The sequence below is a fragment of the Lycium ferocissimum genome, chromosome 5, assembly GCF_029784015.1.
Source record: "Lycium ferocissimum isolate CSIRO_LF1 chromosome 5, AGI_CSIRO_Lferr_CH_V1, whole genome shotgun sequence".
Classification (NCBI taxonomy): domain Eukaryota; kingdom Viridiplantae; phylum Streptophyta; class Magnoliopsida; order Solanales; family Solanaceae; genus Lycium; species Lycium ferocissimum.
In genome coordinates, this window is record NC_081346.1 from 12,928,149 (window position 1) to 12,993,466 (window position 65,318).

The following is a 65,318-nucleotide window of genomic DNA, read 5'->3' on the forward strand; positions in this document are numbered from 1 at the left end:
ATAAAACTTTATATATACTTTAAACATTGTGGGTTTGATGATAGTCCATAAGCATGAACACAAATATAACTGTGATAATTGGTTATTGAGTCGTACACTTTGTGTGGTTGGTGGTTTAGTGTGGCGGTGAGTGTAGGCAACCTGATGAGGCTAGCCTCAGCGGGTCCAAGGTCTCCTTTCTAGCTTTAATAGAAATACTATATCAAAGTTACTTTACAGTATTTGTTGTTTGACGATGCTATCATATTGCCAAATAATGAAATAGAAAGAAGAGTCTTTCATCAATTCATGATATGACTCAAACAAGTATGCGATAATTCCCACTGATCTAAAATATCTTTTATGTCCTAATATCATGTTTGATCCTGATTTTATTATGCAAATCTTCTTAGATGCAGAAGTCGGTATCACATTTGTAAGAGTGAGACCAGAATATTAATAGTTCTATGTTGTGAAAATGGCCAACAAGTCAACAACCCATTTTATTTGAGCCATGGCCCCTTCATGCTAAGAATAATGGGTTCATTCACTTGAACCTCATTCCTTGTCCGTTTCAATATTGGCATTTGGCACCAAACATATGCTATAAATTTAGGCCTACATGCATCATGAAGTTGTCTTTCAAATATTCATGAGCCTATCTTGTATAGATTCTTGTCAAATATATATATATATATATATATATATACCTTCTCCTTTTCTCTCAATTAAGATAGTTTAAGTGTTCCATAGCTCTAATTATAATACAATTTCTTCGTCTTATCATCTCGCTGTCTCTACTCATTTGATCATGCTGTATAAAAAGAGGTCAAATTTAACCAATAAATTTAGAATCAACCCAGCTTGATTAAATTTAAACGGATTGAGCTAGCTAGGCATATATTTATTGGTGATTAATTTGGGCATAACACAAGTTTAGTCACCTAAAAGCGAGCTTGTCAATTTGGGCAAACTAACGAAAACATGGAAAATAATTATTTCGAATTTGGTTGGTTATTAGACAGAGCCATGATAAATAAAAGAAAAGTTCTTGTCAGTTTGATTTGTTAATTAAACAAATTACTTTATATATACAGAACAAATAAACAAACATAATAGATTTTAAGTTCGACATAGTTGGATTATGACTCATTATTTACCATGTTTATCCAAGTTATAAATTTTTAAGAAATAGCACCCAGTCACCCACTGACCACTTTTCGACCATGTCTTTGTAAAATAGCCGTTAACTTGTAGCTTCAGATTCCATAAATGGGACTCCAAGACATTATTCGAGAGTTCTCCTTGTGAATTTGAAACTCCAGAGCAATGATTATTTTTTAACTATAGGAGTTAAAATTCCATAAATGGAGTATAACCAAACTTATTTATTGGTTGAACCTGTTTTTGACGCGCCCAAATTGTCCAAAGCACCCATGTGATGTGACACCCCCCTTGAGAATATGCGCGGCTGCATGAACTGGCATGCAAATTGGAGTTCGTCCTCCGTACACTGTGTTAATAGAAGTCTTTCTGATCATTCTGATAATTTATATGGAGACTATTTTAACAAAAGACAGTACTTTGAATTGAGACTTGATTTAGATTTTAGACAACGGCTATACTGTTACATACGATTATAATGCATAACTCAAAAAATGTGTGTCGAAAACTAAATGGGAGGAGATAACACTAGGCTTCAGGTTCAAATTTTAGCGAAACTAAAAATATGGAGTAGGTGATTTTTCATCATTTGTTCAAGTCTTGACAAGTAAAGTCGCCCCATATCTGTAACTCAGTGAAATAGTTGAGATGTGCACAAGCTGATCTGAATATAGACATAATACTGGAAATAAAAAAAGAAGGCCAATATGCGTTTTTTTTTTTCTTCCAGTTTTTCTATTTCATAAAACATTCAAAATTGTAAAAAAGAAAAGGTTACAATACAAAGAAAAAAAAAAAGAAAAATGGGTAAATATGTACGACTTATATATGAGAGTGACGAAGCACAACAAAACTGAAGGGTCAGTTGGAACATGCATGCTCACATGGCATTGCACATGGGAATTTCATGATTTCGAACTTCAAGTACCTGTTGACCAACTATACAATTCCGAAACAAAAAAAAAATAAAAAATCTTTTCATCAATTACTAGAGTTTAGTTATAGTCCAAAGTAGTACTCCGTAATTATTTATCTACACTATTTAGGAATATATATGATGGTACAATAATGCCGGATCCACAGCTGTGGTCTACTCATAATTTGTTTTTCTGGTTATCTCTTTTCCCTACTTATTAACGAATCATCCAACGTTTACGAATCTAGAGTTTACTAGGCGTTTGGCCATGAAAACCAAATATTTTTTGGAATTTTAAAGTTGGAGTTGAAGATTGAGTTGTGTATGGTTATCGTTTTTGTAAAGAATATTTGATTGTTTAAATGTATTGAAAGTGAAAACAGGTTTTTAGATGTTTTCCAAATTTCAAATACAATTTCAAATTGTATTTGGAATTTTCATGGCCAAACACTGATTGCGGAAAAAAGTGAAAAAAAATTTCGAAAAAAAAAGTGAAAAATTCTCATGGCCAAATGGTCCTTAGTGTAATTTTGCTAATATATATAAGCTAGATTATTATCAAACAAATACATTATGTAGTTGATTCTACCTAACTATGATTGAACTGTCAAGGAGAACCCAATGCTAAATGTGTCCAAAATATTCCAGCTGAGTTTATTCTAAATACTTGAATAAGTAGTATTTAGTTTTTAATAGTAATTAATTGCTCAAGAAATAATCCATTTAATTATTGCTGCCTTAGGAACAACGAGACCATCAGCATTACATTCGGCATGTGCAAAAATAGTTGCCTACTTGAGTGTAGGTTTGGACTTGCAAATATTAATGGGTACATACTGTAGATCTATATGTACATATACTATTTAATTACTATAAAATAGACACACACACATGTTTACTGAAAGAAACGAAATCAATTTCTTCATTAAATTACTGGCTTAGGTAAACCACCCAATTGCTCTGAGTGAATTTAATAACATGCTCAACACTTACTGTCCAAACCTTTTCTATTATATGATTGCATGCAGGTCCTTGAAACAAGGGTTAGGGGTATATATATATATATGATCAAGCATGACTTCAGAGACTACCAAAAAATGTGTACAGTGGATGCGTCGCTCCACCTTAATTACGAGGTTTCGGGTTCAAGCTTTAGGTATCGAAAAGTCCTTGATAGGGAGCGCTTCTCCTGAATGAGCCCTACGCGGCACGAATTTGAATTAGTCGGACATCCAATACCGATATCGAAGGAACCCCCCCCCCCCCCCAAAAAAAAAAAAAAAAATCATAACTTCAGAGAACAAAACAAGGTTGTTGACACTATGGCAAAAAATAAAAAAAATAAAGTCATCACCTAATTTTCGTTGAAACATACTATTTTGGGACAGATTAAAATAGAAACTTTTTTTTGCGCGGATTGCCCTTTATTTGGGTTGGTCTTTAATTTTTGCCCTTCAAATTGGTGGTCTTTAAAAAAAAAAAATAAAAAATTTAATTTTTTTACCCCTCGCCTAACATTTTGAGGGGTAAAAATTAAAGACCACCCCCAAGGTTGTGGGTTCTATAAACCCCAGCCCAAACGAGAAACTTAGAATACTACCGTTAGCAATAGCATCACTGACTTTGGTTAATAAAAAAAAAAAAAAAAAAAAAATAAAAAAAAAGGCAGACTTTCGCGCCTTTTCTTATATATATATATATATATATATATATATATATATATATATATATATATATATATATAATTTATTTGCATTTTAACTTTTCAAGGTAAAGCAAAATTCTAAGCATGCTTAAAAAAGTATCACATGGCGTAAGTTTTCGAACAAAACAAGGTTGTTGACACTATGGCAAAAAATAAAAAAAATAAAGTCATCACCTAAAAGATCACCATTTTGAGGGGTAAAAATTAAAGACCACCCCCAGCGAAGGGCAATCCTGCAAATTGCCCAAATAGAAATAGCTAGTGTCCCTATAACTATTTCTAGCTACTAGCCCATACGAGAAACTTAGAATACTACCGTTAGCAATAGCATCACTGACTTTGGTTAATATCTCTAATATATTAGATTGTGCTGAACACGAAAAAAAAACACCTAAATTACTAAATATTTGAAGGAGATGGAAGAGTAAATTAAAGAAATGGTAGTTGGGTGTTGGTGATTCCTCCCTCCTTGTTAGGTTTGAATATGAGATAGGAGTACTATATAAATGGTAGGCAGGTGAAAAGATTATTAATGTTGCGACACATGAATAACCATAGGGGACATATTCACAGACTTTAACCTTTCTCTCAACCATCTTCTTCTACTTTTTTAATTGCAAGGCTGGCTTTTGATGGTAATATATACAAGTTTTTGAAATTTGTGGGCCCTAAGATAAAGTTTCTCATTATGTATACACTACTCCTGTGAAAGATTTGAAGTTGAATATATATAAACGGGAAAAGTCCTTAACTTCCTCGAGGGGATAAAATATAACGAAAGGAAAATTGTTACTAGCTTCAATAGTACTCTTCTCCTAAAGTTGGTTGGTTGGGCAAGTTATTTTACCATGAATTGGTAGAGGCGGACGATTGATTTTATGTATATGAATTCTGAATTTATCATCGAATTCATAACTAGTTTTAGTTATTGATATCGCGGAAAAATATCTATATTTATTTAGTGGATTAATTTCTTAATATAAATATAAGATCTAAATAAAACATAATAGATAAAACATATTATGTTCGTCTGAACGTATACTTAATATTGTAGTTCTCCCTTGTGAATAGGCCTAACCAGTTTAAAACGTAATCGAAGTAGCTGATTAAAAATACGACCATTTAATGTTTGGGTTTAACCAACAACAAATAATTTTTAAACTATTAGGAGTAGTATAAAATTTAATTTGGACAACACTTCTACTTTGAATACCGATATAACATTGGCAATTGACTGACATGTCGGCTAAACTCATAAGAAATCCCTTTCAAAATTTGAAATTATTGGGACCATTAAAGCACGAATTATTCACATGGGAGTTTGGGAAAGGCCATATTCTGAGCATCTTTATGTCTAAGTTATATGCATTATTTACCTTAAAGAAATTTTCCACTATCCAATCACTTTTATCATGGTAGCAGATAATTTATCTTATTTTTAAGATTATAAATCTCGCATTTAAGTAGACATTATATTTGTAGATATCCTTTGCATGATCAGCCCATATAACATTAACGATGTATGTAACTTAAGCTCATAAATTTATAACTATCATTTTGCAAAAATTATCTTTACTATTCTATCCACCTCTATTCATGTTACTCTGTCTTCGATAATTAAATAATTCAGGGCAGAGTCATGTGTTGGAGGCTATATATAGAGAGTGCATCAACGTTTATTTTCATGCACATTTAATCTTTCTCTCCTAAATACACATAAATATCATTCTCTTCACATCAGGACAAAAAAGTTAAAAAATATTTAGAGAAAAATGGTGTCAAGAGTAGAAGCAGCAATGAAGATAAGGCAACAACAGAAGCAGCAAGCTGAGGTGAAACAGATGATAATGCAATGCAACAAAGGGAAAACAAACAAGTTCAAGAGGAGCAGTTCCAATGTTGAAGAAGATGGTGCTTCTGCTGCTATTCTCTTGCTCGCTTATATTGCTTGCACTACCTCTTCCCACCTATAGAATTGTTAGGATCGAAATAATCAGACATCATCTTACCTATAAAATTATATTGTTAGCTTCATTTTCGTATCAACTTCCAGTGTAGCCATTAAGTTTCCAGATGCTATATACATATATTCTCTCTTTTTTTTTCTAAATAATTTAGTATGCGTTTGGACATGCGATTTGAAATCAGGGTTTGAAATCATGAGATGAAATCAACGTTTGGATGTGCGTTTTATCTCATGGTTTCAAACCATGGTTTGAAATCCCAAATCATCCAAAAAGGCATGATTTGGGGTTTCAAACTATGGTTTCAAAAAATTTAAATATAAAACTTGACCCATAAGTTTATATTTTATAAAAAAAAAAAAGGACCCATACGTTGGTAGATATTTTAAACAATTATTCCCGTCAACCATGTACCAACCTTTATTTATGTTTACCATGTGGGAGGATTATATTAAAGAGTAGTTACATTACTATTCATGTTAAATTTTTTTTTTATTATTGAATTAAAGTTTGATCAATTGATGTTCTATTTTTTAGAAAGGCCTTCTAGTCGCGTATTAATTTTGTTATGAACTATGACTTGCTCATTTGGTAAAATTGTATTAGAATTGATAATATTTTGATAGTTTTCACAAATTGTGGGGTTTTTATGTCTATAAGAAAAAATACAACTTAAGAAATTCAAATTCCATGTCCAAACAAATTTTAATCATGATTTCATTTCATGATTTCAAACTATGTCTAAACGGCTCCTTAAAGTACTGCGGAGTATGTAGTAGTATTAGTTACCCTTTTAATTTCTGAGTACATACTCTTGCTAGCTCTTCCACTTCTCTTTAGATCAGCACTCCAGCAACTCATTAACCCATCCAAGAGTTAAAAATACTTACAGTTAAATTTAATTCATGTTTGTGAGGCAGGATATTTAAAATGGCAGTAATATGACGTATAATAAAAAGCAGTGAAATGGGGACGCCAAATAATATATGCAAAGGCCAAAGGGATCATGCATATGGGCAGAGCTACATGTGGGGGTTATGTATTTCAACTTGAGTCCAATTATTAGATGGATGTACTTCATTAGTCCCTATTCTGAATCTTATTAATGATCAGTAGATTGCTATTTCAATTTTCAGACTAGCGGAATTTAGAGCCACTTGGATTCGGGACGTTGAAATATCACCAGAATTGAAAGGAGCAGGTAGTCTGTGTTTTTGTAAAGAAATGAATCGTGGCCTAATTCAACTCCAAAAATTAACTTATGATGAGAACTCTTCAACATTCACCTCATGCCTAGGGTTGAACATCTAGTGCGTGACAATTTAATGCCCAACATCGAGTGAGATGGGTCCTGCTTTGATACCTAGAGCTGTCAAAATGAGTTTGGCCCGCGAGGTCAGCCCAACTCAACCCTTTATTTAAGAGAAAATAGTCAGATGGCCCCTCAACATTTGGTCGGTTTAATTATGACACACCCAACCTTTGTGGACGTCCTATTATCCCCCGAAAAGCATTTTAAAAGTGGAATAATTTGCCTCGAATGCCGAAATAAGAAAAGAATAAATTTCACTCTCTCAAAGAGAGTGAGACAAAACTGCATTTTTATTTAATCTTCTGATTTGTTTATATCTTCCTCTTTCTTTTTCATTTTCTTTCTCTTCTTTCTTCTTCTCTTCAACAGTCACCGGATTTTGGTTGCCGAAAAAATTTCCACCGACAAACTCCATTTTTTCTCATAACAACAAATAAGATCAAAACGACCCAATCAATCTAAATGCCAACATTAAATAAAATAAAAATCAAATCAAGAATTTAGCCGAGATAAGAAAACTTCATATCATGAACATCCATAACAAACCCGTGTAAATTTGAGTAAAACTAGACGAATCTCTACACTAATTGCTATAAAACAAATCAGATCTTGAAGTAAGGAAGGAAATTGTGACATGAAAAAGAAATTAAAATAAAAATAAAAATCGGGCGACCTCCGCCATCTCCCTCTTCAACTCCGACGACTTTCTTTTTTTTTTTTTTTAATTTAAGCTAGTACAAAGTTTTCTCAATGAACCAATACTTTGTCTATTGATTTTTGATAGCCTTTGAATAATAGGTTTCTATTTTTCTTCAATTTGGAGCTCTAAAATTGTTTAATGGTGGAAAGATGGTGGAAGTATGCTAGAAAGAAGTACAATTAGGGAATTATGGGTTTCTATTTTTCTTCAATTTGGAGCTCCAAAATTGTTTAATAGTGGAAAAATGGTGGAAGTATGTTAGAAAGAAGAACAATTAGGGAAAATGGGTTTCTATTTTTCTTCAATTTGGAGCTCTAAAATTGTTTAATGGTGGAAGTATGTTAGAAAGAAGAATAATTAGGGAAAATGGGTTTCTGTTTTTCTTAAATTTGGAGCTCTAAAATTATTTAATGGTGGAAAAATGGTGGAAGTATGTTAGAAAGAAGAACAACTAGGGAAAAATTAGTAAAAAAACGGATTTAAATGAAAAATACACATGTTAAATGCTGATTGGCGCGTGTATGTCACTGCATACTTCAAATCTGGGCATAGCGTTTCAGGAGGCAAATTATTCCACTTTTAAATCAGGGGGGTAATAAGACGCCCGCAAAGGTTGGGTGCGTCATAATTAAACGGGTCAAACGTTGAGGGGCCATATGACTATTTTGTCTTTATTTAGGTAGAGTTGGGCAAAGCTTTTTTAGTCCATTTAGAAGTGAGTTCATATCTCTTGCTCTTCAATGGAACCAAGATGACCCTTGAGTCTAGAAAAATAAATTAATAAATTATTTAATTTTAAATAAATTATGAGTAAATTAAACAAAAAGATAGAAATTAATGAAAAAAAAGAAAGTATTAACTACTAAGCAGTAAATTAAATACTAGAGTGGTATTTTTTAGTCTCAGAAATCATATCATTTTTTTTTACGTGACTTGGATTAGTGAATAAAGATAGTAATTTATATTTGTTCTTTTGAATTTATTTTGTTTTTATAATGTGAATTCGTGCAAGAATGATACCGTAGAAACTTCTATTTTCAGATTGCAAAATTTCCGTATTCAGATTTTACAAAAAATCACTTAGAGAATGCTATTTCGAAAGGAAAAAGAACTTAAAGGGCTAGCCCGTGGCCCGCGTAGCGCTGCCATTTAAGAGGCCCTTCAGTAAAAAGGGTCAGCCCGGTCTAACCCATTTAACTTTTTGTCCCTTTAGTGGGTTGGGTTGGCACTTCTATTGATACCATGTAAACAAATGAATATTGGGCCTAATTCAACCCCAAAAAGCTAGTTCATGCGGGGAGGATTGTCCAAGTCCATATGAAAAAAATCATCCATCCTATTAACTACCCTCTTCAACAACTGCGATTATTTTGGCATTTAATTTAAGTTTGTAAAATATAAAAAGAAACAAGTTTTAGATGAAAATAATACTTAAAAAGCTGATTCAAAAAGTTGATAACTTGATTTGAGAATATATACTTGTTTGGTGCTTCAATATGCAAGAGATACAATGTACGAATTTGCTATTTTTGTTTTTCTCGAGCACCAAATATTGCAAAAAGGTATATAATAAATAGAATCATGGATTTGCACCATGTTTGCACATTTATCGAATGATAATTTTTATTTTCCTAAAATGTGGTTGGACCAAATTAAAACTCTGAACTAATAATTCAGGTTGGAGGCATTTGCACAAATAAGCCATTTTTGTGCCACTATTTGAGCTTTAATTCTGTTTAAATAAGTTGTGCAAAAATGATTTTTGGGCCAGAACTTGGCCACAAAGTACTAAAGGCTTGCCAAAAGTTCAGATGGATGCAACTTATGGTGATAACTAGAAATTTCAAGTTGTCTTGACGGGCCACCGGATATTTTTGATGAATGAGCTTGCGCAAATTTAGCGGATCACCAGGACTTTTGATACAAATTATCTTATAGCTTTAGACACAAATTGTTCACAAGTACTGGCACATCACCAAAACTTACAGAGAAACTTCACTAACATGGTTTTGCTTCATAATCAATTCAAATTGGTGCAAATCAATTCCAAATGGCTCTAAATTTAATATCAACATTCCCTATTTCTCAATAGTTAGAATCAATCGTTTTGTCATCAACAATGACTCAATAAAATCTAACAAAGGTATTTTCAATCACAAATAAGCAATGTGTCTATACCTTTTTTACAACACAAATGAAGAAAATGGAGGAGGAGAAGAAGGTAAAAAGAGGTTAAAATACAAATTAAACACTAGCTCTTATGGACACTCAGTTAAAATAAAATTCTTCTTTAGGTTGTGAGGAAATTAAGCAGGTTGCCTAAACCTGGTGTGAAACTTACACCTAATGATATGATAAAGCTTAGCCTTTTAGTAGAAACTTACACCTAATGACCCTGAAAATGAGTGGTATTGAATTTTTGACTACTGCGTGCCCAATGGGTAAACTTTCAAATTCAAAAGTCAAAAGTATTGTCCACGAGGCAAAACTTAATAAACTTGAAATCTTATTCATAGGGCAAGCGGAGTAAAAGTTCAAAACCACCAACTTTTAAGGCCATTCTTGTAAATCACCCGCCTTAGGATGGATTAAGAAGGAGTCACTAGTCCAAAACAGCGGGTTAAGTTCACAAATGGCCTCCATAAGGGGTGATCTTAATTTTTCGGCCCCACTTAACAAAATTTTTAAAAAATAGCTTTTGCTTTAGAAAGTTAGCTAGCTTTTATGGCCCCATGGGTATAAGTTGTGAAAATAAATTAGTTTTGTATATAAGGCAGAAATTCATGATATTGAACTTCCTCAATTGACCACAAGTTCTCCCTTATAAAACCTTTTTTTTCCTTATATAAAGTTAGAACTTATAAGCCGATATTTTTGAGAACACGAATGGGAGCTTTTATCGCCCCTCGGGCAGAAGTTGTGATTGCTTATAAGGCAGAAGTTAAGGATATTTCATGACAGTAAACCTGCTTAATCGACCACAACTTATGACTTATAAGCAAAAGCTAAATCTTATGCCTTATAGGCAACAAAAGATATTCCCAGCAAAAATTTTCAAGTTAAGGTCATTTTTAAATATTTTATTTAGCGAGAACAAAAATTCAAGATTGGATACTTTTGGGACACCACACGTCATTTCCTGTAGATAGGAATTACTAGCCCAAGATAGCGCATTCGAAGGCTCGCGTAGGCCCATACTATGTTTTCGTCTTCAAATGGGCAATTCGTAGTATTGCCCTTATTTTGGGGCGATCTTTAATTTTTTTCCCATCAAAATGAAATTATTTAACTTTTGCCCTTCGCCTAAAACCTCAGGGTTTCGGGTTCGAACCCCTGCTCAGGCGAAAATAAAAAAAAAAAAAAAATTGCTAGGTAGAGATTGCCCACAAAGTTATCTCCCCATCGGGCATAAGTATCTTCGGAAAACTCTTCCTTAAGGCAGAGTCTTGCGAGTGCAAATTATGCTCGATGGAACTTTTAGTTAAGTTTTAACCTAAAGCCAAGTTATGTCTTCGAAGAAGTTTTAGTTAAGACATAACTAAAAGTATGCCTTAGCAAACTCTCCCATAAGGCAGAGGCAAAACTCTTCCTTGCGAATTCAAGTTCTACCAGGTGAAATTTTTTAAAATTTTTGACGGTAATATTGAACCGTAACTTAAGAGTTTTAGGGAAGATAAAAAATTAAAGCACCAAGAATTTGAGGGACAAAAATTAAAGACCAGTCGCATTTGAAGGCTACTCCGCACAAAAAAATGTCTTGAAATCAGTATTAGGTCCTTCGCTGGTCCAAACAGTTTCAGGAAAGAATTTAAGCCCATGTCCTTTTTTATTTTCACTTCCCGCTATTTTACATTTGTTTTTTGCCGCCAACAAGTAGATTTGGGTTTCTTATTTCAGAAGTTTCTCAAAGTCTAGAGAGAGAGAGAGAGAGAAGAGAGAGAGAGAGAGAGAGAATGCTGGGAAGAGTAAGACGATCTACAATTAACTCGCTGGAGCAACTGGAGTTGGAGAGGCCATCGTCCAAGCTCATCAAAGCTGACTCTCTCTCCGTCTATGGTACTTTTTTTTTCTTCTTAATTCCGCGTTCTTTGCAAATAATTAAAATGATATCTTCTATGTCTTCTGTAATTGTAATTCATTGATTTCATGGGTGGCTACATCAGAATTGAGGTCTAGATTTATGCGTACTGCTAGAATGTTTGGTCATTGTTGGAATTTGTTAAATGAATTAAGACTTTGTTGAGAGAAATATGCATTATGTTGTCAATAATTGATTGCGCAGAAGATAATAGTAGTAGATCATTTTAATTTGAGTCTCCAGATTCCCAAATTTTGGTATTCAAATACCATAACCTGATATTCTGAGAAAAGAACTTCTAGTTACTAGAGAGCAAAAAGCAACTAAAATTCAAGATTAACCTGTTTGGCCAAACTTCTAAAATTAGCTTATTTTAAAAAGTGCTTTTTTCGGAAGTACTTTTCAAAAAAGTACTTTTGGCTAAAATCAGTTTATGTTTGGCTAATTAATTTAAAAAGTACTTTTGAGCAACAATTTGTATTTGACAAAGCTTTTAAAAAGTGCTTCTAAGTGTATTTTTTTCAAAAGTACTTTTCAAAAAAGTGATTTTGGGCAAAAACTATTTTTTTAGCTTCTGAAAAACTGCTTCTGCTACTCCCCAAAAGCACTTATTTTCTCTCAAAAGCCAAATATCTAACCTTTTTTTTTTTTTTTTTTTGACAATGAACATCTCACTTTTTTAAAATAAGCACTTATTGAAAAAATAAATACTTTTGGGGGGAAAAAAAGCTTGGCCAAACAGGCTAATCGCTTTGAAGGCCAATGAGTACCTAAGATTCAAGAGAGATTTGCTTTAAAGGCCAATGAGAAATTAATTAATTAATGTTTCAACTTTTAATGTTAGTTAATTAAAAGCCATGTAAAAGGAAAAAATTATGACTCCTTGTATTAGAAAGGGGAACCTCCATCGGTACACCATTAAAATTTTGAAGCCGCGTATACTAGCTGTATGCTGTATTCACTGGTAGAAGTAGATACATGGAATTAATTCAAAACTCTTATGCTTCAACTCGATGAATGAGGATGACCCGAGAAGACTTTTATCATATGGTTGTACATCTATAACATGAGGAATTGAGTTCTAGTATATCTTAGGTTACTACCTAAGCCCAGTACATACAGTCTGCAACAACTGAAGTAGTGACGATCTTGCCAATGAAATAGACACTAGGGAATTGCATCATTATATTTATGAATCCTTGCAGGATAATCTAACAAAAGCTTAAAGGTTGGTATGATTAGATTTGCTAAGGTGTTTCAGATTCCACCATAAAATATTATTCATGGTTTTGGGACACAAACATAATAAGTATGCAACCTAATCATCTTGCTCATTTCGTTGATAACTGAACTTAAACAGATGGTCCAGGTTGCTTCTGAGTTTTACTAAGAGCATCTCAAATTCTCAATGGTCTAGATTATCATTTTATTTTTCAGAACTACGAATGCAGTTCACTCCCTTTGGCCCATATACAATGGCTTTAGCTGCAAATAGAATCAATCAATCAAGTAGCTACAAATAAATTCTAAATTTTCCTGAAACTTTAAGTTTGAACTTTGAAGTATATCTTATGCTTCCCTAACAGATGCTATAACGCTTTTGGTTTTTCCGTTCTCAATGAAGCTATTTTTTCTTTTTCCAGAAGAACCAATAACTAACTCTGGCCACCACATACTCCTTGAGTCAACCTTAAACGATACATCTGACCTCTGATCTGTATCATTATAGTAAAGAATATGAATATCCATTTGGGAAGGAAAGATTTTTATGAAGGCTATCTACAAATAACTATAGACTTTGCCTTATGTGCTGGCTCGTTTCACTGTCATGTTATCTTCCTCTTCCAGCTTTTAGTTCTATGATGATCCTTTTTGTTGTGCCCTCAAAAGTAGTACAGTTTGTCAAGCTTCATATTTGATTGATGATGACATAGCATTCAAGATAACTTTCAAGAAAGAAGTGCAGTTTTAGCATATTCTAGGTATTCGTATAATCTGGCTATCCTCCAAGTTTACTATTTGTATCAGATCTATAGCACAAAACACATTGGTATTGGAAATATATCCTTTGTGTTTCCACCTCAAGTCTTTATTATTGGAATGTGCCATAAAGAGTAGATTTTTCTTGATGAAGTAGATAAAGTGCAGATATATTTCTAAAAGCTGAATAATTAGTTAGTATATGTAGTTGATAAGCTTTTCCCCTTCTAATGCAGAGACAACACTTATGAAGCTAAGAGAAGGCTCTCGACGTGATACAAGCTTTCCTACAGAGAGTTCAGTAGATGGAAGCATATGTTGCATTACTTCAGGTGGCTCACCCAAAGAGGAGGCATCAATAACCGATACTGATTCTTCCAGTGAATATCTTGAAGATACTACTAGTTGTCAGCCCGCAGGCTCCTCAAGAGAAACAAAGAAGAGCAACTTGTCACTTGCTTACATGTTTTCCAGGTATAGAAGTTCTCAGTGTGCTGGAGGCACAAATGAGGAGGATGCAATGATCATAGATGATGGTATCGGCTCTGCAAACTCTTCGCTTAGTCCCAATAATAATCAGTTGATGAGCAGCTCAGTACAATCCGTACGACAGGAACACATTTGTTCCCCTATGATTTGAGTATTATGACCCAAGTCTTCTGATAAATGCAGATTTAGTGGTTGTATTTCTATCATGGTCTCTATTGTCATCTTGTATTTTTTATTTATTGTTGTGCAAGAGTTGTTTATAAATGATGGACAAGTTGAGCCAATTCTTCAAATGTTGTAATTGTAGCTCTTCATGCTCATCTTAATTGACCAAACAAGAAGGAACTTCCAGCAATGTTGGTCAAATTTCTTCCAGCAATGTTTTGAGTTTGATAGTGTTCGATTTTCATGTACTCCATTTAAGAAGCAGAAGCATTTGCTGATCTGCAGTTACTTGGTTAATGGGATATGGTACTTGCTACCCCAGAAGAACTGAGTTTCATATGTTTACATAGTCCAGCTGTAGAGAATGAAGTGCGAAAAGTTGAGACTAACAAGGTGAAAGCACCAAGAAGGGAATGAGAGTGCGAGATCATAAATTACATAATGGCATCTACTCTATTTTAACATTCCACATTTAACTTTAAATATTGTCATCGATATTATAAAAAAATTGTAGGAAGATGGGAAAAAAAATATTGCTCTTTTAAAAAATAATGGTACATATATAGTCATGCATTCGTATGTTTTCTCATTTAAATGTTAAAATGAGGGAATTGTTTTGTGATGATGTCTTTCTGGAGGCAATTGTACCGAGGTAGACGGATGAAGCCTTTAGCTAATGATACAAATAAGCTGTTGAATTATTTAACAAACAGGTTCAATACCAATCATTTTTTCTTCCATGTTTTTTCTTGCATCACGAGAAATACTATCTTAAACTCTGCAAATATGTGCTTAGTCAATTCCTTATTTTCTTAATCGAGTTGCTATCCCATCTTGATTATCTGATTCTCTGTAGTTTCGAATTTTTCTATAATTCCATTCCATTCCCTTTTCCCGTTTTCTCATTCTATTTGATCATATTTTTATGTCTATTTTGATTTCAGACTAGGTTTGTTAGTAAACAAAGGAAAAAAGGAAGAACGAAGCTATTTTGTTAGCACCTATTAAACACGAGGGCTTATGTATTCTATTTTGATAGCTCTGGGATTTATTTGTAACATTTAAAAGAAGCAAAGGGCTTAACAGCTATCATTTTGCGTTATTAACGCATTCGTCCTTTTACTTCGATTGCGCTGTATATCTCACTCTCCAGCCACCGACGCTTCCGCGCGGCCACCGTCTTCCTCCCATTGCTTGATCTTCAACGGTGAGTCCCTCCTCAAACCCTAATTTTCCAACGCAAAATGCTCTTACACTATCACGACCCATCTTCATTTCAATGCACCTGTCCAACCAAATCCACCTGCATTGTAATTCCAACAATATGTGTACCAGTATTTGTGTTATAAACTGAATGTTTTTTTTTTTTTCTGACTAGGATACCTATTGGCAGAGTTTACTTCTGAAGAAACTAGTGGCTGCTAGTGATTTGGGAGGATTACTCTTCCGGGTGAGCTGTGCTCTGAAGCATTAAGGGATACTTGTAAGTTGTGCTGCTTCACGGTTATTATTGAAATTGTAATTTGATGTGTTTTCCAGCTTCTTATCTGTTTCTAGAGAGTTTGAGTGATCACTACATTTTATGCAAATCTAGAATTAGTATGTAGTGTCGATAGATCTAAAACAGAACCATATCAAATGTGGAAACCTCTTTATATCCAATTTGCTGAAATTGTAAAGAACGTCAAAGAATCGCGCTCACAAGATACATTTTCAATTTTTTTTTTTTTTTTTAAAAGTAATAAATAGAAGCTTGGCTGAATGCAGCGATTTATTCTATGCTTTGATAAGTAAATATGGGAGGACATCACTATTCAAGTGTATTGGATTTTCTTTCAATGACCAATATTGCCTAGTTAGGTTAGACATGAAGAGTAGTGCTCACTTGAAGTATCGTTGGACTGAGAGCGGAAGTTTTAGTTCTTTTGAATCTAGTGCCTGGCCACTTTTCTTATTACATTAGAGAAATTCATACCTTGAATGTTATTAGGGCAAAGCAAATGTTATTTCATATTTCATTCAACAAAAAAAGTTCTTTGCACTTTATGGTACATGGAATCCTCCCTCCTCCTTCGGAAATTAAACGGGGCTGTTTCTATTAAAGGCTTAAGAAACGGGAATGAAATTATTTTATACAGTCCGTTTTTGGTTATAGAAAAGAAGAAAATGGATAGAAACTTGAAGAAAAGCTAGTATAAAATTGTATTTAATATTTAGGTTTGTGTGACAATATGATGATTGGATATGATACTGAAAGAGGTACATTAAAATTCCAGGGAGGAAATTTTCTCAAAGAACCTACCATTTCTCGGAATCAATACGGTTGTAACTTAGAATAAACACAACGGAATAAAGGATCCATATAGATGATGCCATCGGTGTCCATGAGTAGCTTCTTCATTTTTGGTGAAGATACACATATGTCCATGTAGGGGTAAGTGTGAAATTCAAAGAACCTGTAGTTTTCAAGAACTCTTAATTTGCTTTAATCACATACTATTATTTATGGGGAAATTTCAATAATGTACAATCCAACTTACAAAATTGCATCCACGTAGCCAATTTTGTAATTGACATTCGCATAGCCAATCTTTCACGGTATACAACATTATACACCTACTGTAGACAATGTATCAACCTTGTATAGAAGTGTATAATAATAATAATGTATAAGAGGTGTTTATACACACTTTTACACTAGTACAATATTATGCAAACTTATACAAGAGGTGTTTATACGTAAATAACACCAACATAAACCCTAAACCAAACTAAAAACACTTCAAAATCAACAATTTTACCGGTGATTTTCTTCGAATAGGTCGCAAGTTAGTTGTCTGGAGGAAGGGTGATTCGACACTTGTCACCCAGAGAAACGAAGAAGTGACCGGAACTGGAGTTTAGAGAGTACCGATTGGGAACCCGAATTTGATTAGCTCTTTGTGGGCCTCCGACAGTGTCGGGTTCAGATCCGAGTTGCGGATACAGAGATGATGAAGAGGAGAGGAATAATGGTGAAGATTACGTGGGTTCTTGCTGGCAACCTCTCCGGCGGCTAACACGGGTAAAAAATAAAAAATGGGCTAAACCGGGTAAATGTTTTACCCTAATTAACATAGAGTGTAAAATTCCCATTTGTATAACAAGATGTACTTAAAGAGAGGAATGGATAAAGAGGAGTCATACAGACAGTCCCGGCCAGTTCGAAATGGTTGACGCACATGCCCAAAATGATTGTTGGTGAATAGTCTGGCAATTAACTTTAGCTTTACAAAGTAGCAAGCTTAGATTCGGCAGGTTCTTATAGTAAAAGAGAATATACTAGTACTTTATCATAAAAAGCAAGAGACAATATACTAAAACATGTATTTTTGTTATTTTAGATATAGATGTCAAATGATGTGGAAAATCCTAAAGATGGAGATGCCAGCAAGTCTTTGGATGCTTCTTCACCATCCCACAGTCTTCAATCGACTTGGTACGATGGCTTACTTCAGCAAGCATCAGTTTATGGAGTAGCTGCTGGATACTGTCTATCAGCATCATTACTCTCCATCATTAACAAGTGGGCCGTCATGAAATTTCCTTACCCAGGGGCACTAACTGCGTTGCAATATTTCACAAGTGCAGCTGGAGTCCTCATATGTGGGGGACTCAAGGTTATAGAACATGATAAGCTTGATCTTGTAACAATGTGGCGGTTCCTGCCGGCCGCAATTATATTTTACCTATCTCTTTTTACAAACAGTGAGCTTCTCCTCCATGCCAATGTTGATACTTTTATTGTCTTCAGATCAGCTGTCCCCATCTTTGTTGCAATAGGAGAGACCCTCTACTTGCACCAACCATGGCCAGCAATTAACACATGGGCTTCACTGGGTACAATCTTTGCTGGTAGCGTGCTCTATGTCACTACTGATTACCAGTTCACACTCACAGCTTATAGCTGGGCATTGGCTTACTTAGTGAGCATGTCCATTGATTTTGTTTATATCAAGCATGTTGTTATGACAATTGGCTTAAACACATGGGGTCTCGTGCTATACAACAATCTTGAGGCTTTGATGCTTTTTCCTATCGAGTTGCTTATAATGGGCGAACTGAAGAAAATAAAGCATGAAATTCAGGATGAGTCAGATTGGTACGGTTTTCAAGTGGTGTTACCCGTAGCCCTGTCGTGTTTGTTTGGTTTAGCCATATCTTTCTTTGGATTTTCTTGCCGTAGAGCAATATCTGCGACAGGCTTTACTGTTCTCGGCATAGTGAACAAACTATTGACAGTGGTGATAAATCTAGTTATTTGGGATAAACACTCGACTCTTGTTGGTACAGTGGGACTCTTGATCTGCATGTTTGGTGGTGTTATGTACCAGCAATCCACGAGCAACAAGCCTAAGGCTGTGAAAGATGTAAATCCACAAGCAGCTGATGAGGAGCAACATAAGCTTCTTGAAATGCAAAGCAGCATACAGAGCACTGAGAACGAGAAGCAATCTACACAATCGGAAGATGAGAAACAATAACATATTCTTGGGAAGAGTTCCCTTTTCATTCTTGTATGTCAAAGATATTGTTGAAATTCAATTATGCACTTGGTCGAAAACCCAGTGCTATCTTAACCGCCAGATTGGGTATGTAGTCAGCTGCTAGTTACTTAGAAGCAACTTTCACGAGGAAAAGGAGAATGGATTGCTACATTTTTATTCATGGGTATGAAGTCAGCTACCTGCAATTTCGCGAAAGTACATGTTACGCTTATCTTCTATAGTTTTGATTCGTATTCAGCTCACGTATTTAGTAAGGTTTCTCCTCCCAATTTGAATAGTGGGTGGTGGTGGAGTAATATTTGTATGATGCATTTGTTTTACACTGTGACAGACTATTCCGATATGCTTTTCCACTACTGTACACAAACTAGTGACATGTTTCAAAGGGGCCAAAAGAGCACTTTGTCTAACTACCATGTGAGATCTTGCTGACATAAATTTCATAACCTTGTTCTCAAGAGAAAATCAGGGAATACAGGAGATTGTTCTTTTACTATCTGCAACCAGAAAAATGGAGAAGGCCACTTCTTTTTGTCATCTATTTCACTAATGATCAAGAACTTCCAAAACAGAAAAAATATTTTAGTAATTTCTGTACAATGGATGAAAATATCTTCTCTAAGCATTGGTTACTTAGCAAAGTTTTGTGCATGAAAGAAGTCCTCTCAATTGGGAATTTGTATGTAAGTAGTTGTAGTGCAGACATCTTCTGTATAAAAAGATGTACTAACTTGTTATTCTGTGTAGAGGAAAGACATTATATCCTAGTATGATGACGCATTCACTTTTCATAGAGGTCTGTGCTAATACTAAACCACCCACCACCCACATCTTTTGAAAAAATAGCACACCCTCTTCGAAAATTAGTTGTTCTATTGTCGTTTTGAATTGTTTCAAAATTGAGTTGTCCAAAGCGAATCTTATTCTCCACAGATTCAATCGTTTTCGTATTCTACTATTCAAAACATGTAATGCATGCAATTTCATACAAAAAATGTTCAAGCTCTTCTAAATTCAAGCAGTTTGACGCTGAATAAGAAACCAAGAAAACTCTTCCAATGAACCGTCAAATTGCTTGTGTTCAAGCAGTATGAACACAGATTTCTCTTTAAAGAAAAGTTTATTGCAATGGCAGAATGATAGTATTACAAAATTGAATTCATTCATCTCCTGCAGATTAGTGAAACTGAAACGTGAAACCTCCAAATCCTAGTGATGAGTCATATCTCCTTGAAACGTTATTCCGTCAAGCAAGGTTCTTGAGCTGGTGTCCATGAGCAGAGTTCACCTTCTTTAAACCAAAGAGCTGCAGAAAGGAAATGAAATGAATATAGAGATTACATCATTTAATCAGAAGATGATCATGGCGCACTTTCTTTAAAGACAAAATCTAGAACAAGGGTTTGTGTATTATGCAATATTCACATTACGAACAAGGCATTCTGCTGGCAGAGATGGAATTATTTCTAAGGAATTACCTCCCTTTTTTTTCAGTTCAATCAGCATAAAAATCTAAAATTAGAGAGCACAACAACTACTCGATCATTAGTTACAGATGGTCTAAATTTCTTCTCAACACAAATCAACTGCTCAGTCAGTTTTCTTCAACAACAAATCACGGTTGTGAATGGGGTCCCTTATAAGAATTTGAACAACTCATGTAGGTTGGTGGTGGATGAACAAGCAGAGTCAAAAAAGCATCTATGTCAGGAATGAACAGGCAAGCACACATTTTGCAGTCTGTTTAAGCTTTACTGTCTCAAAAGTGGATAATAGGGAGGAAAAGGTGCAGGCCTCAAGGTGCAAGGTGACTTCTCTTTAGGTATACCATTCTGATTATGTTTCAAGCAATAAGATAAATAACTTAAAGAAAATGGGAATATTTTTCATAAAAAGAGTGACGGTATAGACATCCTCAACATAACTTCATTTCCGGGCTTTCTTCTTGATTTTCACCCTAATAATTTCATTGTCACCATAGATAAAGTTATAAGAGAAAAGGGAAGACAGAAGCACATTAGCAGAACAGAGATGAGACAGAGAGATTTAGGCAGTGAACTGGAGAATCATATATCAGCAAAACAATGTTCTTTTCCTACATTTATTCACATGACGAGTTAAATATGCATGGGTGGCCATTGTAACACCTAATAGTACATTTTTAAGTACAAAATTAAGAATAGTGTCATTCCTGAATAGAAAAAGCATCTGGTAAAAGCACCCAGTGGCGATCTCAACACTGGGTGTGATTACACCAAAGTGAAGGTGGAGTATGGAGTTATCATCTTTTAACATTGTTGTGAGTTTGGGTTCTTATTAAATAAATATGCAGGCAAGCACCCAAGGGTGTGGTCTAGTGGTCAATGAAGTGGGAGGAGAACCATGCGGTCTCAGGTTCAAATCACAACAGAGACAAAAACACTAGGTGATTTCTTCCCATCTGTCTAAGCCTTGGCACAGAGTTACCTGTTACCTGTTGCTCGTGAGAGATAGCAGGTATCCCATGGAATTAGCCGAGGTGCGGGCAAGTTGGCCCGGACATCGGGGTTATCAAAAGAAAAAATGCTGGCAAAATGGTGCTAATTAGGAGGTCAGCATCAACAATCCACATAAGATTCCATATTTTACTTCTTCTCAAAGACGTAGAAACTGAAATCTTTACTTTTAGACATGAATGACTCTACCCAGTAAACAAACATAGCGCAGAAACCAGATTAAGCGATTCTCTTAGCCACTCAATTTCTGAAGTTGATTTAGCAAAAAATTTACCTATTTCACGCTTGCCATTGTCAGGGCTGTCACTTCCATGCACCACATTTCTGCGAACAGATTGTTACGGAGATCTAGTAAGTACTTGGCAATGTTGAAATTTCAAGTACAATGACCGCGTACTTATTGAATATAACAATCAAATGAAAACACTATATCTGTTGTCCCAACCTTCCAGTTTGAACAGCGAGGTCTCCTCTGATTGTTCCAGGCTCGGCATTAAGAGGATTAGTTGCTCCTATTAGCTTACGTGCAGATGCTACAACACCAATACCCTCCCAGGCCTTGCCAGAGATAGAATAAAATCCAAGATATTAGGAAGCTGAGCAGATTGCCAAAGATAATACATAATGTGAAACTTATTAGACTTTCATATAACTCATTGGTTTCGAGAATGATTGAAATGGGATAAAGGCAAGAAGTCTACCATACAGACAACAGGACCAGAAGTAATGTAGTCAATCAGCTTGGGGAAGAATGATTTCGACTGTAGGTCCTTGTAATGCTCCTGTTACAATTAAGACTTCCTGATCAACTATAACAAACATAATTAACAGGGAAGAAATGCCACAAATAAACTTGAGAAATGATTCATAACATCACATAGTGATAGGATCTTTTTTTGATCGACAAAATAAACATAACAATACAATTCTCTAGTTTTCTGAAAGTAAAAAAGATTAAAAAAAATAGAGAACTCAATAAAATTTTAATAGTGTATATGGAATTAATTGTCAGACCATTCGCTACCGCTCTAAAATGATTCATTTGATTGATATGTGAAGTTTGTATTTCTCACTTTGTAGAGGACTATCCTTCTCTACTTGCAATTAGATTCATGCTTCCTTTTATTTCTCATGAGTCCAACCTATATGAAAATGTGACATGAATGTTATTACATTTTAAACTTATCCTGCATTATCAAATTTTATCTTATGCTGGTTTCTGTAATTGAGTCAAATGCTATTGGTTCCTACTACCCACTGTTACACAATTTCAGAAGTGCAATTCTATGAATAAGTGTATGTTTGTACTAGAAAAAATTGGGGCGAAGTGGCCTACAAAGCCCTTAGAATATCAGGTATTGAAAATGGTGGGGAGCGAAGTAAAAGAGGTGGGGTGGGGGTTTAGTGGTGGGGCGGGGGGGGGGGGGGGTGGGGTATTAGGGCATATTTAAAAATGTCAAAACTATTGAAAATTTTGGGTAATTCACATCCAAGCTCAGTTCCAGAGAAGACGAACCTCTGCCAATTCTTTGGGGCATTGAAAAAGCTTCAATCCAGTAAGCTTAAACCCCTTTTTCTCAAATCTTGAAATAATCTCCCCAACCTATAAACAAGAACATTAAACAAAAACTTAAACAAGAGCTAAAATAATGTTCATTTTTTCTTCATAAAAAAGAAAGAAAGAATGTTTTTTATTCTAACAATCCAAAGTCAAAACAAGGAAGAACATGCTGAAGAATATACCAGTCCTCTTTGAACACCATCAGGCTTAATCATAATGTATGTCTCCTCAACTTCTTCCTGAAACAAGAAATTCACCCCAACAATTAAAAATTTTAAAAATTAATCAATACAATCCGGCATGCAAAAGTTCAACTAAATGCATACCATGGAAGCAACCAAGTGGGGAAGGAATATACGAGCTGTATGGTTCTTTTTGGAGGCATGGTGAAGAGATTGGGTACTTGCAAAAAGATGAAATGATGGTTGAAATGCAGCTAAAGTGTGGTGATTCTTGATGGGGTTAAGGATAAGCCTGCAAGAAGGTGCGCAGGATAAGCTGCTGGTTTTGGAAGAAATTGCAGAAGAAGAAACACAAGGACTTGCTCTTACAACGCTAAGACCCTCCATCTCTTTCTCTCCTCGCTTTCGCCTTAGGTTCTTGTTTGGCACTTAAATAGTGCCACTCCGGCAACTGAATTACCTGAATTACCCTCCTTGCCTTTAATTATTTATTTATTTGGCTCGTCTAGTTTCCAAAATTTATGGTGTTGTGAGTTTAACTACCTTTTTACAATAGTTACCGATGATTTGTGGTATGGATGAGATCCCTTCAAACTTAATCGAGTGCTTAATTTTTAATAGATGTAAAACCCTTGGTCGGCAGCGCCTTTTCTTTTGATGAGTCATATGCAACGCGAATCTGAATTAGTCGGGCCGGTGAATATCGAATAGCAAATATAACTCCTTTCTACAATAATTTTTCTAATCACTAGCATAGAGCCAATTCAAATTCAAATCTTTCCTAATTTAATTGCAACTCTAGTATGTGAATAAACGAAAACAACCTAAAAATGTTGTCTCATATGTGAAAACAAATAGAGAAGAGCTGACTCGGGCTTGGCTAGGCCCTAGTCTCGAATCGACTTAGTAATATAAAAAGCTCGGTAGACTCGTAATTAATGTAGTAGGATCGGTTGGACTGAGCTCGAGCTTAGTAACCATTTTTTTTTTTTTTTTGATAAGGTAAATAATTTTATTATCAATTGGGGAAAACCCCCACATACAAGCCGTATACCAAAATAATTTTATTAACCATAGTTTATTTTACTTCGAGACCTTCAAAAATCAGTTGCACGTTCATCAAACTTCATATGCTATATATGCAGCGGAACTCGCTGATGTCTTTTCTTTATGTATAGTCGCTGAAAATATCTATGCAGGAAAGTGTTCATTACATGTACATCTTTGACAGACAACTAGCAATTGTCTTTTTTCTTGGGATTGTGGGGAAGGAAAATGTGGAAACTAATTTAATGTGAAGGAATTCAGAAAATGAAAGGAATGTCAAGCCATACATCGACAACTATTTTAATATGCAAAATAAAACGACTACCGAACTTTATCATAACGACTCTCCATCTGAGAAGATGACACTCAAATTATCAGATGTTCTTATTTTTTGAACTCCATACTCAAGAGTCCTCAAAAGCTGAAAATAGGCACACTAAAGTAATTCCCATGACACCATGCATGGAAACAGTGGCAAGGCTATGATTGATCAGCATTTCCAGCAAGAGGCAGCCACAATAGGCTTTGATTTCCATCCAAGAACCAAACAACCCTTCTCTTCTGTGATGGTGAATCCTTCATATGCATTCACTTTAGCTAACCATTGCTTGGCTTGCGACACCATCTTAATAGGCGCTGCTTGAAAACCTGCTCGGCTCATCCTCCTACGCCATTGGTCCACTCTCTCGTGCCTTTCCACCCTTGCTGGTCCTTCACAACTCACAATATTCTTAATCTCCTCTGCAAAGTAAAATTGCTCTATCTTCGCTCGCCTTGTGTCATACTTAGGCAGCATGACATCAAGGGAGTCGAAAATAGCAGAATAATAATGCAGCGCTTCCATGAACCTCCCAAGAAAAAAGGGTCCGTTGTGGCTCGAGTCTTGCTCCACGAGTACTAGAATCTTGGGAGAAAGTTCATGAACAACCTGCAGAACGGAGTTGAGGGCCCCACGGCTTTCCTTCACCACGCAATGGAGCTGAAGAATGCTGTTAACCACGAGGACCTCTCCATCATATACTTTAATGTCCTTTGGCTTGAGGTTTTCCAAATTGCTTTCCACAGCTGAGAACTCCAAATTGATACTAAAAGTTCTAGCATAGGCCTCAAGCTCATCTCCAATAATTTCAAATTTCTCGATATTTTGTCCAACAGCAGTGATCCTAAGGCGATGTGGGGGTGGGCCGGGGCGATTAGCAAGATTCTGAATAAGACGACGCCATTGTTGACAATGAGGCAAACCAAGACTCATACCTAAATCAACCACATGAATGAAACTCTCTCCCTCAAAGGCTTCCAATATTGAGCAATTGGCCACAAAATGACCAAATTGAATATGCGGACATATCTCATATAACAGCCTCAAAGCTTCTTCTTTTTTCTCCAAGGCAATGTCTGTTTTATTCATAGCAGGGGTAGCAACATAACCGACTGTGCCACGTGGCTGCACGAGAGCCAGCCGGTCAGCTAGCCCCTGCATGAAACAGGATGCTACACGCTGGAAAGACGTACCAAATACTAAGGAACTGGCACGTAGCTCCGATAATAACACCGAGGCACGGGATTTGTCCCTACAAGCCACAGCTTCAGCACAGGTAATTAAAAGCTGGACTAATTTCATGCCTTCCCCATTTTCCTCCTCTTGATTAAGTATATCAGCTGCTGCCTCTTCAATAGCCTCAGCAGCAAGGTACCTTTGGTTTAACGCCCAAACATGATCGCGAAAATGAAGCCTCGATGGCAATGACAAGGTATTAACACTATTAGTGCTATCATTTCTTGGAATACTGCAATTGCTGCTACTGCTATCAGTACTATAAAAGCTGCTATTGCTTCCAAGAGATTCACCAAGACTTGGGGTTCTCCTCAGCCTTTTAAAATCACCACTTTGATTGGACAAAGTTGAAATCATCACGTTAGCAGCATTTCTCTTCAAAACAGATGTGTAAGGATTAAGAGAATAAGACAGTTGTTTGTGAGTCAGATAAAGGCCATTTTCCAAAGGGTCATACACAATTTGATCAACATTGCAAGGCTCAAGGGATAGGAAAACATTGGCCATATCATCAGTCATTATTATCTCTTAATTACAGTAGTAATATGAAGAGATTTATTTTGAAAGCTGCTTGAAAGAACCAATGAACAGGTGAAGAGGGGTTTATATATACATGCATGGCGTTGTTTCTTGTGCGGATTGATATTTTCGATAAATTTTGTCAGAATGCTATTGATTTTAGTGACAAGAGTAACTAATTTAACTAACAAAAGGACTTGACAGCGAGAGTTGGTCTGTGAAATAAACATTAAATAAAACATAGAGCAATCAATGTGAAATCTAAGGGCTATATTGGTTCCTGTGGACTTGGACTTTTATATCTGGTTCTTAGCCATATTCCAGCCTGGTTGGTGAGTATACATTCTCATTCAAAATATCATGACGCAAACTAACCTAAACCATCATTTTTTATAATAACCAGAAATTCCCTGTGAGTTAACTAACTCAACTCCAGTTGACCCATAGATTCAAAATTCAAGAGAGTAGGATTTTCAAACTGGGATTTGAAACATAGAGAAGTAAAAATACGAAGAAGCCAAAAGATTCAACATATACAAAAAAATTTATTTTGACCTCATATATATAGCGTAATTTTCTGGCGAAGGAGTTCTGATAAATTTCTTGCTCCCACCCCCAGCTCAACCCTTTGGTCCGCCTCTCTATCCTACTCCTACTTTACTTCGTGTCAGTGGTAAGTTTCAAACTCGTAACGTGCTCCTGATTCACATATCTCATGTTACAACCTTATTACTGGATCAGAGGCCTCATGAGGCAAATATCACTTTTTTCAAATTTTAATAGTTTAACTTCAATACACGAAGAATGTAAAAGAATTTTTCTGTTACCCGATCACATAAATGATAATTATAAGTAGCCATCCGAAAAGAGTGAGATTAGTAATCTTAAAAAATAAAATATGTTATCCGCTACAATTACAAGTGAAAATCCATTGATAGTGTTAACATTTCTTGCACTATCAATGTATATAAATTAATCCAACTTTTTAAAAATCATGCTTAGTCTATGATCTTTTGGGTTCATGACGTTATTTTAGGGATGTGTTTGGTATGACGGAAAATTCTTTCTAAGAAAATATTTTCTCAAAAAATAAGTGATTTTTTTATTCATTTTCCTGTGTTTGGTACACAAGTTGGAAAATGTCTTGAAGATGCCTTGAGTGTTTTTATTGATCCGGAAAATGTTTTCCGTCAAATATTTAAGAAAAATCTTTTAAGTATCATATTTTGAGGAAAACATTTTTCAAAATATTTAGTGTAACCAAATAAGGAAAACGAGGAAAACATTTTCCGTCACACCAAACACACCCTAGATTAACAATGATACCAAACAAAAACCAGAATTTCGGTGGTCTACCTCAATTCGGCTAGAGTATTCTATGAAAGCTATGCTAACTTTGTGGGCCACTTGAAGTTTACCGAGATGAGAAGAAAACTGGTTTCCAAACAACCAAAGCTAATAGGAGTAGGTTAAGTAATAGCATTTCAAACTACTCTATATGGTTGGTTTATTTTTGGGTTTGTATACGGGTAAAACCGAGGATATGGACATGCTCGGTTTTCCGTTGTCATGGTTATGCTCGGGCAGGATACGACCGGCTTATCGAGGATAAGGGTCTAAGCTCGATTTGGAACGAGGCGCTAAAGCAGAGGCGGTTAACCACCATGAGGAGAAGACCGGAATATCCGTCCTCAACCGGATATTTCTAAGATCAATGCAGTACCGTCACGCATTTCTTTTCCTTACTTAGAATTATACTAGGGTTAGGACTCCTCTATTATATAAAAAGGAGGCCCCCATTCATTGTAGGGGGTTCTGCGACGGAGAAAAAGAGAGAATTCATGTAACTAAAGCAATAGAATCATCTGAGTTCATTCATATTTTCTAAGGTTGTCTTCATTATTCATTGTGTAAATACCTGGTAAAAGGGTTCGACCTCGGTTCTGATACCCGAGGCCAGTCATCATTGATATTTGGTCAGATCTGCATCTTTTATTTACTTATTCGTTTATTTTGTAATCTCATCTCGAATTGAATTAGGCCACATATCTTTAGCATCACACATAGATTTAATTGTTCTCCATTTTAAGGTTAAACAAGAACTATTCTAATAGTAACTATGTTTCCTTTAGCAAAACTATAACTTAAATGTCTTTAGTAATTTAGTAATTTTATTGGAGAATTATACACTTTATTTTACAACGACATAAGATCGTTCCTCCTGAGTCCTCTCATTAAAAGCTTCCAAATCGTCAATATATAATACTAGCAAATACAAGGTCAATAGCCAAGATATCATTGAGAAGTGCAACATGTGTAGTCCGTTTACGAATCTTGTTTTACTTTTTAGCTAACTATGTCATGATAATTACTCCTACATATTTTTATTCAAACAAGAAAACAATGTCAAACCTTTTCTATTGGCCGCAAACATATTCGAAGCCGAGGAACTAGGTTAAAAATTAGAATTTAAATGCTAGTATATATGTATTGCAAAGAACAAACATGATGTATGACATGCCCTACTTTGCATGCTACTAATTTCACTTTTTATAGTAGTATATAGTTATCTTTTAATTAAGTTAATAGTGTAAAAGATATATCTTTTAAATTGTCAATGTTTAGAAGTAAATTTGAGAAAATTAGGAATATTCTTATCTCTTTCTAATAGGCAAATAGATATTACATAGACCTAACTCAACTTTAAAAGTTCATGAGGTAAGGATTGACCAAAACTATATAAAGAGATCAATTTTTCTTCCAATAACCATCGTGGTCGCATACTTACTATTGAACAGAATTAGGAAGGGCCTGACTTTGATATTGTGACAAGAGAATGGACATCGGATTTAACTCAAGTCCAAAAGCTCAAGAGGTGAGGACTGACAAAGACCATATAAAAACCCAATTCTCGCTCCCACAACCAATATGGGACTTCAACACCCTCACACGCTCAGAACTGAACATCTGGAGCGTGAACAATATAACATGGAGTCCAATATGAGTAAATCAAGAATCGTGATAAGCCTGACTCAGATAATTCAACTTCAAAAGGTAAAAATTAATCAAGACCATATTTTCCTTCCAAACTTATGTGGGATTCAACAACTACCCTCAGTGATATAGCTAACGTCAATCCACCATTAACGTTGATGAGTGAATCCCAAGGTCATGGAATCAAATACTACCGTTGACAATTAATCAGGAATTTACTTCTATTAGGGTAACATCAGCCGGCTAACATGGAAAAATTAAGTACGCAATTGATTTGATTTGTCAAAAGCACATTAAAAAAAATGAAACGGCGCAGAGGTGCAGTTTATAATATTCCTTATTACTATGTGGACGTCATAAGAAAAAAAACACATCTTTAGCAATTTTTTGACTTTTCATGAGTGGATTATTCTAGATTCATAGGCGGGCATATCTAAGCCTGTGCGGACCGCCAACAAGAAACATGCTTGCACGTATAAATTCTATTTTAAAAATTATAATTAGGGGTAATAGAAGCTTCCTGGTACTTTTTTCTAAATCATCTCGTATTTGAAATTTACTGACCCGATTAATCCAAATTCGCCTGATCACATCGCGTAAAACTCATTAAGGAGGAAACCTTCTTACTAGGACTTTTTTCATTTTAGAACTCAAAAATGAGATCTCTGATTAAGGGTGAAGGAATCTCATTTATCTCACCATATATAGATATCTTTATGTGATTTCCTTGAACACACTAAATTAAGCAGTGCACAACATTGGCCAATCTAGAAAAACTTGCATTTTTTTTGCTTACAATGCTCGGACTAATTTACTATTAATTGGCACTTAATCATTTTTTTTTTTTGGTCTGAATTGTTGGATTACCAGGGAAATAATTACAAATTCTAGGACAGATGGCCCCGCCTCTAGTAATAATCGTGTAATGCCTAGCTTCTATTCCTTCTTTTACGCAGGCTTGAATTAGTTTACTATTATGTCTCTATTTCTGGGGAACTTTTTGCTGCCAAAGTAAGGTAATTGATTTTGACTTAATCATTATTAATCTGAGTTCACGTCATGCTTAGGAAGAGGAGAAACTTAACCCGTATCAATTGATGGGAACTGATATTCTTTTAAATTGTTAAGTCAATGGTTGCTTTATTGCAACATTTTTTTTTAACTAAGGGTGCCCTGCTAGGAATCAGGCTGCTTCTAAAGGGGTATGTTTGGTATGAAAGAAAACATTTTCTTACTTACTGAGTTATTTCCTTAAGATTAATATGATTAGATGCAACAAGTATACATCGTTGCAGAACAGAGGCACGTGAAAGAGATACGGTTAAAAGAAGAAGAGGGTGTACTGGGAATCGAACATGCAAAGCTATAGTTATATTTTTCTGTTCTCTTTCAAAATTTTCAAACCCTTTTAGCTTTCCAGTTTCTACGATTCTTAGATTATTAAACCCATAATCTTGTTGCCAATTAATTGTTTTGTTGATTGATGTATATACCAATATATGTAGAGTCATTGTATATCGAAATGTATTGAAGTACTTCCCAAATTTGGTATGGGACTTTGAAGGCTGGATAATTGAGTTTTTTTTCTAAAAAAATTAAAAATTAAAAATAAAAACCAACTGAGCATTTTTATTCATCTTTCAGCAAAATGTTACACGATGATTTGAGGGAGAGTTGTACACTTTACAAAGCTCCCTAGTCACAGAAGATTTGACTAGTTCTAAACTAGTAAGATGAATAGAGTGCTATTGGTACACTTCAAAATACCAAAGCTCCTAGCATTTGAGGCAGAAGGAACTTCTATGTTAGACAGTATCTCACTCGTGGAGGATCAAAATGAATTAAAGACTTCTTCAGTTTGTAGACTCTTGTTGATGGCATACCCCACTTATCAGTGTTCATCAGCTGGGGCCGAGCCACGTTAGCTCCAGGGGTTCATCCGAATCCTTTCGGCGAAAAATTGATGTATTTTCAAAGTTAAAATTATTTTATTATGTATATATTGTAGATGTTGAACCCCCTGACTTCTTCGTGTATTTACCTTTTAGAATTTTTGAACCCCTTAGATGAAAATCCTGACTCCGCCATTGTTCATCAGTCCTTTAACTTCTTTTGGCAGGTCATTGAAATTATGAAATATTTGAGCGTGAGAGCATTCGTGTCCAAAATTGACCAATTTGTCAACAACTTGATTACCTTCCCTAAACACTTGTTTGAGGATAAAACCATTTTCGTCCATTCCTTTCCTTAGCTCAGTAATTTCATCATAAATGTTCCATGGGGTGTTATTAAAACCATTAACACAGTCTACCAAGAGCTTAGAATCATTCTCAGCTTCTATGTAATGAAATTCATTCTCTAAGCACCATTTGATACCATGCAAAATTGAAGCGGCCTCAGCCCAATTACCAGTTCCTACTCCCAGATTAAGAGTAGGATAATGGAGTTACAACTTACAAGAGTAGCTTAAAATGATGAAAAACAAGACTCCCTCCATCCCAATTTATGTAACACTTTCGCTTTTCGAGAGTCAATTTAACTAAACTTTAAAGCTAAATTTGATTAGATTAACTCAATATTTTAACATTAAAATTTATATATTTGAAAACTTCATGAAAAGTACTATAAAGTGCAACTTTTCTCATATCAATTTGGTGAAAAAATACATCTTAAAATATTGGTCAATGTTCATACAGTTTGAATCTCGAGAAGCGAAAAGTGCCACATAATTTGGGACAGAGGGAGTAATAATTTTTCCCAATATTTTCAAATTAATGGGATTCTCCATCACGAGTACTACTCAATTGGTTCTGTGAGAGAACTTTGAAATCAAGATTCCATCTACCGGACTAGTTTTATATTGTCTTTGTGATCTGGTCTAAGATCGATTTAAATCTCTTGCTCGAAAAAGTTTTTTTAAGACTGGCCCTCCTCAGTGCGAAGAAGGGTGGGTTCCATAGAGGATTGTGCCAACTAAAGCTTTGGCTCTAAAAGTGAGAGTTGCCATCAATTTCATGCCTTGTCATCGGATAAAAAAGTGAATTTCGCCTCAAAAGTTTTGAACGTCGCGTAACATCATCTTCAACCATCTTCCACCGTACATTTGGTGTGACAACTAAAGAATTGCTTATATACTAAAGAGTTGCTTATATATGTTTACCAAAAAACTGACTTTCATTCATTATCATTAGTCCAACGTGAAACTAAGTCTAATGTAGTTCATATTTAGCCTTTGACGCAACTTTTGATTGCAATGTGTATTTTTAGTCCCTTCACATACAAAATATGCTAAATTTAACCATTGATAGAATTATATTACCTTTAAATACGAAGTAATTATGAGTAATTAAGAGGTGAAATAATTATGAGTATAAATTTGTGAATGTTCAAAATAAAATTAAAATTTATAACAATTGAGGGACTAAAAGTATTACTAATACACACACACACACAAAAAAAAAAAAAAAAAATGAAACAAAAGAAACCAAATTGTTGGTTGAAGAGAGGATTCCAATTTCCAAATCCTTTTTGTGTAATTTGTCGAAGAAACAAAAATTAAGCCTAGAGGACCGTATCAGTGAGTTGCCAGACTCGCTCATTGTTCAAATTCTATCTCTTCTGCCAACGAAGGATGCATTCACAACATGCATTCTCTCTTAAAAGGTGGCACCATCTCTGTATTTCAGTATATAACTTTAATTTCATATATACAAGTTTCCGTAATGCAAAACACTTCATATCCTTTGTTGACTATGTACTTGCTCATTCCATTTCTCCAACATAAAAAAATTGGAGCTCAACTGCGATCGCCTGAACGAATATAAGTGGCAAACCAGGCGATGGCTTAATATTGCTGTTGACAAAAAAAGTGGAAAATGTGGTGTTCTCGTCAAATGATTTCTCGGATTACACATTGCCTGAAATTTTCTGCACCTTTTCGTCGTTGATAACTTTAGTTTTTTCAAGTTGTTACTTTGATCATGACGTGGTCATAGAGTGGAAGTTTCTAAAGAGCATAAAGGTAGATTCTATAATGTTATGGGATGACGATATTGTGAAATTACCATCAGGCTGTCCTGCTTTGGAAACTATGGAATTATCTTCCTTTCTGGGTTTTGGTCGCCTGGAAATTAATTCTTTAAATTTAAAAAGACTGATGTTGAAAAGTTATGGTCTGTTTGGTGTTGGAGGTAATCATTCGTCGGAAATTATTGCCCCATATATTCAGCATTTGGAGATTTCAGGAGATCTTCATGATCTCAAGTGTAGGCTTGTAAATGTGTCCTCCGTGGTTAATGCTAGGCTTACTTTCAACAATGCTTGTATCAAAGACCTCACGGGTGAAGAAATTGATGATGAGGAAGACAATTGTCATGACTATCATCAAGTTTTTAGGACCCTCATCCAGGATTATCTTCAAAAGTTGAGTTGTGCAACAGAGCTAACAATCGGAACTTGGTTCACAGAGATTTGTTTTTTTAACTCAGAAGTCCTTACTTAATGTGATTATATCTTTAGCAGACAGTTGCAGAATGTAAAGATTATAAATAACTCTGCACAAATTTCACAAAGGCAACTGGATTTACATATGTGTGCTTATGCAATCTTCTGCCAAATTTTCAATGTCGGGTATCTCTTTTATCAGACTGGCAAAAGATAGATCTAGAAACAAGGAATCTTGTACATTGATGTTGCTTAGAGTGTTTAGATGGTTTGATTTGTCAGAGCACTTTCACTATGCTGAGGAGTACTTTCTTTTTGTTGTTATCGTTTTTTTCCGTTCTTACTAGTTTGGTTGGGATTACTGCACCAGGTTCTCTGCATGTTGCAGTTCAAAGAGATGCCGATTTCAGAATTGAAATGCAAATATCTAACACTAGAGTTGCATCTAAACAAGTTTAGTATGGAGCCTCGCCTCATGTGGAGATACTCAACATAGACATGACATCTAGGCTTGTATCTTTCTGGAACTCTTTCTCCTCTTTTTACTACTATTCATTTTATGAATTTTTTACCCCCCCCCCCTCCACACCCCCCACCCTTTTTCCTTCTTCTGAAGGAAGTTGCTAAAGGAGAATGCAAATATATCCTTAAACATCACTAAGAAGCCTGCTTATGTCACTGTAAAGCTTCACGTTATTATGATTGGTACTGTTTACTTGGTGCACATACGCTATGAATCTTTATGATAGAAAAGCCAACATAATCAGTTTCCAGGTACCATTAAGGTTCATCGGTTCTGAAATTTTTCCGTACTAGGCACTTTTACTGTAAAATTATTTGTTGTCACATTTATGCAATTTCATTAGGCCAGCCTGCATTTGGTACTGATTATATTTTCTGTCTCCAGCCAGATAAAACCCTCTGCCGCTTCGAGTTAAGATATTTGGCCGAAGGAGATAGTATTGATTTGCAGAGTTGGATTTCCAGCTTCGTATTTCCCAACCTCAAGAAAGTTAAGATTGTTATCTCCTCAGGAGTGTGTTTGAAAAATCATTTCAAGTTGGGCTTTGTAAAGCTTTTCAAACTTTCAGAATTTCTGTTAAAGAGTCCAGCAGTTTTGGAGAAGTTCATTATCATGTCAAAGAGAAGAAAGTGCGAGAGATGTTCAACAAACTGTGTATCCCGATGTTCATCTCGACTGGCTGAGAAATTGTTAGGTTGCCCAAGATCCTCCAACAATTTCGTGATCATCTTCCAGGAGTGAGATTTCCGTAACTTGACTGCAACTCTGCAAGTAGTTTTGTCTCAGGATATGATAACTGTCGTCTTAAAAAAAAGGCTATGAGAAATGTCGCCTTATATTGAGTTTTTGATAAACTGCTCATGCAATGAATTTTTAACCACTGTACGAGACTAATTACTATTCTTTTGAACTTACCCTTATTGCATACCAAATGTTATGTTAGCTTGGTTGCTTCTGAATTTTTTATTTTTTTTTTGGTTGCATTTTAGATGATGTGCATACGCATTGAGATTTTCTTGAAACTCTTGGTGTCCTGGAAACTATTATGGTGAACAGATCTACAAGCCACATTTTGTATGATAGTTAGCCTCGTGAAATATTCTGTTTTGATACCTTGCTTTGTAAATAACAGAAAGTTCTATGATTACGACATGGTTCGCCTTTTGGGTTTTTTCTTGGGAGAAAGAGGTCTGCAGTATTTGTTTACCTCAAATAATTGCTAACAGTTGTGTTTGAGGCTCACAATGCTGTTGAATCTTTTAATTTGAAGTTAAGGTCGTAATAAGGATGTTTGATTAGATTTATCTGTGTGACTCGCCTGAAATCTCCATTCGTCAGGCAGAGTTTAGTTGGTTGGGACAGCTTACAAGGGGTTGTGAAAAATTCTCTTGAACAACAGCTATCTTGGTAAATGTCATGAATATTTGTTTTGTTTCTGTTTCCCCGTCTTAATAGAACTACTATGTTGCGTTTGGTTGAACATGATATATTGTAGTAGATAATTCATTGAGAATGATAAAGGACCAATTTCAGTGAACTTTGCAAAAGTGTGAGTATTGGAATCAAAGTACAGTTCTGCTGATTTTAGGTTACAACTTATAGTTTGTTAGACCGTGACTTATGACTTCAACATTGTGCATTACTTTTAGTAATTAAAACCCAGCTTTCATTTCTTTACTCTTCGGTTCCAGTGAATGAAAAAGATTGTGTGTTACCTCTCATTCTTGACTTGTGTAATTTGACCTACTTTTATGAAAGTAGGTCAAATTTGGATTATGGTTGTTGTGATGATCCTAATGATAAATCTGCATCTTGGAATATTATTTGACACGTACTCTACATTACCCTCATATTTTAAAAGAAAGAGCTTATCCTGTTGACTTTGCCGGCATCCATGAATGGGAGAAGATTTATCAGCCTCGTACAATTACTGTTACCAAAGAACTTATTGATGCTGTACCTAGTTCCTTTTCGAATCTTGCAGACTCCAACTTTATAGGAGGTTCAGTGGAGGAATTGGTTTGAAATGAGGATGGAAATTGCAACAGCAAAGATAGTTCCAGACTTGATCAACGAGTAATGTACTCTCTGTTGAATTGTATTTAAAATATTGGCATTACTGAGCTTCTTCCATTAGGTTTTGTGTCATCGAAGTTGGTGGAAGTGGTCAAAGAATGGAAGTTGCTAAACCCCAAGTTATGCAAAGTGGATGATTCTCTAGTCATTTTGGAGCCTAGTCTTTTTGGGTTGTCTACTTTGCTTAAAATGTGTGCAAGTGTGGTAATCTATAGGACGAATACTTGATGTCTTTAGATTCAATGAAGGAGATAGTAACAACAACAACAACAACAACAACATCTGCCAGTGAATCCCACAACGTGAGGTCTAGGGAGGGTAGAGTGTACGGAGACCTTACCCCTACCCAGGTAGGGAGAAGGCATTTCCGGAAGACCCTCGGCTCAAGAAAAGGCATATGAAAGGTCAGATACGGGCAAACAAATCAAAGCAATTATGAAAATGAAAACAATGAAAGTAAATGAAAGTAGATCCAATGAAGGAGATAGTCTTTATTCTTAATGAAGCTTCATATTGTAGCTGTAGTGCTTTCCGTCAAGATTTAACTGGTCTTATGGTCAAAACTTTAGAAGATTATGTGCAGGACCTTGGAAATTTCAGCATTGATCTCTGCCCACAAAGGCAGAGGTAAGGTCTGCGTACATTCTACCCTCTCCGGGATCACACTGGGTATGTTGTTGTTGTTTAATCTCTGAAACATTTGTCACGTGGATCCTGAGTTCTTTCAATTCTGTTCAATGGTTCAACAGCTCCAATACAAAGTAATCAATGAGGAACAAGTGCAGATAGATATAGGCAATTAGAAAGTGACATCTTCGTCACATGAACACAATACAACATCTTCCACTTCTCTTTCCACAGAAAAACTAATCCGGGCTGATATTCAAATCAAAGTTCCACTCATAACTGTTAGGTAAATCGAATTGGAATTTTTTTATTTTGGAACAAGTGCAATGAGTCAAAACGTGATCCACAAGACATACAAAATTTTCAAATTTTTTTCTTTGTTGTAGATATTACTACCAGAGAAATGGAAATTATGAATTGAATTCCAAAGATAACGCCACCTTTTTGAGTAAAACACATGATGTGACGGCATCTTTCGTTGGTAAAAGAGAGAATTTGTACGAGAACTGTGTCTGGCATCCTGAACTAAGTATCTTTCAGTATTTAGGATCTAGTCGGTTCGGCATAGATCATATCATCCTTTCTTTTGGTTGAAACATAATAAAGATAACAAAAACTGGAACAAATGTACGCATCATATAGATAGATATACTTCTAGAGATATAGATCAATGTCTAACCATATCATAAGGCTTTATTTAACTTCAAAAGACTTGGCTGCTAGATTTTATACTTGAGAGTTAAAGACCAGTAAGGTTGCAGGACTATTCCAAGATCAAGATGTTAAAAGGAGTAGGAAGTGTTTACAATGATATAAAGCCACCGGATATACGCGTATCTGTCAAGGAAAGAAAAGCATTAAAGACGGGGAAAAAAAGGTAAATGCATGAGCCGCTGAGCAAACTCTACATTTCAAAAGCTTCTCAAAAGTCACAAGGTAAAACATCTGCAAACATAAACCAAAATTGCTGAGTTGAGACCATTTCAAGACTCAAATATAAAATTAAGATACAACCTAACAATTTTCCAGAAATGGGACAACTGTTAGTAGTCAATGTATTAACGATACTTTATTTCTATGCCAATACAAATCTCAGAAGGAAAAATCTGTAATAGAATTATCTCTGACAACGATGCAGCTAAGGGATCAACTTGATTAGGATAAATTACAAAAAATACCATATTCCAGGTATGCTCATACTGATCATTTCCATACATCAAACACTTATCTTCTCCAAAATCTTCTTCTAGAAGCTCCGCGTCTACGTAGTTGCTTCAGATCTTTAGCTGCAAGTAAATGTGCAATATCAGAGAAGGACTACCAAACCAAATAAGAATAGTTGGTTAGTTTGAGCTGCGGGAACTAGTAACCCCAGAAAATCATCCTATCATATTAAAGAAATATGGCCTACTTGGAGAAAGAAGAAACTGCAGATGTAAAATTGCTGTATGCAGCAGAGCATTCCGACCAGGGAACAATAATATTTAAACAAAAGTTGAAATGTAACACTATTCTGGATCACAAATTAGCAGGGATTAAATGTCCACTTTTTTTCCAGGCCCACAAAGTCAAATGTGTAAAACAGGGAAATGCCATTTGGCCCATGGAACAGTTGTGTTTGAAGAGGTATTCCATAACTGAAGATACCTGTAAGTCTTCCTGCAACATACAGAACTTCTTCAGCAATGGGTCTCCACTGCTCGGCGCATGAAAAATTCATTCCCAGACCAACACTAAGCCCTCTCAGGAGATGCACTGTACGGAGAACAGAAAACAGTTCCTCTGGAAAGGCCTATCATCAAAGCAAACAATTTTCAGAAAAGTTTACAGTACATGCATATTTTAATTCGCCAATTGGTTTAGCTGGCAACTGTCATCACCACGTAAGGGAAACCAATGTTGTTCACTGCAAATTTTGCTATTGTTTCCAAAGGTGGGATTTATGGTAAACAATAGGAAATCTAATGAAGTTAACTTGGTAAAAGACATTATGTGTGGTTTTGGAATATCTTACAAGTAAAATTATAGACAGGGATATTGACTGCAGCAAATTTTTTGAAAATAAACTCGGTTGAAAATCTAACAAGCAAAGATACGTTCTCGAAAGGTTGAAGGACCAAATACTCAGCACAGATCAGGGCGACATCAACATATCTTGAGTAAAGTTACTAACCATGTGACATCCAGAAAAACCAAGTGAAATCTGTGTCTATTCTTTTGAGACCGTCGTATTCACATAGAACACCTCATTGGTGCTATTCCTTTTTTTTAATGATCTATTGGTGCTATTCTCCAAGAAAACATCTCCCTTTACCTCAAACACTTAGTACATTGCTTTAACCTAAATTAGAATCACTCTCATTCTCTTTTCCCTGTGACCTATGTCTATACATAACAACAAACGAAGCTACAAGGCGAAAATAGTAGCAGTTATAGTCCAACTGTATACCACCCCGAAGAAGAACTGGGGAGAGGTGATTCGGCGGGACATGGCGCAGCTCCAACTTACTTACGACATGACCCTAGATAGGTAGCTTTGGAGGTCGAGGATTAGGGCAGAAGGCTAGTAGGGAGGCGAGGGATGTAGCATCTTTATGAGGGAGTGACGGGCTAGTCTCCTCTCCTTCCTTTTCTTTTTAGTAGAATTACTATTTAGTACTTGCATAGTATCTTTTACTTCGTTTTCATTGAGACCTGTTGCTTCATTGGTTTTGTCTATCTTGCTAACTTGCTGCTATTTTATTTTTTCTTTTCTTTTTTTTCTAGCCTGTTTTGGTTTTGCGGTGCTGTGCCGAGGGTCAATCGGAAACAACCTCTCTACTTCACAAAGGTAGGGGTAAGGTCTGCGTACATCCTACCCTCCTCAGACCCCACTTTATGTTGTTTTTGTTGTTGTTATATCCAGACAACATAATATCATGTAAAGCAATCTAAGTAATACAAGAGTATGTTTAGGATTCATTCTTCACGAAAGTTTCTTATGGACTGATAGGAAAATGGGAAAAATCAACATGGTTGACGCCCTAATTTGGCAGAAACATGTGTTGAAAAAGGAATTACCATTCTATCAGTCTCATACTATGTTTCGGGAAACACTAAGAATGAATTGGCCACATGATGAATACATGGCTCACGCACTTATCAAAGTATTTGATACTGCACGCAAATATCAATCTTCATCTCTAAATTTTTCACTGCCAAAGTCCTATTTACAGTATATAGTGCTCAAGCAGGCACAAGGATCCATCGGTTCACAGAATTGGGATAGGGTAGACATGAAATCCAATCCTTTGATTTGGAGAAGTTCGTATAATTTTTCCAATGAATATTAAAGAAGTCTAGTAGACCCAACTCTCAGCAAATAACTGTATATTCATTAACCAAGGAACTTAAAGACGTACCTTAACAGCAATTTTTTTTATTGAAGATTCTTCTGCGAAAGGTTGCAGCATCGTAACTCCAGGCGGTAATTTTGTGTCAAACATTGTTTGTGCCAGCCTAAGCATTTCTTTTTGTTCATTCTCGCATTTACTCAAGGTCTCAATACCAAGATCCCTGAGATATATAGAAGACATCTTACCAAGGAAACAGAAAATTTGGTAATGAGCATGAATACATTTCTCTTTTTTCCTTCTTTTTTTTTTTTTTTTGGGATAAGATAAATAATTTTATTGACAATTGGGGGAACAACCCCTTACACAAGCCGTATACCAAACAAAAGACTATTTTGCAACTTTACAACATCTTGTTCAACCCCTTCAAACGCTCTCCTATTCCTCTCTCTCTGAATAACCCACATAATTGCTAAAGGTGCAACATTCCATGCCCTAGGACTTCTATTCCCCCTTCTGATACCCCAGCTATGCAATGCCTCCTTCACTGTACTCGGCGTCACCCATTGCACCCCAAACCAATTAAGAACCATCCTCCACAACCGGTCAGCCACGTGACAATGTAGTAGGAGATGATCTACATCTTCACCCGAACTTTTGCACATGAAACACCAACTAACATGAGTGATCTTCTTCCTGCTCAAATTTTCCGCTGTCAATATCACACCCCTCACTGCCAACCACGCAAGAAAACACACCTTCCTAGGAGCCCTGGGTACCCAAATAGCACAATGAGGGGAAACACATACATCTCTGCTTAATAACTTCTCGTAAAAAGACTTATCAGAGAATAATCCAACTCTACTCTCCCGCCATCTCCAAACATCCGACCTATCTACCAGCATATCCTGCCCATATAGTAACTCAACCAAGTTATGAAATCTTCGAACTCCCAATCCTGTAGATTACTCCTGAACCTCAAATCCCAATGTACTACCCCCTCATGAGACCTAAAGATGTGTTGGACTGTCATCTCTCTTTGGCAAGACACTCTATAAATGTTAGGAAAAACTTCCCTCAGCTCATTCTCCCCACACCACTTATGCGCCCAGAAACTCACCCTGCTACCATCCCCAACCCTGAAGGAAATGTGTCTACTAAAGTCTCCTCCTCCCCCCCTACCCACCCCCCCCCCCCCCCCAAAAAAAAAAAAAACAACCCCCTTCATAATGTTCCTCCATAATCCACAACCAAACAGTGTTGTCATGTTTTTAGTCCTCCATCCACCTTCCGTAATGCCATATTTTTCTGCTACCACAGCCCTCCAAAGTGCATTCACCTCCACCCCAAACCTCCATAACATTTTCTCTTAACCAAAACATGACCAGGTCTGCCATCCTAAGTTGCTTGGACTCTCCAGAAATGTTGCCGCACCCGTGTCGGATCCTCCAAAGATACACTACTTTTGGAGGATCCGACACGCACCCGTCGATATTTGTGAAGAGTCCGAGTAATATAGCTGCCATCTTACAGTCAATAATAACAAGTGCTATCAATGACGCATCTCTCCCCTAGACCCCCCCCCCCACACACACACACCCCCCACACCACAAACCTCTCGTTTGTGTATGTGCACAACAACTGGCAAAACACGACCCGCTTCCCAAACAAAGGAAAGTAACTGATATCTCCGATTCATTGCCACGGAGTAACAGACAACGCATAAATTGTCTTCTGGTGTAAAAGCAGAAAGAGGAAAAATATAAATTTATAACAAAAACTTTCAAGGCAAATTATAGCACCTGTAGCTCTCTGATGCCCTTAAAGGGTCATTATCGGCAATCGCAAGAACCAACTTAGCATATCCAAGTCTCAGTTCATCAGGTAGATCCTTCACTTGCCCATAATCAAGCAATGCAACCTGAAAGGAATAATGTAAATAACAGTCTCCATTTTCTATTAATTGCGAGAATTATGATTTTTAAATGCTTAGTTCAGGGATAAGTTTAGGTATTCCAATGTGCACTTGCCTCAGAACCTTTACAGATCAGAATGTTTCCCGGATGAGGATCTGCATGGAAGAAACCACTCTTGAGTATCATTTGTCCATAAGCTAGTGACAAATTTTTAAGGATATTCCTGCATTTTAAGAATGAAAAAGGGGACCTTCACTATAAACATTTTCAAAAAAGAGACCCATACAGGAGTTCCACATGGTTCAAATATACAGAGACAAGACAAAAGACCACTTCAAAGGGGAACAAAGGCAGAAGACTTTCTATACATCGCGGAAAAGCGTCTATGTATAACATGCAGGCAAGTTCAGAAAAACATTTTATAGGATATTCAGGGACTTACTGTTTTGCAGCTGCCGCTAATTTGCCATCAGGTTGAATGCCTCTCTTTGCCATTTCATCTCCTAGCTTCAAAATGGGTATGCCGTCAATGTATTCCATCACTAGAACCCTCCTAGTAGCAGCATAAAGAAAGTGATAGCTCAGGTGGTGAACATGGGAAGAATATCAACAGAAATAAACCAAAATTCATGCGAGAAATAGTTATTCCCATCATTATCAATCAACTAACTAAAATTAGCCAGAAAAATCAAACAAATGAGAAGAGAAATATAAGATAAAATGAGTGGAACTTATGGAGCTGCAAGGATAAGCATATGGAAATGCACCTTTGACATCTTTAGAAGCAGATCTAAGGGGGTAGAAGTAGAGTTGTCGAACTAAACATACAACACAAAAGGTAACCTTAAGTGGTGGATTACGTAAATTTGTGTTTCAAGGTGCCTGCTACAGGATCTAATTCTGCAACAGATAGGCCAAGCATCAGTCTTTTTTTGGTTCTTTCAAAAGTATTTCATGTCGTCACTCCACCTATCCTTTACTATTTGTTAACTATTACTCCCTCTATCCCAATTTATGTGATACACTTTCCTTTTCAATCCGTCCCAAAAAGAATGATACATTTTCTTATTTGGCAACAATTTAATTTTAAACTTTACCATTAACGCTTAACGAGATGATTTATAACCACGCAAATATCCTTGGCTTGTTTTAGACCACAAGATTCAAAAGTCTTCCTTTATTTCTTAAATTGCGTGCCTATATCACATAAATTGGGACGGAGGGAGTACTTTTTTGTAGAACTAGTCTTGTGCATACACCCTACATCCGCTCCCATATAATCCATATGTTGAAGATATAATTAAGCAAATAAAAGTGTGCTCTCTCGGACAACTTAAACTTTTAGATGAGATGGTCACCCACTTCAAAAAGAATTTCCACGCACTTGGCCATGAAAAAAAAAACATGTAAGGGGGCATGTAGAAGATATAATTAAGTAAATAAAAGTATGCTCTCTCTAATAGCTTAAGCATTTAGATGAGGTGGTCACACACTTCAATATGATACATACACCTCCCCCCACACATCTCTTTCTATGTAGGAGTTCATATTTAATTGACCTTTGTGATAACTATGTGTGAAAGATACTAAAATACATATTCAAGTTGTCCAATCAATACATCAATATTCTTTATAAAAAGAAAAACATCAGACCACTTGTAAAACTCAATTTCCCTGAAGCAAACTTATCTGAAGAACATATAACATTGAGAAAAATATAGAACCAGGGAAAATAGACTTGATAAGGTATCATTAAAATGAACTGATCCCACTAGAAAAATCTTGAGACAGCGATGGTGAACCAATCTCACATTCAAGTCCCATCGCATGTGGGCTTTAGTAAACTGCACATCTGTCACCCAGTGTATGAGGGTTAATTCCATGAGTAGGTTGTCAAAAGTAATATTCCTTTCAGGAAAAACCAGGACGACAGAAAAAACTATATCAATCCATGATACATGCAAACAAAGATTTGATTGTCTTGCAGAGTAAAATGAAATACTTATACCCAGTATCAGGAAGACTATAAAGCTTATATTAAAGCGAGAATGAAACAAACTGCAAATTACAAAAGTGATCCACGTGTATCAAAGATTAGGTGTTACAAATAACAGTGCGTCCAGCCAGAACTGAAGAAAAGCCTCACGTAAGGATTTGACATGCACATGATATGGACTGAGCATCACAGTGGAGAAACTAGGCGACTTTATCAACCAATGAAAAAGTCTAAACAAAGTCAAACACAGTAATGGAAACACAATGTAATTGAAATCACCAAAAGAGGAGCAAACGTAAATAGTCTCATCTTAGTTTTCATTATGCAAGTCGGACAAAGCAAATTTTCTTCACCTGAGCATACCTGCTGACCATGTCTCCTATCAAATGAGGTACCCGAACAGGGGACTTTTTGTTATTCTGGCAAAGGAAATGCCGAATTCTTGCCATAGCTTCAGCCTCCCTCACAAAGTTGAATTCATAGCTAATCTTGAATGAACAAGTTAAAACCAGATTACTTCAAAGATGCAAAAGTCAAAAAAAATATAATCTATAAATCTACTAGACTCACTTAATCAAGTAATAAAATTCAGGTGAGAGGATCTAGCTGCATGCAAATACCAACAGATAATTGATGCATATTCACTGATTTTGAAATATTTAGAGTCTTGTAGAAAAACAATAGTGCCTCATCAAACATTCAAGAAGTCAAAGTGCCACTTAGAAAGCAAAACCAACACATAAAAAAGAGCGAATTAGACCATCTTCTAGGTAATAACGTTTTGCACAGAATAAAATGCAAGAATTCTATATCATAGGAGAAGGAAACAACAATGGCAGCCCTACTATAGATTAGAATGCTCCCAAGAGAAATGTAAAATGAGAAGAGAAACAAGAAGGGTTTAAGAATTCTGTCGCAAAAAAAAGGTGGGTTTGGCTTGTGAATCACTCAGTATATACAGTTAAGTTCAAAATCCATAATTAATAACATTAACCATTAGCTAATTCAGCTTATAGAAGAAAAACAACTAGTCTTACATGGTACAACTTCTATTTTTTCATTCTTCAGCAATGAAAAACCTACTAAGCATTGATATAGATTGAATGGAATAATGAAGATTTTCTTATAAGCTGCTCTAACGAGCATTTCCAGGTGCTTGAACAAATTGCTCTAGGCACTTAAGATAGGCCGATTTCGCATATGCTCAAAAGAATGAAAGAAAATGGGCATGAAAGTGTAAAGGCGTACTAAGTCAACAGATGATAATCAAATTAGAAAAACGGACTATCTAAATCTTTTGCTTCAAGCAGTTGAGACATGGTATACCATCCTATGGAAGAACTTTAATTGTAGCAGTACAGAGTATCACCCATAACACAACAACAAACTTGTTAAGTCCAAGGGATCTGAGATAATCATAGGAAGGATCGAGAATACTCCCAGTTTCATTTCCTTCCCTTTTCTGGAATCAAGTCAACTACAATTAATTGCTCCACTAGGAGAACCTCAGCATATAGGAAGCATTAAAGTAAGAAATATCAAATAGGAATAAGGATATGAAAAGGAAAGAAATAGAAAGTCTGAAGGTACAAGACATATTGCGAATTCATGAATGTTATGCACCTGTTTCTCCATTTCCTTGGTAACAGACAACAGATCAAACTTGACATCTGTCTTTTGAATATATAAAGCAAAGGCTTGCAAGTTGCGGATATCAGTCATCATCAATTCCTGAACTCCAGGATGTTGGACCTATAGCATTACGACAATTAGAACCTCACAATTATACCATTATTGCAATATGACACTCAAATTCTTACCTTGACGACAACATCATTCTTGTCACCTCTGAGTCTTGCTCGATGAACCTGAAAAAGCCATACATATTAAAGCGAACTTTTGCAGCAAGCTTTAAACTAAATAATGGCAAGATAGTGTTTTAGATTTGAACATGAATTAAATACTATGATTAAATTTTAAATCCATAAACTTTCTTATTAGTTTGAGCTTAAAGAAATAAAGACTACTCAAACAGAACACTTAATAGAACACTTGGCCTGTTTTCCTATTTTTCATCCCATGATTTCCATCTTTTCTTGCAAAGAAATGTGTTTTTTGAGCATCTTACAAGTTAGCAAGAACGAGAAAAAGTGCAGGAAAGTAGATACCTGAGCAATTGAAGCAGAGCCTAGTGGATCCTTGTCAAAATATTCAAACAATTCTTCAATACTTTGACCCAACTCCTTCTCAAGCACTGCCCTAATCACATTGTATGGTGTAGCTGGTGCTTGATCACATAGAGTAACAAGCCTTTTTACCCATGCAGCAGGCGCCAAGTCTGGCTTCCCAACTATTTGGGCAACCTAACATCATTAATCACAGCAAATAACAGGTACTATTATGATACAACATAAATTTTAAAAATAACTAAATAAAATACAGATCTTCACACACATAGCTGGTCGGATTCACTATTTACTTTTCTTAGCCGGTATACATATATCACTCACTATACACGGTTATACACATTACACATGGATTATACATATATCATATATTTTATATCCGCGGCTATTTTTAGTTTAAGCATATGAGTGGACAGCTATTTAGGTTAATTCTTCAATAAACCATGAAGAGAGCAGTTTGATAACACAGTCACTCGTTAGTAATGAAAACTCCACAATAAAGTTGGTCACTTCTTTTACTCCCAAAGTAATGTGCAACTTCTGAAGCATAAGGAATGACAATCATTTGATTTTCCTCATCCGGGTGGAAGCGCCCCGAGATTAGTACTCCCTCTGTTCCAATTTATGTGATACTCTTTCCTTTTTTTACTCAGTCCCAAAAAGAATGACACCTTTCCATTAGTAGTAATAATTTAACTTCTTATTTCCTATTTTACCCTTAATGAAATGATTTATAGAGCAACAGAAATTTCTATGGCTTGTTAAGATCACAAGTTTCAAAACTCTTTCCTGTTTCTCTTAAACTCTGTGCTCAGTCAAACACCTTCACATAAATCAGGACGGAAGGACTACTTGTTAATCATAAAGATCATAGGAATTTGATGAAAAGGTGAAGAAACCAAATTAGATCACACTCTAACAGTTGAAGATTTAGAAGTTTGAAATAATAATGAAGACAAACTCATTATAGACAAAGATACTTTATTTTGGCAATTGAAACAAGTACCTTGAGGAAAAACCCACCAAGCTCAGAACACATACTATATATCTTGTCAGCAGCAACTTCATGCTGCTTCTCCCACATTACCTCCTGTTTCTGCACATTCTTCTCCAGACTTGCTCTTACCTGAAATACCTACCAAACCCAAAAAAAGAACCCCAAACATAAATTCAATCGAACAATATAAATAGGCTATGTACAAACCAATCGTAAGAGAAAGAAGGAAAAGAAGTTACTTTATAACCAGTATAAATATCAGCAGCGCGAACCCAGAACTGAAAAGAGCGTTGCCAAGGTCGGAGCTGAGTAGAGACCTTTTCTTGAAATTCTTTCAGATCAAAATGGAAAAGCATGGCTATGTTACTCTACTTGAGAGCAATAATTAGTTTTTTTATTTGATAACTGATTAGTAATTGTAAATGGGTGTCTGAAAAGATGAATTTTTGGGCAGTGGTGTTGCTTAAAAGGTGTGAATTACTTGCATGGCTGAGATTGAATGAAGTTCAGCATCAACTGTATCTCTGTGAAGGATTGGAAAATGAGGATTTAGAGTGTACGGAGGTGAAATTTGGTAATAATTTGAAGAATGTAAAAGAGAGTTTTAGCGTGGCAGAATTCGAGAAGGGGTCTTCGCAAGCCACAAATATTACTACGAGCAAACTTACGAACTCCTGTAGTCCTCACAAAAATTTTCAACTTTTTTTTAAAATTTTTTAATTAATTACTTTTAGGTCCTAATCTTATTTATTTAAATTAATTTTTTTTATTTGTTTTTAAGATCTACTTTTCAAAAGCTATCGAACCTCCTACCTCATTTTTCATATTCTTTGATTTTCTATTTGGTGCTCGATATCCGCATTTGAGCGGACTTTTGTAGTCCTCACAAGAATTTTCAAATTTTTTTAAAACTTTTAAATTAATTACTTTTAGGTCCTAATCTTATTTATTTAGGGCAATTGGCGCGAATGCCCCTCTTTTGGGCTGGTCTTTAGATTTTGCCCCTCAAAATGGTGGTCTTTAATTATTGCCCTTCCGAGCAAAACTAACATAAGAAAAGACATTACTACCCCTAACCGTTACATATAAAACACAACAAAAATCGTTATTCTCAAATCCTTCTATCGTTAACTGTACCCCAACTTCGTTCCCAAACCAGTATTTCTCAATTATTCAAATCGTTGTTTCAAGCCGATTTCTCCATTGATTTTTGCTACAACATCGTAAAAGGTACAAATCTTAATTCAACTCAATTTAACGATTTTATGGAGTTTAGATTGTTAATATTTGAAAAAGATCATCTTCTACGAATTCGATTATTAAGAAACAGATGACATACAAAGCTCGTATTGAACATTACGCACTATAAAATTATTCAAAGCAAAATAGAATCGATTGGATTTAATGCTTTGCTCGATTTTAATTACTTTATACCTTAATTAAATTAGTATACAATGCTTATTTACTTGAAATTGTAATTATAGTAAATTCAATTTAAATCGGAGCAATGCTTATCGATTTAAACTTGAATTAAGGTAGAATCTGTGTGCAAATTTAGAACAAGTATGCGGAGGAGGCAAAAGTTCAATTTGCAAAAGAGTAGAGTATGCCGTTAACGGCAATGTTTTGAACCAATTTCATAACAAGTATGCGGAGAAGGCAAAAGTTCTTGTTTATGTAGAAGTATAAATTAGTCCGATTCTTGCATTATCATCAAGAAACAAAAATTCATTATGCGGAGGAGGCAAAAGTTCAATTTACAAAAGAGTAGAGTATGCCGTTAACGGCAATGTTTTGAACCAATTTCATAACAAGTATCTTAGGAGAAGGCAAAAGTTCTGGTTTATGTAGAAGTATAAATTAGTCCAGTTGAGTCAATCCTCTAATTGGAATAACTGTTGCAGGCATTTGATTTTATTTGGATGAAGGTAGAGGAGGTTTTCATTTTTTTTAATTTTTTTTAACCAAAAACAATTACTGCATTATCATCAGCAAAACAAAAAGTGCTTATGTCGGAGGAGGCAAAAGTTCAATTTACAGGAGTAGAGTATGCCGTTAACGGCATTGTTCTGAACCACCTTAATAACAAGTATGCCGGAGACAAGAAAAGTACAATTTACAAAGTAGTAGAGCATGATTCTTTGGCAAAGTTCGAACAAACTTACGAACAAGTATGCCGTAAAGGCAATATATATATATATATATATATATATATATATATCCACAAAACATAAAATCCTAACTTCATAAGTACCAAACTACCATCATCTAATTTCACGTGTACCCATTCCAAATTGCCCCATCGTCAACTTGGCCGGTGTCTTTGGAATAACCCTCGCCTTACAAATCGTAATTCTCTTCGTAGATCATCATTTTCTCTACTTAGAGCACCGTAAAGAGCCCTCGGAAAATCTATATCTCTTTTGATATCAGCAATTTCATGAGTAATTTGCAAATTTGCAATATTAGGATGGATTTGGTTATGAGGATGGGCATGTTCATGTGCTTGCCCGTGGCCACCATTAACATGTACAATATGTTGATTTTGGTTCATTTTGTATGTGATTATATCTGGTTTTCAGAAGTAAAGTGTTTTTTTTTTTTTTCCTCTTCAAAGTTGTGTTGGTTTATATAGAAGTATAAATTAGTCCATTTTAAATTGGAATAACTGTTGCATGGATTTGATTTAAATTGGATAAAGACAGAGGAGGTTTTTCGGCTTTCATGAAAATAATCTGTTGCAATTTCATTGGAATAAGCAAAAAACATTACTCCGTTTTTGAAGAATCCGGTAGCGGCGTAACTTCGTTTACAAAATGGTAGAGTATGCCGTTTCGGGCATACTCATGACATTACATACAAAGCTGTGGGAAGGCGTAACTTAAATTTTCAAAACTAACAACTTAAATACATTTCATTTTGATTTTTTCTCAAGTGAATCTCTCTTCACGCAGGAAGTTTAACAAAAAAAATGACACCAAGATGCATCTACGTAGCCTTCAACGCAAACGGGCGCCGCCTACAATTATGTTAATCATGAAACCAAGCTAATACTTGTCAATGATGGTGTAAATTTTCAACAATTCACTCAACGGATATTTGCGGGGCATACACAACATACTCAAGAAAAAGAGGCCAACATATGGTTTGACACCAGTGAGAAAACATCCAAAGGGATGCGTGTAAAAAACGACATTGATCTTCACACTTGCCTGTACCTGCTCAACAACAATGACAACTTCAGAATTCCCGTTTCATATTAGAGTTCGATTCGGTACGATGCGGAGGACAACCCATTACAAGAACATCATAATGAATCTATCCTAATGACAGAAGGACAAACCATAGAGGAAATTGACAGACAACTCTGCATTTCTGCCTGAAAGGGCGGAACTTCAAAAGCATAAGTTGTGATGCAAATGGCATAACTTTGGTTTTCAACAAAATAACAAGATTACGTCATAAATAATCCCCAATAAATGCATTTTGTCCGGTCAATAACTTCAAAGGGTTTGTCTTTTTTTCGGTTTTGGCAACTTTTCAACTTAAATTATGCCGTAATGGGCGTAACTTCTATTTATAAAATGAGAAACTATGCCGACCCCGCAAAATTCGATTACACAACCACCATGAAGTTGTGATGGAAAGGGCATAACTTGGATTTTCAACAAAATAACAGCTTTTATGATGAAGATAAGTTGAGATTAAAAATGAACACCATCAAATTACAAAGGGGCTTAAATTTGAAATTTATAACACAAACAAACTATGCAAACTTAATTTATCCGGAATGGCGGAACTTCTATTCTTTCTTTTATTATTTTCTTTTACTAAGTTGTTATCTTCTTGTTGTTGATAATAAAAAACTATATAAGAGAAAGAGATAAATGTCCCTACATGAAATCTACAATTCTCTACCATAAAACATTGAGGAAAAAGAAAAAAAATCATCAACTTTAATTATCCAGCTTTTATAATTTATGCCTCCTGTAAGTGTATACAGCTTTTTGCCGGGAAACAAAATTGGTATCTCAAATACTACATCCTGGTAAGTTTAATAGATGTATGCCTTGGGACATAACAATATTATTCTCTCTCGTTGTTTTCATGTTTCACATTTATGCCGACCGTAGTCTTTCTTTACAAAATAAATAAGTATGCCGTTAGCGGCATACTTATGGGCTTTGTTGCTTATATAACATTTTAAAATTTGGAAAATTGGATAAAACATTCAAACACAATACAATTAACACTAAGTAAAATATTTCATTCATTCATAGCAAAAATTCATTCATACTAAAACAACCATTATGGCGTCTCAACTAATCCCAATAAAATGCGTTCGACTGTTCGTAAAAGTTAAAAACGTTTTATCTTTGTTGCCGATTTACGGTATGGGTGGAACTTCGTTCATAAAATGAGGAACTATGCCGACCCCGGCAAACTCCTATTAAATAACCACCATAAATTTGGTTTTCAACAAAAAAAAACTTTCCGTCACAAATAATCCCCAATAAATGCATTTTGGTCGGTCAAATAACTTCAAATGGTTTGTCTTTGTTGTTGGTTATGGCAAGTTTTCTTAACTTAAATTTCATTTAATGGGCGGAACTTCTATTTACATAATGAGAAACTATGCCGACCGCAAGCAAACTTCTATTATATAACAACCATGAAGTTGTGATGGAAACGATAACTTGGATTTTCAACAAAATAGCGAGCTTTTATGAACAAGAGAAGTTGAGATTAAAAATGAACACCATCAAATTACAAAGGTGGTTAAAGTTGAAATTTATAACACAAAACAAACCGTACAATCTTATAACATTTACAAAAAACACAAGGGCGCACAAAAAAAACAAAATTACATAGTGCAAAAATAACTAAGACAAACTATTTTTTCCTTTCTTCACGGATCTTGCTCAACTAAAACAATCTATTTTTTTTGCTTTCTTCACAGATCTTGCTCTCTTTTTTTCATGTCATACTCACAAATACTGCATAATAGAAGAAAGAACCAAAACACATAAGATTGCATAAAAACAAAAATTATTAACAAGAAAACACCAAAAAACAAAGACACACATAAATTAACTTAATTCATGAAATTATGCGGAACGAGCATAACTTTATGCCGTAACCGCATAACTTCATTTCAAAAACCAATAACTCGACCAAGATATGTTGCCTCGTACAAACACAGCCTTCATGAAAACACAAAGTTACTAAACAAAAAAAACACCAAAAATCTTAAACTAAAGCTTATAATCGGAAAACATATAAACTATCATAAAAACCAAAAATCATAACACATACAAAGTAACTTAAATCACGAAATTATGCGGAATGGGCATAAATGTAGTTTCAAAAAACAAAATTCTCACGAACAGTATGCCGCCTCGCACAAACACATTCTTCACAAAAACCAGATTATTAAACAAAAACAACAAGAACAACATAAAACAAATTGCTCATTGTGCAAAACTTCAAAGATTCAACGAAGAGAAAACCAAAACGCATATCAAAATCAACTAAAACATATTACGACATTCATAATACGACATTCAAAAAACCAAAATATATACATGGGCAACGAAAACTAAAGTTCAAAAAATCATACGGACACGTTAACAAAACACTATAATTTTAAATCAAAAAGGATCACTTAAATATAAAAAACGACGAAGACAAAGATATCAATTCAACAAACACCAATTTAACATAAAAACAAATATTGAAACGAGCAAAAGATCCAAATTCGTACCTAAATTTTGGAACGGATAAGACGGACACAAAACAAAGGAGGAACGAAGAAGCAAAAAAAGAAAAGAAAAGGGCAAATGACGAAATAGAAAGGGTTTTAATGGGGTAAGGGTAATTTCGTCAAAAAACTTTCATTAAACAAAGTGTGGGGCAAAAATTAAAGAAGGCATATAAATGAGGGGCAAAATATAAAGACCGGCCCAAAAGAAGGGCACCGCGCAAAAAAATGATTTATTTAAGTCAATTTTTTGTTTTTGTTTTTAAGCGTCTACTTTTCAAAAGCTATCGAACCTCCTACCTCATTTTTCATATTCTTTGGTTTTTCTTTGGTGCTCGATATCCGCATTTGTGCCCAATTAATCCAGATAATTCGCACCGTATCGTATCGCCTATTCGGAAGCGCTCCTCCAAAGATTTTTTTCAATATCCATGTTCGAACCTCTAATCCCTAATTAAGGGAGGAGCACTCCATCCGCCGCACAAGTTAAATTATGTATTTGTCTTAAAAGTTCATTAACTATGTATAGATTGTTTATTTAGAACTAAATAGCTTCAGAAAATTAGGATACATAACTTATAAATGTCAAATTCTGGCTCCACATTTGATTTGAAGTAAATAATTTCATCGAAATGGAAGTTAAAATATTAAAGGAGTGGAATGAAAATTTTGCTTTCATATATTGAAAATATACTTATATGAAATTTAATTATTACGTTCCACTTGTGGGACTACAATGGGTACATGGTGGTTGTTGTTGTTGTTGTACACTTGTACTAACACAAATTATATTTCTTTAATTAAAATATCTACTTTTATATCTTGAGTTTGAGCCCGGGCTTAGCACGGATCTCATATAACTAGTATAGATACATACAATGGCAATTATTTTCCTCTTCGGGTTAATTTTTGGTACGAAAGAAAATGTTTTGTTGAAAGCATATTTTTATTTATTCAAAAAAAATATTTGCTTATATAAGAATTATTATAGCGATGAGGTGGGGGCATTGGGAGTGCGGGTGTGGCGCCTGGTAGGGTGGGAGGAGTTAATCAACATGAAATGCCATTTATACAATACGTTGTCAGGAACTTATTTTTCTTGAGAAAAGTATTTTTTTTTAATTTTAATCAACCAATTATAGGAATTCCTAAGTTCTTTTTTATTTTTCCTATTAAGTAATCAGTTCTAAGTATTTATCTTTTCATCAGAAAAAGATGAGCCTTGAGTTAGAAGTAAAAGGGGAGGGCTCCATTTGTGATTTGCTCCACACATCAGAAAATGTATATTATATTAACATACGACTGAAGTTCTATTTTTAAAAGAAAAAGTACATAAGAAGTAAAAGAAGAAATCGAGGTTAAAGTGTGGGCCTACTCTGAATTATCTGTCGAGTTTGGTTTCCCGCAACCTCCATACCTTGATTGGCCTGTAAAATTCCCATCCCTTTCGCGTGCTAAGAATTAGTCCCTTTGTGTGCAAGACTTGCGTTTTGTATGTGAAAAACAAGAATGGTCCCATTGTGTGATAAGCTTTCTTAGCCTCTTGTATGTTTATGTGGCAAGTAAGAATTTCAGTGTTTGCTTCACAAAATTATACTTACCTCATCCTCTTTAATCTTTATTTTTGAAAAAAAAAAAAAAAAATTGACTAGTTGAAATGTTATCTATGTTTTTTTCCTTTTACAGGCCCACTTATTTAGTCTCAATCCTTAGACTAGTTGAAACAACAAATGAATGGTAGAAATTGAACAACAAATGTTGGGGTTCACCAATATCCTTAGGAACAAAACAATCACCACATATTGCAAAAGCAGGAAATCTAAAATTCAGATGTACAGCAACCTTTCTGTAATTTTTAATATGAACTTGGAAAAACATTAGGGCACCCGCTGTGCCAAAACTAGTGCATTTTAGGGGAATATATTCCTCAAACTGCAGATATAGCCAGGTTCTATAGCAAAATCAGCGAGAACTATGCAGCAGCTCTTTGTACTTCAAGAAAATCCGACAAATGAAACCTTAGTTCCCAAGCCATTTCCTTTTCACATTGCTCATTAAGGTCAAGTATAGGGTGGTTCTACATTAATGAGGTCCCACTTATCTTCATCAGATTTATACCCCTCATCCTTCAAAGTTTCCTGTGTATCCCCTAGTAGAGCTTTTGGTAAAGGCCTTCTGCATATACGCAGGAAAAGCTTGGTTAACCATCATTAACAATGTTAGCCCGGTATCCATGTTATTCATTAAGAACAATTAAAAAAAGCTATCCAGAATGAAGGCAAAAGCAAGCAATGACAGGCACAAGAACCGAAGTGGTCAAAATCTGATAAATCTGATGATGAGTTAAAATGTAGGTTGCCATTCCAAGAGGCCCCATTTAATATCACGCTCCTCACTACCCACGGATGGGCCTAATCTTACACTCCGTCTATTACTTCCCAAGATCAATATGATAAGAGGCAACCTATCTTTTGCTGACCACAAATTCAGCAAAACCATCCATATCATATTAGGGACCTGCACTTAATAAACCAGTACATTTTCATAGAAAGGTTGTCAACACAGTCACAAGCTGGCCTAAACCTACCCAAGAACAAGAGAACCTTGCGACCCAGTGGTCGATAGTAAAGAAGAGGGAATCAAATAGGACATGATACAATTAAGCACCAAAGTCAAAGCGCAACCACAAATGTGAATTCAATTATATTCCTCAAATGTTAGCACCGTCGGATTAAATTGTGCGTCATCATTTGGAAGTTTTCTAAGGGCTCCCTTCATCATTCTCATTCCTCTCCTGTACAGGAGACAGGGTAAGAGAACGAGGAAGCTTAATGCTATGAACTATGCTCGTCCAATCCCCTATTTTTAAAGTTTTGTCCATGCAGTCTGTTTCCGGGTTAAAGGTACCACTGGTGTCCTCCGCTGCTACTTTGCAACAAGAGGTCCAACATCTTCAAAATGATTTCTACTGAATATAAAGAAGGAAGTAACTATTGTATAAAATTTCAACACAACAAAAGAAAGCTAACTTGGAGGCTAGAATATTTGTGATCTCTATTCTCAGATAATTATGTGAAAATGTATAAACACCCTCATGCAGATATAACAGTGTTCAAAAATGCTGATCACATTTTCAATATTACCTGAAAAGATCTTCCTTTAGAAGTCTATTCTAAGTGCTGCGCACATTAAATCCATTCCTTTGTTCTTCATGATGAAAAATATTATGCTTCTCCCATCCTGCTTTATGTGATATCATTTGATTGGAGATGGAGTTCTCTACTGGTTCAAACACTTTACCTATGTGAGAGGGATCGAGAAAGGGGAAACAACAAAGATTTCACAAATTTCTTTTACCAATCTGATCTATTTGTACTTTTCATTCAATTTGAAAGAATGGTCAATGGTCGAGTTTTACAAGATCAAACCTAGGAGACTTAAGGAACGATATACGATATTAAAAAATTTGGCTTAATTTTTTTTTTTTTTTTTTTTTTTTTGATCAAGTAAAGGTATTTTCATTCATAAACATGGCCAAAGAACGATCGTATACAAGGGATAAACCAAAAGATAAAGGATCTACAAAATATGATTCTCTACAAACTCCACCCAATCCTCTATACAACTAGGAACTTTCGATTACACCAAAAGAAAATAAGGGAGCGAAGACTACTCCTTAATTGAGAAAAACTTGACTCTATTCCTTTAAAAGCTCTCTTGTTTCTCTCATTCCAAACTACCCACATCAATGCAAGCGGAACCAAGTTCCAAGCCCTTTGTCTTCTCCTCCTCCTCTCGCTCTTCCAACTGACCATCAACTCTTTCACAGTTCTTGGCATTGCCCAAGAAGTGTTGAACCACCCAAACATGTCCCATCACAATCTCATGGTAAACCTACAATGTAGAATCAGATGGTTCACGTCCTCCCCTGTCTCGTTGCACATGTAGCACCAACTGACGCAAACAACCTTTCTCTTTCTAAGATTTTCCGCCGTCAAAATCACTCTTCTAGTGGCTAGCCAAGTGAAGAAACACACCTTCCTCGGCACAGTTGGAACGCATATTGCATTATATGGGAAATCAACTTCCTCCCTAACCAAAAGTTTCTCATAAAAAGACTTCACTGAAAACACTCTATTATTTCCTTGGGCCCAACACCACACATCGGGATTATCCACCCGGTTGACTTGCCTATGAAGCAAATCTATCAATCTTTGAAACTCATCCACTTCCCAATCTTGAAAACCCCTTCTAAATCTCAAATTCCAAAAAGTCTCTCCGCCTTGAGTCCCCCTAATCTGTTGAATTGTCAAATCTCTTTGGCAAGATATTCTGTACAAACTCTGGAAATCATCTTTCAATAATATGTCCCCACACCAGTTGTGTCCCCAAAAATATACCCTCCTCCCATCTCCGACCTTGAATGAGATATTTTTCACAAAATTATCCCATCCCTTCATGATATTTCTCCATAAACCACAACCAAAAGGCAAAACGGTATCTCTGGTTTTCCAGCCCCCTTCCATAATCCCATATTTGTCAACTATCACCCGCCTCCACAAAGCTTGTACCTCCACCTCAACCTCCACATCCATTTGCCCAATAAAGCTTTATTAAAAACCTTTAAATCCTTAACTCCGAGGCCTCCCCATTTTTTAGGAGACGTGACAATGTCCCACCCCACCAAGTGAAACTTTCTTGCCCCATCCGCCGCATCCCAAAGGAAATCTCTCTGACTCTTAAAAAATTTGTCTTAGTCTGGTCTAAATCCATGAATTTAGCTAATACATAAAAGACTGCTCCCCACGTTGTAGTGATCACAACTCATGCAGAATCTCTAGCAAATATACTTGCTATATATTTGGTAAGCTGTCTACAAACAATGTACATCATCTTGTTCTCCTTGGGGATAAAAAAGAAATGAATTATCTTAACGATTCAGTTTTTCTTTTTAGTCTTGGACAACCAACAATTAAGCAAATCATTTTCTCCTGATGTCAATGGCAATGTCAAATCCTTAGGAGAAATCCAAAAGACACTCTCCAGAGAAGGAAATGACAGAGACAAACAACACCTGATGGATTTCAAACAAGTTTCAGAAATAAGTAAATGTTGGTTTGTCATAAGCATCAAAAAACTTGACGAACTCAAATCACTCATTGTTGGGAAACAGCTAGGCGTCAAAAGAGGCATCATCTCAGTGCATTTAAATTAACAAGTTAATGCATTCAATTGTGACTCCTTCCTTAAAAATTTCCAGGTTTCACGTTATCTATCTGAAAAAATTCTATTTCACTCCCCGATGGTGGTTCTTTTCACCCTTCCCTCACGGTACTACTTCACTATCGGTCACCCAGGAGTATTTAGCATTGCAAGGTGCTTCTTCCTTAAAAATTTCCAGGTTTCACGTTATCTATCTGAGAAAATTAACACTGACAGTTAACGGTTAACACCTGATCCCAAACATTCAGAAGAGCAAAAAGGAAATGCAAGCATCCACTAGTTGATTTCTTCTTACAGTAAGTTAGTATAGCATCTACTTACACAAGGGTCAGCTAGTTGGAATGTTGGAGTCAGGACATGCCCAGCATGCTGCATTTTCTAGAGCTGGCATGAGTCATGACCATGACTGAACTGTGAAAACTTATAGAGAAAGGCATGTCCAGTATGTTTTCACCAAAGGATAAAAAGAAGCTTGAGTAACACTTTTCAAGCGCTCACTCAAAAGGTTTGAGACAGAACCAAGCAGGTTCGTGACAGAACCAAGCAGGTTCGTTTGGAATGGAAGAAAATTCAGAAGTAGGAAAAGTAAGTAATTGCCCCCAGCACATACTGACATACTTCGAAATGTATGGAAACAAACATTGAACTAACATTAGCAGATTCCAAAATGACATATTGACATACTTCGAATTAATATTAGCAGATCTTACTAAAGAAAACTCTGAACTCAAGGTGGTTTAACTGATAAATATAACTTTGTAGCATCAAATAATTTTAGGCAGAACTGGATTCAACATTAGGCATGTGCTCATAAATGTGAATGTGGTACTTCACTCCAAACAACAAGAGAAGAAAAACTTCTTATGCGAGCCAGATAAATTATCTCTTATGCTCGGCAGGGAGGGTCTCTTAGGGTGTGTTCGGTATGGAGGAAAACATGAAAATGTTTTCCAATTTTCTCATGTTCGGTTGGTCAAAATTTTTGGAAAACATTTTTTCTAGGAAAACAAGTTACTTAAAAATGAGGAAATGACTTCTTTAATGGAAAACAAGTTCCACAAGTGGCATTCCACATTGATCGTCTCTTCCCCACCCCAACCCACACCCACTTGCCCACACCTACCCCACACCCACTTGCCCACCCCCACCCCACCCCTACCCCACATACACTCGCCCACCCCCCACCCCACCCCACCAAACCCACCTCTAACCCCCTCATAGTATTTGTCTAGATTATTTGCTTACGTACCGAAAACAAGAAAATAAGTAAGAAATCCACTTATTTTCCGAAAAACATTTTCCTTCATACTGAACACAGAATGCCACTTGTGGAACTTGTTTTCCCTACTTTACAAGTTCTCATCTTAGTTATTTTACAAATTCTTTAACCGTATTTGATCATGCTTCTTTCTAGAGCTAAGTCAACACTGAAAATAACAATACGATAAAGCTAAGTGGAACTGAGTTAGCTCACTTCTCCTCATCTTGTACAAGTAAGCTCAGTGCACTCAATAATGTCAATTGATCTTATTCCCCGAGCCAAAAGGCCAAAAAAAAAAACCGCAACATGTATCAATCTCCACATCATTAAAAGGAAAACTTTCATCTTTTTTATGTAAGAACAAGGCTGATAGTATCTATAAGACACCCAACAAACTAACAAACAAAACGATATGGAAAATGCAAAATTGGAGGCAAACCTTTTGCGGTTTCGTCTGGCAGCATCACGAGACTTTCTTTTCTTTTTTTCCTGAGTTGATTCAAAGAATCTTCGGCGCTTACTTTCTTGGATAACTCCAGCCCTGAGAACCTCTCTACGAAAGCGGCCAATGAGCTTCTCTTCAGGCTCATTTTCCCCAGGTATAACCTGAACATTATATGCTGATTTAAAGAAGAGAATATTGGAAAATGAAAGTGAAGGGAACAGATGGTTGTAAGAGTGATCAGACTTGTCTTTGTCGAGTTTTGGTGTTGGGGTTATAGGAGTTACAGGTGACACTGTAATCGAGAGAGATGGAACACAGAAAGGGACGGTTGAAACAGTATTGAGTTGCACAGGTTTGGGAAGGGAGTTTGTATGATGTTGGTTGTTGAGCCAAGGGTCGAACAAGGATGCTGACAGAGAAAGGGCCATTTGATGTGTGACCTTTCTGGGTTTAACGCTTAAAGCTTTGGGGTTTTACATTTCCATTGAGTTAAGAGTTGTGCAAAATCCATTCGATTAGGGCAACTCATTAATTTAGTTTTGATTTACGTATACAACGAAAGTCATCGTATGCACCAAAATTACGTAGTTATACTTTCTTTTTGGTGCTTAGTTATGTCTGAGAACTGTGTAGAACCGTTCGAAGCTAAACTTATTACTCCGTCGATTTAAAATAATTGTCCAATTAACCTTTTACACATTTAAAAAACCAACTTTTTCTGACTAAATTACTTTTAAATAAATACTGCCTAATAAATATAATTTTTGGATTACATAAAAACTCACTTATTGAGATAGGATAAATTTTGAAGAAAAATAATTAAGATAGGATAAATTTTGAAGAAAAATAATTAATTCCTTCTTAATTATGTAAGTGTACACTTACTTTGAATCAAACTCTTTAAGAAATTAATAAATATAATGTGGAGTATACTAAATTAATATTTATTAGATATTTTCTGAGAAATGCTAAAGGCATAGTTGGAAACACTTGCCAATTTTTATCTTGAATTCCTAAAGTGACACTTATTTTGGGGCAATTTTTTTTTTTTTTTTTTTTGGCTAAGATGACATCTATATACAAAAAATAGTTATCATTTATTTACTTGTCTAGTTTGGAAAACCAAGAGCTAATTTACCATTTTGTTCCAATTTTATCTTTATTATTAATTATTAGGTTAGAAACTTCAAGAAATTGTTCATGGTTACACAAATTTTAAAGTATGTTTGATTGATTTCGACCATTAGATGACTTACTAATAGTTATGGGTGATACTGTAAAATTGTCATTTTATTTTTGGTTCCTTAATAGGCGTGTCAAGTTAATACATGACAAGTAAAAATGGACGGAAGAGTACAAGATAAAATAAAGGTTTAACACATAATTTACCTTCTACACAACAACAACATGTCTAGTTTTTTTCATAAGTGGAGATGTACGCAGTCCTATCTTTTGAAATAGAGAGGTTGTTTCCAATTGACCTTCGGCTAAAAAAAAACCATCACAACAGTGTTTGAAAGAAAAATAACGACAACAAAAGGCAAAATAAACAAAACAAATAAAGCAACAATAGTTGTAAAATTTAAGCTTATAGTCAAATTCCTTTTACGTACCCGTTCTTCATGAAAAATATTTTACACATCAAATTTATTTCTTGTCATGTTTAATACACATCACTTTGGCTATGCGATGTGCTCATGAAATAATGATAAAGTTTTAAAATAGATACTATAAGTGAAATAAATAATACTATATGTATTATGGGTGAATAATGATAAAATATATAAATTTTAAAATAGAAACCATGAGTTAAATAACTACATAAGTGTGGATTTTTTTTTTCTAAAACATTGAGTTAGAACTATTCTCTAATTCAGACTCTAGCATAATGTGATGCAGTTTCACTTGTAAGGAAATTCAAATGCTAGCATAACGTGATGCAGTTTCACTTGTAAAAGTTTAGAACTCCAGCACATAATACTTGGCACATTACAGAGATAGACACCTTAAAATGGCCTCGACGGACAACTGAACACTCCAACTTTAAGAATGCATATCTGGACACCTCAACTAGTCCCCACTGTTGATATGATCCTAAATGGCACAAATGGCACAAAGATGCTTAGAAGGACGTGGGACGTTTGGATGATAGCATAGGAAGAGATTGTGGAGGCTTTTACACCAAGTAGCTAAAAGCGCAAAGGGTTAAAAGTGAAAATTGTGGCTATAAGATGCAAATCATGGCCAAGATCCCAAATTCAAGGCTAGGGATGTAATTTGGGCTACAATTGCAAGACAATTGGTGTTTGGAAGATGAAGATCCCATGTTGGCTATTTTCGCAAAGAGCCACTTTAAGGCTTTTGTTGTAAGAGCTTTTAGTATAAATAAGACATTTAGTCTTTCATTTCTTCCTTAGAAGATGAATACTCTTGTTGAGTAATAGTTTGTTTAGCTAGGTAGCTATAGTTTTAGTGATAGACAATGGTGGATTCCATTGTTGGCTTGTGAATCTCATTTCCATTGATTTTATGAAAAGTTGTTCATTTGTGAATTCAATTGAATTTCTCTTGCCTTGATTTCAAGTAGTATGGGTTCTCTTGATTGAATCCAATTAGAAAGGTCTAGATTTGATATATCTAGGTTTGTCTATAGATTCATTATCGTTATGATCTAGCTTTTATCCCTATTTTCTCATCCCCTTTTCTTCAATTTTCATCCCAATACATTGTTATCCTTTAATTCCGCATTTTATGTATTGATTTGGTATTTCCCCCAAATCGATCATTATCATTTGGTATCAGAGATTAGGCTAGAGTGTTGTTTCTACAATCCTCAATCCTAGGTTCTTCATATTTGGAAGAAAAAAAAATCTGAAATTTTCGAAATTCAAAAAAAATTGTTGTTGTGTTGTGTTTTGTGTGGATTTGAGGTTAGATTTGAGTTCCTTGATATCAAATCTAGCTAGATTTCAAATTTTAGAGTGTTTGAGGTGTTTTGAAGAAATCACCATTGACGGACCTTCAAACCTTGAAGAACACAAAGTGGGTTGGTTGATTGGAGGCTTAATCGAGTTCAATTTGGAGTGGGCTTTGTTCTCCTAGTCAAGTGGAGGTTAGATCTAAAATTTGAAGCCAATCCGAGTTAAAAATGGAGTACATTGAAATTTGGATGCTCTTAGTGGTCTTGAGCATCTTCATAAATTCGTAAGGAAGAAGACACCCAAAGAAGCCTTTTGATCCAAAATTCCAGTTACAAAAAGTGAAAAAGTGTTTGTTGGGCTAAATTTAGCAAAACATATGATATAGTCCTCAAATACAAGGAATATTCAGAAAAATCCAGCCCAAGGATCAAGGTACGAAATACAATACGTTATCACTGAAGGATTTTTACGGAGTCAATTTACGGACTTAAATTGAGGCGTGAATTGGTTCCAAAATTTGAGCTCACTGTTACGGTTTTATGGTCACAAAATACAGACTGTAAAATGCACTCCTCAAATGCATTTTATGCTTCTACTTGTACGTTTTACGGAACATAGATCAAAGACGGTCCGTCAATCTTGACTGTCAAATTGACCCCAAAAACTTGTTTACTGTTGCTGATTTAGGGTGACAAAATATGGATCGTAAAGTGCACTCCTCAAATGCATTTTATGCTTCCGCTTGTGGGCCCGCAATGGCCTTTTACATGGTCATATTACATGCCATTAGCAACCCATATGCAAAGTCACGACCCCTATATGTGGGTGCATTTACCCAAAATTGCATTACAAGTTTGTTCTCCAACCCGATTTCCCTGCATTTTCAGTTTTAAGTTTCGTTAGGTATTTGTTCATTCTTTCTTAATCTTCCAAGCTAACTAATACTAGTAATTAACCTTAATTAGTTTTTGATTAGTTCTTCAGTCTCATTTCTTTTTGTGCTAATTCTTTTTCAAGCTTTTCTCGTTTTAATCTCGTTGGAACTTCTTTGACTCAAGTCTTTTAGTTTAATCGAGTCGTCCGTCTTTCAATTAACAAGAATCTACTCTTCCACAAAGATTAACAACCTTGTGAATTGATTTGGATAAGGGGTTCTTGACCAACTTTGGAAGAAGCTTTGGGTTGAGTGGTAAGCTTGAGTGCAAATACGAGTGACGTGAGGAACTTTACTACTAATCTTGTTTGCTCGTTTTTTAGGTACAAGAAGGGAAGTCATAAGGAGAGGAGATATAAGGATGTCATCCATGGCTTCGGAATATTGTGGTGATGATTTGGAAAGTTGTGCCTCTAGCTTGGAGGGTATGACTATGATAGTGTCACACCCAACCGGAGAGTCGTCGGTACCGAGCCTAACCCACCGAGCACCTTTCAACTTACATCTCATGACCATATCTAGGGTGGACCACAAGATAACATCATAAATGCCATAATCTGTGAGGGACATGAGTCCAGAAGATATACACACATCTATATAATCATCATCAACTATACCCATATATATATATATATACAAGCCGACAAGGCTGCCAAAATGATATACAAAGTATGAACCAATGAGGCTACAGAACATCTAACTATATACGTCTGTCTACGAGCCTCTAAAAGGAGTGCATAACATCATAAAGACTGGACAGGACCCCGCCGTGCTCAAATATATACACAAAAGAATAGTACCAACTAAACTGCAGCTCCGGATCAAATGGAGCACTTCTACGCAATCACTAATGAAACAAAAGTTGGGTCCGGTCCGTCTCCTCGTCTACCGCAGTATGAACGCAAAGTTCCTTCTACAAACAAAAGGACGTCGCACGAATAATGTACCGTATGTAAGGCAGAATAGCAAACACGAAGATAACATAAGATAAAGAGATCAATTTACACCCTCTCGAGTACTTCTTTGGCCTATCATGCATACTTATCCATTTTCTAAAGAAAACATTTTCATACATACCTATATATATAAAGATACCGCACCTGGCCACATAGGCTCGGTGTCGCCCGTACCCGGCCATATCAAGGCTCGGTGTTATCTGTACCCAACTGCAGTGATGTGCACATTAGGTGCCGTACCTGGCCATAATAAGGTTTCGGTTTGAGAGATATATATATATATATATATATATATATCATGAACGAGGATTCGTAGGAACAATACAACTCCATCTAAGTGACACAAAGTCGGTGAACCTCCGATTATCA

At 35.6% G+C, this 65,318-nt stretch overlaps 6 protein-coding genes and 1 pseudogene across 10 annotated transcripts; 3 read left to right on the top strand and 4 right to left on the bottom strand.

Moving 5' to 3' along the window:
• Positions 1 to 11,624: 11,624 nt before the first annotated feature.
• On the top strand, positions 11,625 to 14,642 carry LOC132056076 (uncharacterized). The gene is made up of 2 exons (XM_059448127.1): positions 11,625 to 11,796; positions 14,035 to 14,642. The coding sequence occupies exons 1-2, from the start codon at positions 11,694 to 11,696 to the stop codon at positions 14,436 to 14,438; spliced, it is 507 nt and encodes a 168-aa protein (XP_059304110.1). The 5' UTR covers positions 11,625 to 11,693; the 3' UTR covers positions 14,439 to 14,642.
• Positions 14,643 to 15,555: 913 nt separating this feature from the next.
• Positions 15,556 to 19,245, top strand: LOC132056077 (GDP-mannose transporter GONST3-like). Of its 2 annotated transcripts, none has more exons than XM_059448128.1 (3): positions 15,556 to 15,659; positions 15,846 to 15,935; positions 17,836 to 19,245. In XM_059448128.1, the coding sequence occupies exon 3, from the start codon at positions 17,842 to 17,844 to the stop codon at positions 18,973 to 18,975; it is 1,134 nt and encodes a 377-aa protein (XP_059304111.1). In that variant the 5' UTR covers positions 15,556 to 15,659; positions 15,846 to 15,935; positions 17,836 to 17,841; the 3' UTR covers positions 18,976 to 19,245. The 2 variants fall into 2 exon arrangements, with proteins under 2 accessions (XP_059304111.1, XP_059304113.1); XM_059448130.1 differs by having other exon boundaries at positions 15,622 to 15,659; positions 15,861 to 15,935.
• Positions 19,246 to 20,035: 790 nt separating this feature from the next.
• Positions 20,036 to 23,678, bottom strand: LOC132056078 (nucleoside diphosphate kinase 2, chloroplastic-like). Of its 2 annotated transcripts, XM_059448131.1 has the most exons (7): positions 23,382 to 23,665; positions 23,238 to 23,294; positions 23,011 to 23,097; positions 22,196 to 22,276; positions 21,940 to 22,052; positions 21,769 to 21,818; positions 20,036 to 20,305 (listed from the first exon to the last, which is right to left on the bottom strand). In XM_059448131.1, the coding sequence occupies exons 1-7, from the start codon at positions 23,622 to 23,624 to the stop codon at positions 20,238 to 20,240; spliced, it is 699 nt and encodes a 232-aa protein (XP_059304114.1). In that variant the 5' UTR covers positions 23,625 to 23,665; the 3' UTR covers positions 20,036 to 20,237. The 2 variants fall into 2 exon arrangements, with proteins under 2 accessions (XP_059304114.1, XP_059304115.1); XM_059448132.1 differs by lacking the exon at positions 23,011 to 23,097 and having other exon boundaries at positions 23,382 to 23,678.
• A 784-nt stretch (positions 23,679 to 24,462) lies between these two features.
• On the bottom strand, positions 24,463 to 26,358 carry LOC132057569 (GRAS family protein RAD1-like). Its single transcript, XM_059450201.1, has one exon. The coding sequence runs from the start codon at positions 26,356 to 26,358 to the stop codon at positions 24,775 to 24,777; it is 1,584 nt and encodes a 527-aa protein (XP_059306184.1). The 3' UTR covers positions 24,463 to 24,774.
• Positions 26,359 to 26,456: 98 nt separating this feature from the next.
• On the top strand, positions 26,457 to 35,113 carry LOC132057570 (putative F-box/FBD/LRR-repeat protein At1g78760; annotated as a pseudogene).
• Positions 35,114 to 37,975: 2,862 nt separating this feature from the next.
• Positions 37,976 to 48,092, bottom strand: LOC132056079 (uncharacterized). The gene is made up of 12 exons (XM_059448133.1): positions 47,688 to 48,092; positions 47,458 to 47,586; positions 46,434 to 46,628; positions 46,086 to 46,133; positions 45,889 to 46,017; positions 44,629 to 44,753; positions 42,712 to 42,822; positions 42,384 to 42,492; positions 42,156 to 42,274; positions 40,423 to 40,576; positions 38,669 to 38,813; positions 37,976 to 38,307 (listed from the first exon to the last, which is right to left on the bottom strand). The coding sequence occupies exons 1-12, from the start codon at positions 47,802 to 47,804 to the stop codon at positions 38,246 to 38,248; spliced, it is 1,443 nt and encodes a 480-aa protein (XP_059304116.1). The 5' UTR covers positions 47,805 to 48,092; the 3' UTR covers positions 37,976 to 38,245.
• A 6,852-nt stretch (positions 48,093 to 54,944) lies between these two features.
• Positions 54,945 to 60,723, bottom strand: LOC132056080 (small ribosomal subunit protein bS21c-like). 3 transcript variants are annotated; one of them, XM_059448134.1, is made up of 2 exons: positions 60,133 to 60,714; positions 54,945 to 55,384 (listed from the first exon to the last, which is right to left on the bottom strand). In XM_059448134.1, the coding sequence occupies exons 1-2, from the start codon at positions 60,564 to 60,566 to the stop codon at positions 55,270 to 55,272; spliced, it is 549 nt and encodes a 182-aa protein (XP_059304117.1). In that variant the 5' UTR covers positions 60,567 to 60,714; the 3' UTR covers positions 54,945 to 55,269. The 3 variants fall into 3 exon arrangements, with proteins under 3 accessions (XP_059304117.1, XP_059304118.1, XP_059304119.1); XM_059448135.1 differs by lacking the exon at positions 54,945 to 55,384 and adding an exon at positions 55,838 to 56,174 and having other exon boundaries at positions 60,133 to 60,723; XM_059448136.1 differs by lacking the exon at positions 54,945 to 55,384 and adding an exon at positions 56,187 to 56,449 and having other exon boundaries at positions 60,133 to 60,722.
• Between the last annotated feature and the right edge of the window lie 4,595 nt (positions 60,724 to 65,318).

Excerpts from the sequence above, each read along its gene's own strand:
- LOC132056076 (XM_059448127.1), top strand. The coding sequence starts at position 11,694 with ATGCTGGGAAGAGTAAGACGATCTACAATTAACTCGCTGGAGCAACTG. Across the intron at positions 11,797-14,034 it reads TGACTCTCTCTCCGTCTATG|AGACAACACTTATGAAGCTA; the intron begins GTACTTTTTTTT and ends CTTCTAATGCAG.
- LOC132056077 (XM_059448128.1), top strand. The coding sequence starts at position 17,842 with ATGTCAAATGATGTGGAAAATCCTAAAGATGGAGATGCCAGCAAGTCT.
- LOC132056078 (XM_059448131.1), bottom strand. The coding sequence starts at position 23,624 with ATGGAGGGTCTTAGCGTTGTAAGAGCAAGTCCTTGTGTTTCTTCTTCT. Across the intron at positions 22,277-23,010 it reads GCCCCAAAGAATTGGCAGAG|GAGCATTACAAGGACCTACA; the intron begins GTTCGTCTTCTC and ends TAATTGTAACAG. Across the intron at positions 21,819-21,939 it reads CTCGCTGTTCAAACTGGAAG|AAATGTGGTGCATGGAAGTG; the intron begins GTTGGGACAACA and ends ATCTGTTCGCAG.
- LOC132057569 (XM_059450201.1), bottom strand. The coding sequence starts at position 26,358 with ATGACTGATGATATGGCCAATGTTTTCCTATCCCTTGAGCCTTGCAAT.
- LOC132056079 (XM_059448133.1), bottom strand. The coding sequence starts at position 47,804 with ATGCTTTTCCATTTTGATCTGAAAGAATTTCAAGAAAAGGTCTCTACT. Across the intron at positions 42,823-44,628 it reads ATAGGAGACATGGTCAGCAG|GAGGGTTCTAGTGATGGAAT; the intron begins GTATGCTCAGGT and ends TGCTGCTACTAG. Across the intron at positions 42,493-42,711 it reads TTAGCGGCAGCTGCAAAACA|GAATATCCTTAAAAATTTGT; the intron begins GTAAGTCCCTGA and ends CTTAAAATGCAG.
- LOC132056080 (XM_059448134.1), bottom strand. The coding sequence starts at position 60,566 with ATGGCCCTTTCTCTGTCAGCATCCTTGTTCGACCCTTGGCTCAACAAC. Across the intron at positions 55,385-60,132 it reads GCCAGACGAAACCGCAAAAG|AAGGCCTTTACCAAAAGCTC; the intron begins GTTTGCCTCCAA and ends GCGTATATGCAG.